We start from the raw sequence: 72,089 nt of genomic DNA, 5'->3' as shown, positions 1-72,089 counted from the left end.
CAGGAGTTGTAGAGTCCTCGTAGTCTGAAGCAGGGGATCAGCACTTAGGAAATAAGGACCGTAGAGATCCCCCACTGAACCAATAGTGACAGCTACCTCAACCGCCCTCAACTGTTTCAGAGCCACCTGTATCTTCGAGGGTCTTGCTGTCCATCGTTTCCGGGAATGTTGGCGCTTGGGGCACGAGGCACAGAAGGCTCTGGACAAACGGTACCCTTATCAATGAGTTCAATCCAATCCCACACCACAGATGGATCTGTTAAGAAGTGCACTTTATTCTCAGACTGGACCCACAGGCAAGCAGGGAAGAGTAAATAGTAGAAGAGCCCTAGTTACGCAATTTATTCTTCACTAAAGGAAGCCCTTCATGTTTGAACCTGAAACGTAAAGTCAGGATACAGAGGTACCTTAGAATTGTCCACCACAAATGAGCAGCGGGCGTGGGCCGGCTAAAGAAGATGATCCTTGTCTCTAAAGTAGAAGATGCAGGCTAACAGAGGGCATGGCAGGACACCAGTACCAGGTTCCTGAACTAGTACCCTGCGTGCATGGTGCAGGGCATTGAAGTTGGAGAGAACCTCCTGGAACCAGGACTGAAGAAAGGCCAACAGTGAGTCTCCCTCTGCGTGCATGAGCAGTCCCACAATGCGGCCAAAGGTATGCCTAGCCTGCCACATTCAAACAGGTGGCCAGGTGTTAAGTTTGTACCTCAAGGGTCTGAATGGAGTGATCCGCTGATTATATAAACAAGGAAAATCCAACTTTAGGAGGGGAAGAGGAAGAGTGATCAAAGGGATATTGAAACACTCAGTGTTTGATAAAATACCCCTCACACACCAAAAGGCCCCTTGGTGTCATGCTTCATCATTGGGGTCTTCGCACCCCTCTATCGGGATGCGGCGTGCTGCGACCTACGGATACGCGGGAGCACTTTCAAATTGGCTATGTGTGGTGTACAGTGTGTGGGGTATGTAATTAAAGTGAGTAGGGAACGTGGTGAAGGTTTAAAAAGTACCTGGCACTTGAGTGAAAAAAAGTTTTATTCCGAACTCTGGCTGGTACTGTTAAAAATGAGTGCAGGGCGAGATCAGGCTGTTATGTTAATGAACAGGATCTCTGGTGTGCTATGTTGTCTAAATGATCCTGTTCATTAACATAACAGCCTGATCTCGCCCTGCACTCATTTTTAACAGTACCAGCCAGAGTTCGGAATAAAACTTTTTTTCACTCAAGTGCCAGGTACTTTTTAAACCTTCACCACGTTCCCTACTCACTTTAATTACATACCCCACACACTGTACACCACACATAGCCAATTTGAAAGTGCTCCCGCGTATCCGTAGGTCGCAGCACACCGCATCCCGATAGAGGGGTGCGAAGACCCCAATGATGAAGCATGACACCAAGGGGCCTTTTGGTGTGTGAGGGGTATTTTATCAAACACTGAGTGTTTCAATATCCCTTTGATCACTCTTCCTCTTCCCCTCCTAAAGTTGGATTTTCCTTGTTTATATAAGTATCAGAGTGGAGCGCAAATCCGACGAATAGCTCTACCTCCCTTTTTTGGTTTAATCTGTGATCCGCTGATTGACTTGCTGGTGCGAGGGGCTGAACTGTGGTTTCTAGGGCAGTGACACTCTCTGAGAACCTCCAAGAATCCTTGTGTATAAGGCCCAGATAAAATGTGAAGCAATCAGTTTTGCCCTCCAAACTTTCCCCCAAAACATCAATAGCAGCCAGGATTTTGTCAAACCTATCCTCTAAGTATGAGGTGTCGCCACCCCCAGCGCTTTTCTTGATCCCATCAGGGAGGCTGCCAGAGCTGCACCATCTTAGGCACGCTGTGTATGTCCCATATTGACACCTGAAATGAGTGAAGGCCCCCAATTGACACATGATGTAGAAGTGCAGGACACATAACGAGGTGGGGGGGTCAAACAACTCTCAGGCCCCTCAAGTACATCAGGGAGAACAGGGAACCAGTTCAGCAGAAACATACACACTAGGGCCACGGGCAAATTAGGGGGCAGGCCTGATGAGATAAAGGAGGAGGCAGGCAGGAAAATGGTGAGGCATACCGGTCCATAGGGGCAAGGGATGGGGACCACTCAGCATTCGGGCCACTTGGCAAAACAAGCAGAATGGGGCCCCAGGCCTGTTGGAACTCACTGCTGCCATGCCCAGGGGCATCGCAGTGAACAGCCTCGAGAAACTGGGTGTGGCCACAAGTCCAGGCACTGGCTGCTGGAAGTTGCAAGATGGAGGCCACAGGGACTCCCAGGTTTGCTGACCGCCCCCCCACCGAAGTCCACCAACCAGGGAGGGCACACCCTGCCTGAAGGATACTACCAAAGGAAGTAGGGTAGGGGCCAGTTACAAAGTACAAGTACTCCAGGGCTCTATGAGCGATATCTCCAAAAACGTGTGGTCACTTGTAGCATGACAGTGCTCACAGGACTGGCTAATATTAATCATAAATACAGCTAAATGTCTTTCTAAAATAATGCTAATCAAAATTAAGGCCAGTGAAGTTGCACTCAATACCCAAATAAAGATCACCCTCTTCAATAAGAGACGTGATTAAATAAATAAGGAGTTTGGTGAACATAAGCACTTCCTCATGCAGATCAAGATCACCAAATTACAAAAAGACATGAAGAGATTCTCAGATGAAAATGTATGGCCCTATATCAAGGAGGATTACAAAAACCAAAATGACTCTGCTACTGTGGCCAGGGCAGTATGGCTCACAACCATTCCAAGGTTTGCCAAAATTCCAGAATATGCGATTCTACCAATAAAACAGCATTTTTCAGGGAGAGGTGGCAGGAGGGGAAGACGAGGGAGAGGTGGCAGAAGAAGTATCCAGTGGGACAACAGGGGCATAGAAGGAATGAAAACCAGGAACCGAACACGGGACCAACAGCCACGCCTGAGCCGCCTCTAGACATAGTAGTTAACTTCACCAAGTAAATCTTAACACCAACAGAATTGGCGAGCATCAAGGGCCTCAGCTTTGTCCGAACCACTACTATGGAGAAATTTAAGGCCCAATGTGAGCTGAATGAGTTCTTCAGAAAGATACGAGTAAAAACATATTTCTATGTAAAGCCCACCATGAAGACAGATAATGGATATAACAACATGAGAAAAAAAATCCAAATTCAATCCTCTGATGTCAACTATTCCCCGAGAGTAGTAATACATTTATTGTTTTTGATTAATTAAAACCATTACAAAAAATACACTCTGATAAAACATTTTTGGTTAATTAGTCTTTTCAATCAGTGTTCTTTTAAAAATCTTGTATATTAAAAAATACAGGAATGTTTAAAAAGGACAGAGTACCCAGTGTGTCTGTTTTTCTCTAAGCCTCTGGAGTTATGCACAGATTACAGTTCGGAAGGATTTAAGTTTTTTGTTGTTTATGTACTCACACAGGATACAACCAGGCCTTGTTTAGGTGCTGCTAATATCTAGAACTTGACTGGCTTCCCATTTAAATGCGGTCGCTTGGGTTAAAGCAGGCTAGTACTACTTGTCTCTGGGTACGTATGCCTCATTCGTTAAAGTAGCTTTTTAGGAGGTCTCCCCTTTCCTCTTTTCGCTTAATGCAGGAGCATATTAAATGTTCAATATCTTCATTACCGACTCTGCATAGCCTGGATAATTTCCTGCAATTCTCTCAGCCATGGTGGAAGATGAGATGTGGCTGGAAGGAATACTAACCCATATTTTAAAAAGGATTCTTTTGACTTCCTGGAATATCCCAGTTCGAAGTATGCCTGTGGCCCAAATAGTTTGTAGCTGATCAGAGTCATCCGTGCGTGACTCCTACCTGAAAAGGTGGAGATGTCTTCAGTGAGGGGTAGTTTCCTAATAACCTTATTTACAATATCCTTAAAGTGCAAGTGTGTTGTTGGAATTTCCCATAAGTCAGCTAATCCGGTAGTGGCCAGTGATTCCTCCAAGTAGGCTTTGGCGGGTGAGATGGATGTATTACATAGTTCCTGCCAGAGCTGGTGGTTCAGTGTATTCCTGGACGAATTCTTAATTTTAAGTCAGTACTTGTTGTGCGAGCCTCGCCTTGCAAGGAGTTGCTTTGTTAGTCCAAATTCCAGTTGGATCTGTGCTGGAGAGGTATATGACGGGAGGTTTAGCATAACTCTGTATGCCTGTGCCAGGGTGGAATCCAGCAGTATGGTGTCCCTGCCTCTCAGCACTTCGCTGCCATAGGTGATTGACTGTGGCCGTTTTGCTTGTGCAACACGAAGCAATGGTGAAAAAGTTGGTCCAGTCAGTTTTGTTGAGTTGCCTTAGAGTTGTCGCAATCATCATCCCTTTCCTCTTTATGGCCTCAAGTTGTTTCACAAATTGACCACCCTTATCAATTGTGACACCTCAGTATATGTACTTGGTGGAATTTACAATTTTAGTTTTTCACAGGGACTAAGAATGAGACCGTTTTTCCCATTGATTTTCAGGGTTTTAGTTTTGTTGATGTTAATTTCCAGGCAATTTGCAGCTGCGTATTCATGAGATGTGTTAAGTAGCCGTTGCAGACCTACTTGAATGTGGCTTCCTAAAACAACGTTGTCCAGTATATGACATGCTGGAAATGGCTTCTCTCACTAGTCGAGGGACATGCATGTTGGTGGCCCTTAGGACTAATGTCATATCTGCTGTGTGAAGGTCAAAAATAGTTGGTGCGGGCACACAACCCTGTTTAAGACCTTTGCTTGTTGGTATGCGCCTCGAGAGGCGGGAGCCATTGCCTAGATTAACCTGTATCCATGTGTTGGAGTGCAATTGTATCAGAAGATTCAAAAGAGATGGAGTAATCCCCCAGACAGACAATTTCCTCCACAGGTTATCTCGGTTGACGTTGTCGAATGCCACCTTAAAATCCACAAAGCAGAAATGTAGAGTTTGTTTGGTTAATCTTGCCTTGTCAATAAGTAATGATATTGCTAATAGGTTCCTTCTTCAGCCACCTCTCCCTCGCCTTCCCCTCCTGCCACCTCTCCCTGAAACATGCTGTTTTATTGGTAGAATGCCATATTCTGGAATTTTGGCAAACCTTAGAATGGTTGTAAGCCATACTGCCCTGGCCACAGAAGCAGAGTAATATTGTTTTTTGTAATCTGCCTTGATATAGAGCTATACATTTTCATCGGAGAATCTCTTCATGTCTTTTTGTTGTTGTACTGGTCTCTCTGAAAAACATTGTCTGACAAGGGGGAATTATGTTATGCTCTGATGCCCATTCATGCAGCTCTGCTAGTAGAATACCCGCAAAATATTTTGCCTCGACATCTAGCAGAGCAATCAAGCGGTAGTTTTTGGGTTGAGTTTTGTCTCCAGCTTTATAAATTGGTGAAATAATGGAGCCCTTCTATGATGCGGGCAGACACCCAAACTGTCTAACACGTTGAAGAGAGGACTGAGAGTTTCTGACCAGTATTCTGGATCCTGTTTAAAATTAGCTGGTGGAATCCCGTTTGGCCCGGGTGCTCCTTCTTTCCTCCCTTTAGAGATTTGTTCCCAAATCGTGGTGGCATCAAATTTGTTTGCCTCAACCACATCAGTCATCACAGTTTGGGTTGACAAGGCTGGCTGGTTGTTCTTGAGAGTAAGTAATCTGCATACCTGTTGGTTAAAATGAGATTCTAAAAAAAGTTGTCCTTGTGTTTTCTGTAATGTGCGATATTAGACCACCATGTGCTGGTTGTAAAATTTTGTTTATTGTTGACCAGAAACGGGCACTATTATTTTCTTTAGAATCATAATAGAGTTTGACGCATAATTCCTTTTCATTTTGTCTGTTCATTTCCCACTTAAGTTTCCTACATTTGGCCTTGCTATTGCGGAGCGGTTGGAGTAGGTCCTTATCCCCCGGGCGTAGCCTAAATAATCTCAGTAATTTGTACACAGATTTTTTTAGGCATTTCAAGACGGACCTCTGTGTACTTGTTGCCTTCCTTGCAGCCATAGGGTCGTTGAATGGGAAATATTGGACTATGGATGAGTGAGTGTTCGCAAACAAGGACGTGAATGTTTCTCATATACAGGTGGGATTTCCAGTTGGATAGTCAAGCTCATTTAGCTGTTGTTTTGCTGCCAAAAGGACCTCCCTAGAATTTGCTATGAATGACTTGATTCTTTTTTAATTTATTGTACGGCATGCATGCATACCGGCTGGGTTTGAAATTGATTTGTCTGGGAGTGCTTGGATTAGGACTTCCTGGGGCCTATAATCACTGTCCCCTTTATCTCCTAGGCAGTAGCCTATTATATGTGAAAAAAATGGAAGAGACACTAGGGTGTAGTCAATTGTAGAGGTCACGTGTCCCGTGTGAAATGAGACAGCCGGCGGTGAGTCATCGGCAAATCTTCTATTAAGCACCTTTAGGCCAATATGCTCGAGTTCTTCTAGCAGCTCTAAACCGCCCTTTGAGGTTTGTCTGTGATCGCTGTGAGTTTGAGTCACAATGTTCCAATGAAAAGACTGGACCTGAGTATCTTCATTTTGGGGGTTGCCTGGGAGGTGTTGGTTGAAGTCGTCGGACAAAATAAGGTTTAGTATGGTGTGTGAACTGATTTGTTGAAGCAGATGTTTGATTCGATTTTTTGATTCCTGTTTTTTCTGTTTCGGATTTAAATATATGTTGAACAGCAGCACCTCCTACTTTTTTCCTCTGAGGTTGAGTTGAGCCTTTGTAGAGTTTACAGCTGAGAGGAGAGAGGGCAGTTCCTGCGCACTTTGAATTTTTGTTATTTTATTGTATGTATCTAGGCCACCAGATAGACGGCCATATTTATATTTCCTTAGGGCGGGAGTGCGGAAGCAAATATATTCCTCTATTTGCAATTGCTCCTCTAGCCAAGTTTCCTGCAGGAAAAGCATGCCACAGGATTTTAAGTAAACAAAGAACTCGTTATCTGCAGCCTTGTTAATCAGCCAATTAATGTTCCATGAACATAGTGTAGTGGTGAGCCTCAGCAAGGCCTACCAGTGCTAGGGGTTCTCCCTTCTCTGCACAGAGTCCTCAGACCAATAGGAAGAAGTTGGCACAGAAACTGGAATAGAAAAGACAAAGTTTATTAAACCTCATGAGGTCGAACTACATTCACACAACACCCTTCGGTAGTGTATGAGGTAGCACACTGACTGGAAGGAGCTTAGTCCTTTTATACCCACACAGGGGCTCAAATGAAGGCGGTACAGGTACAGAATGCTGGTTTCAAATACATATAAGGTCAGAAAGTGTACAGGCAGCAAGTGGACGGGGCTAACAGGTAGCTATTTCTGGTGGACAAATCCTGACAGTTACAAGTTGAGGACAGCTGTGTGCTCAACTGAGCATGTGCACAGCTGAAGAGGCTAAATATATCTAGTCTCTAGGCAGATTTCAAGAGCAGTTGACAGAGAGGTAGGACAGAGCACATGGCGAGCACATGACAAACAAAATGGCTGCCAGAAATACAAAATGGATTCCACAAAATGGACAAGATAGTCTCTAAATACAGGATGTCTTCTGCTAATGCTTAACCTAATCGCTGCTAAATTACAACAGAAGACCCTTTCAGCATTAGCTGAAGACATCTGTTTATCTGGGGTAATCTAGATGTCCATCCTGAACATTGATGTTCATCATCACAGCTATTTCCTTTTCTAACATTTGTTGTGTTTTTATCTCTGCAATATTTCTTTTGGCAGGTGTACAAGCAGTGATGCACATGGAGCAAAGCATAGGACCATATTGTATACAAGTACAGCATGTCAATAGTATCACCACTAGTACACATAGAATAGTCAGTAGCTTCCAGCCCCAAGTTGCAAAGAGTATCCATATCCAGTTTGAAAATGTCCATGTACCAGTCATTGTGTGAATTTCTGCAGCAATCTTATGCAGTTTAGAGATTGCGTCATATACTGAAGGTGAGTGATCAGGTATAAAGAAACAGCAACTGCTACCAATGATGTGACATGCACCACCTCAATCAGCCAAAATCATGTCGAGCACCATCCTGTTTTGGAGTGCTACAATTCTGATTGGTGACAGCTTCTACAACACGAGTCAATCGTCTGATCTCTCTGCTATTTAATGCAGCACCTACAAAGAAGAACAAACCCAAATTGAAATCGACATATTGTTGCAAAGTGGTATCTGTCTGGTTGACCTCCTCTGTACTTATTGTTCATTTGTATCTATTCTTAGAAATATCATTGTACAACTTTAGGTCAAGATGATATGATGCAGGTGCTAAAAACACAGGGGGTAACAAAAATGATATGTAACATACCCCGGACCACCCAACAGGTAATTGATAGTATCCTTTATTACCACACACAAAGTAGGTGTTGTGTGACAATGAAAACTACTGTTATTAGCACCTTTAATGTTTAACGTAGTTATACATTCACTTCTTCCTACTGGAATCCTTCCAGCACTGCCAATACATAAATCTGCTTTAGCTCTTGTTACAGAAATCACAAAGGGTCCAATGTTCTTCATATTCCTCACATTTGTGAAGACATATGGTGTCGAAATATTGTCCAGTTGGTACTCTTCCCATTCCCATTTAGTCCCTTTAGCTTGAGGATAACCATCTTCATCTTGGTAGCATTCTTTATTCAACCGAAAAATAATTCCACCTCATGAGGGCTTTCCGAAAGCAAACAAAAGGGCATACCAAGCTTGACATGAGCCATTATGGGAAAACGGTAGAGGAATAAAAGGCGTTCCTCCTTTCTTTTGGTGTGCAGGTATCATCCCACACACCCAACAATTGGTAGTATTCGTAGCATTGTGCGTATTATGCAACATCTGGATGAATGTGTTATTCAGGTAGGATTGTCGATGTTTCTGCTCATGATAGGGAAGTGTATAGTAGTTGTGCTCCAGTGGAGCTGGAGTAGTGGCAACAAAAAGCTGTCGAGCAGGAGCTGCTTTCTCAACAAATCAAGTGGTTATTGCTAAAATCACCAGGGCAACAACAAACCCTACAGCACAAATGATTCTTTTGTTATTCATTTCAATGGCAGCAATGATCGATCTTTCTAAGAATCTGTTGAAAATAATCGTTGGAGCTCTTCTCCCTTGGTAGCAGTTGATTTCTTCACCACGGGCCAAGACGGGTGTCACTATACCAATGCAGGGTGGATCCACCCCCCTGCCACATTGACTCTCCGTTTCACAAACCCAGGGCGGTAGCTCAACCAGTCTCGTTCAACACTGCAGATTATTTCCTCGGTCTCAAGTGGTATCGCGATGCTCCAGGAATCGTGTGGTCCGGGAAGACTTCTGCAGATTCGTCAGGTGAGATAGCTTGACCTTTCTCCGTCTCCAGAATCTCTCGATGGTCGGTCAGCGCAGCAGGTTCCACCAAGGCAGGCGACACACGCTTGCAATGCGTACTGTGGACCCAGTTCTTTTTGTTCGTCACTCGAACTGCTGTCCTTGTCGCAAGGAGCACCTGCTCCGGACCTCGCCACCTAGGTTCCAAGCTGTTCGATCTGTCGAAGACCTTCACCATCACATAGTCGATGGGACGGAGCTCGTGGACCTCACCTGTAGATCTGTCAGGAAGACCATCTCGAACCTGTTGATGAATAGAAAGCCAAATTGTCGGTTAACTGTGACAAATAATCATTCAACAGAACACAAGGTACATCACGTATGGGGCGTGGCTTAGAAACTCCCCAAATATTCATCGGTCTCCCAAAGACCACTTCGTACGGGGGTGAGACCTGATCGTGAGTGTGGCACCGATCTTATGAATAACAATGCCAATGGTAGTGCATCTGGCCACTTCAGGGATGTGGAAGCCAGTATTTCTGCCAGCTTCAATTTTAAAGTAGCATTGTATCTTTCCACTAATCCTGCTGATTGCGGGTGAAAGACTGTGTGGAATTTCTGTTTGATCCCTAACCCTTTCAGGACATACTCAACAACTTGCCCAATAAAATGAGGTCTGTTGTCACTCCGCAAAAGCTTACAAACACCATACCTAGCAAAAAACTCCTTTAGAAGCACCTTTGCTGTGGTGAGAGCAGTGTTATCCTTTGTAGGGTATGCCTCTATCCATTTACTGAAGGCACTTACCACCACTAGGATGTATTTTAGATGATTGCAGCGTTCAAGTTAGATGTAATCCATCTGCAAGACTTCAAAAGGTGCGGTTGGTGTAGCAAACCCTTTAGTAGGAGTTCGTGTCCCTTTTCCAGGATTATACTGCAAACAGATCAAGCAGGACTGTACTATTCTTTTAGCTGTGCTGGCAATTTCAGGATGCTCCCAAACTTGCGTAAGCAATTTAGTCATTGCTAGAGCTCCAACATGTGCCAGCCCATGTGCCATTTGAACCATAGGTTGTAAATAGGCAGCAGGCAATTTCCATGTATTCATTTCTTTGTTACGCCTACAACCCTCATCGTCTAACATTCCTTCTTTAGACCATTTTTCAAGCTCTTCCATAGAGGCAGATCTCTGTATATCCAATACTTCCTCTCTAGCATCATGCCAATGCTCAGCTTGAGACTTCACAACGTACATGGAAGTAGTGTTTCGCTGCATCGCAGTTTCACGAGCTACGCAATCTGCAAAAGCTTTGCCTTGTCCTATTTTCTCAATGATTTTCTTGTGTGCGCTACACTTCATAATAGCAACTTTCTTCAGGTATATAAGTGCAGTCAAGAGGTTATGTACTAATTCTCCGTGCATTATCTGCATCCCGATGGGATATCAAAAACCTCTTCCCTTCCAGAGTAGGCCAAAAGCATGAACCACTCCAAAAGCATAGCGGCTATCCGTGTAAATGTTCACACACAAGGCAGTGTTAAGCTCACATGCTTGTGTCAAAGCTATTAGTTCAGCTGCTTGAGCCGACTTCTGTGGTATGCGAGCTGTTTCCACTACTGTCTCAAGTGTCGTGATTGCATATGCGGCTGAGGTCGTGCCATCTAGTAACTTCAAACAGGACCCATCAACCCGCAGTTCCCCATCTACATCTGGAAGGGGCGTATCTTGCAAATCGATGCAACCCTTTGTCTGTTCCTCAGTAAGGAATATACAATCGTGAGGTACCTTTGACTGGGACTAAGTCGCAGGATATGGCAACAAAGTGGCTGGGTTCAGTGCCGCGCACCTCTTCAAGGTAATATGGTGTGCTAACAGTGTCAATTCGTATCCTGTCAAGCGAGCACTAGTTAAGTGCTGTGTCTTAGTCTGATTCAAAAGGGCATCTACTGCATGGGGTACTAGCACAAACAGTTTGTGTGACAAAACTATCCCTTCGCTCTGACGTATGGACACTGCTGTCGCTGCAACTGAACGGAAACATCCAGGCAACACACGAGCAACATGATTGAGAACTGCAGAAAAATATGCAGAGCAAAGAGCTTGTCTTAACTGGCAAAAAGCCTTTTGACATTCATCTGTCCATGGAAGGGGGATCGGAGTGTTCTTAGTGGAAAGGGGATCGGAGTGTTCTTAGTCAAAAGTGCTAGCAGGGGTTTACCAATGTGTGAAAAACCCAATATCCATTGCATACAAAACGAAGTCAGTCAGTCAGTCAGTCAATCACTTTTATTCGATTCATAAAAAATCACAAAAAGACACAAAATACAGATCATCAAAAGGACAATAGAATGCAATGTTAAAATACATACTATTATAGTACAACAAGGAATGCGGATAAAAGTTTCATCTTTACAAAATGAAGTCAAACCAATGAATGCACAGACATCTTTCTGGGTGGAAGGTACTGGGGTGTCTAAAATTGCTTGAATGCGATCTGGTGTTAGTGCACGTCCCTCCTTAGACAGAAGATGACCTAAATATGTCACCTTCGGTCTACAATGTTGCAATTTCTTTCGTGACACTTTATGATGTGTGTAGCAAGAAAAGAAAGCAAAGACAAAGTACACTCTTCACATAGTTCAGGCGTATCAGCTGCCAACAAGATGACATCGACATATTGTATCAGAGCCACCCCTTCAGGCAAAGTAAAGGAATCAAGCTGTCTCTTCAATGCTTGACTGTAAATACTAGGACTCTCAGTATAGCCTTGAGGAACTCTACAAAATCTATATGATCGATTATTCAAAGTGAAACCGAACAAATATCGACTTTCAGGATGGATAGGGATCGAAAAGAAAGCTTTCTTCAAGTCTATAACAGAGAATGTAGTTGCTGTTGGAGGAACCAAAGTAAGTAGTGTCGTTATGTCAGAAACCACAGGGTAGTGCGGTACTACAATCTTGTTTACTTCTCTCAAGTCAATGATAAATCTATAGATCTTAGTGTCAGTATCTTTTTTCAAAATGGGAAGAATCGGACTATTGCAAACATTGTAAGAAATGTCTTCTAAGACCCCTACTTTGATCAAGTCATGTACAATGCGTGTGAGTGCTTCTTCCCCTTCTCAAGAAATCTTATATTGAGGCCGTCTTGGCAATGAAGCACCCTCCTTGACACTAATATGCACTTGCGGAATAACCATTTGCCCTACATCGGTGTCTGAAATAGCCCACAAAGTACTAGGGAGTGAAGCTAATGCAATGTCCTCTTTAACAATACAATATCTCTCAATCATGGGTGTTAGATCTGGGGGTCTCTAGTTGGCAGAGGTAAGTACCTTAGACCAAGTAGGGACCCTTGCTTTTAGTCAGGGTGAAGGAATACACACAGTAGTTAACCTCCGCTCTCCCTCTAGGTAGCTTGGCGCGAGCAGGCAGGCTTATCCCCAAGGCAATGTGTATAATGAATGCACTTAACACAACAGTAATCCCCAATCCACCACAAACTGAGACCACACCGGTAAGTATATTTTATAAAAATATATATCTTTATCTAGTTTCAGCAGGTAAATAAAGCAGTTGCACGATAATCACTTTTTCAATAATATGTTGCACTTAATCTTAATGGTGGTACTTGTAAATAGGAAGTTCTTCATCAAAAGCAGTCTCAAGTCTCTTGTGAATCAGCACTAAAAATGAGTAATACTGGCTTTCTTCTGAATGGGCTCTCAAAACGAGCAGTTGAAACAATGCCAAGGATTTGTTATTAGTTAAGATCAGCCAGCAAAGCAATGAGCCCCTAGCGCTGCAAGCGCGCCTCACCAGATCCACGGGGGACTCCTTTCTCTTGCGCGGCACTGCCTCACACTTCCGGTGGCCTCAGACTCTCTCAGCGCGCCCCACTGTGACTCTCGCGCCTTTGCGCCAACAAGGTAGGCTTTCCCTCGGTCCCGGCCGGTCCCGGCAGCCCTCCGCCCGCTCTCAGGTCTTCAGGGAGCGGCGGGGTGCTGACGCGGCGCTTCAGCGCGGGGACTCAGGCCAGGGACAGAGATCGCTCACCAGGAATCCCTCGGCGAGGTCGGGTCAGTCCTTCTTTAGCTTCGGCGGGGATCGCACGGCACCTCCAGAGGTCCCGAGGACGGGAACCAATCCCGTCGCTGCGTTCGGGGCGAGCCTCTCTCCACACCCGGGAGTCAGCCAATGGCAGTGCGGCACCCGGGACAGACCAGCGATGATGCTCCGTTCCTCAGCCAATCACGGCACGGCAATCCTGATGACGCTGCGGCGCACAGGCCTATCCCGTCGCGGCGTTAGTGAGGGGGCTCGGCTCCTTCAGCCAATGGGAGCGCGGCGGCTCCGATCTTCGCCGCTGCAGCTTCCGTTCACGAACGGCAACTTCTGGGGATATTCCTGGCCCCTGGCAGCGGCGGTGAACAGGCGGCAGATGGTTTTTGAGGGCGCAGGTCACGAATAGACCGCCCTCTCGGCCTCACAACCACTTTGGAGCAGATTTCACGAGGGGAGGCACCACAGACCTCCGACCCTCGATGGGAATGTTCCGATGAGCACACCGATCCCTTACTCACGCTCCACAGTCGAGTACCACGCGCTCCAGGCCACAATAGCACGATCTTGCAGCAATTCTTGGCAAAGCTTTAGGAACCTTTAACCCTGGGTTCCCAACAGGAGGCCAGCTCTTCTCAGGCCCTTGGAGATTCAGTGAAGACACAGCACACAGCAAAGTCTTGGTAGATCAAGCAGGTAGGGTCACAGCACACAGCAAAGTCCCTTTCTCCTCCTCAGCTTTCAGTTGAAATAGAAGAACAGGTCAGCCCTTAGAGCACACAGCAAGGCAATGTTCCTTCAATTCTCCAGCAGTCCTTCTTCCAGCAGAGGTTCCTCTTGATTGTAGAATCTGATTTTCTGTAGTCAGGGCACCTTCTCTTATACCCCAAAAAGTCTTTGAAGTCCTTTGAAGTCTTTGTGCAAGTGGGCCCTGAGCCCGGTCTAACCAGTTCTGGGTGTTGCTGAGGCACTGGGGGTTTCCTGGCTTCCTTCTTCCTCTCAGTATCAGGGACAGAGGTGACAGTCGCCCAGCAGGGGGGTGGAGCCAGCTTTGTGGTCAGGCAGGCACTGCCCTGTCGCTATCAGGTGTGATCTCCTCCCACTTCCCTGGCAGCAGATGCTGCCTTTCATCCACGGGCTGACTCAGACAATCCCCTGGGGGCTCTGCAGCCCCTGTCACACTCAGGCCAGACAGTCAATCCACAAACAGGCCCAGGCACACAGAAAGGTTAGACAAGAGAACAGCCACTTTCTAAAAGTACTATTCTCAAACACAGGATTTAAAAACAACCTTCACTAAAAGATGTGTTATTAAATTCTGAGTTCAGGGATATCATTCACTTATGTCCCATCTTGTTCCTATGGGAAGATAGGCTGCTATCCATTGGGACCAGCCTCCCCCATGTTACTCTATGGAGCAAGATAGCCTTACAGTAGTGAGCACACAAAATGGCTGCCGCTCACTACCAGAGCATGTGACCTGCACTAGTACATGCTCTACCTTATCCATACACTGCACCCTGCCCACGGGGGTACCTTGAGCCTTCCATAGGGGTGACTGATGTGCACAGACAGGGAAGGATTAGGCCCAGCCAGTGGGGACACTGGCCAGGCGGACATGGCAGTCACTGACTGCACACAGGCCCTGCGCTGGCAGGCCTGAGTCACCATTTTAGGGCTACTCATGTGGGTGGCGCAATCTGCGCTGCAGGCCCACTAGTAGCATCTGTCATCACCAGCCCTGGCACACACAGTGCACTTTACTAGGGACTTCATGGTGATACAAATATGCCAATCAGGTATATCCAATTAATATGACAATTTACAGAGGGAGCTCTTACACTCTGGCACTGATTAGCAGTGGCAGAGTGTCCAAAGCATCTAAACCAGCAAAAACGAAATCCAGCACAGCATCAAAAATACATGAGTCAGAGGCAAAAAGATGGGGGAAAAACCACGCCAAGGGTGTCAGGTCTAACACATGTCCCCTCCAGCTGAAAGTGGGGAGAACTACCCAACCTCTTGGGAGTCCTCATCACTAAGGCGGAAGAATCTGGACAGACCATCAGCATTGGCGTGTTCTGTACCAGGGCGGTGCTCCACCGTAAAGTCCATCCCCTGTAGGGAAATGGACCACCTCAACAGTTTTAGATTCTCACCCCTCATCTGCATTAACCATCTGAGGGGCCTGTGGTCGGTCTGAACACGGAAGTGAGTCCCAAACAGGTAGGGCCTCAGCTTCTTCAGAGCCCAGACCACAGCGAAAGCTTCTCTTTCAATGGCACTCCATTTCTGTTCCCTGGGGATTAGCCTCCTGCTAATGAAAGCCACTGGTTGGTCTCCGCCCTCATCGTTGATTTGTGAGAGTACTGCTCCCACGCCTTGCTCTGAAGCGTCAGTTTGCACAATGAACTCACTGGAAAAGTCAGGGGCCTTAAGCACCGGTGCTGTGCACATGGCAGCTTTGAGGGTGTCAAAAGCAGTTTGACAGGCCTCAGTCCAATTCACTTTCCCTGGCTGATTTCTATATGTCAGCTCTGTCAAAGGGGCCACAATGGTGCCATAACCTTTGACAGACTGTCTGTAATACCCGGTGAGACCTAAAAAGGCTCTCACCTCAGTCTGAGTCTTGGGGGGCTCCCAAGCCAGAATGGTATCAATCTTTGCCTGTAGGGGCGCCACCTGGCCGCTCTGTGGTAAATAAATAATTAATTACCGGTACTATTTTTCTATACATTAACTAAAACAGATAGCTCAATAAATAAGAGGCAGGATCCGTGATATCTGAGTCAGAAATGGCTTTAATCGGATGGCTCGAGCCTAAAGACCATGGTATGGCATGCAATGGAATGGAATGGCAGCTGCAGCAACGGGAACGGGACAGCTAGTATCTCATTAACATCATACAATATATATAGTAAAACAGTACAATTACATGGCATACAGTAGGCGTAACAAGTGACAAACGAAAGATAAGAACACATGGGCGTACAAAGAAGGCGTGCACAGGGCGTGCAGGAAGACATGTGATGTAGACGTCACAGAAGTGTCATAAATGGGTGGATACATGGAGGGGGCTACCTGGGCAGCTGGAACCTTTAACCTACTGGTGCGCGCAAACGGGCCATGACGTGTAACTAGGGAGAGCTGGGGGCTCTGACTTCTGCACTAGAAGAGGAGACTAAAGTCTAGGATGTCAGGACGACATGTACCTATAGCATATCTGGTATCTGGTGTTTGGAGAACATGTTGATAGAATCTAAAAGTCATCAGAGTAAAGGCTACTTGACACTAAGGCTGGTGCATGCATATATTCTTCATGTATTGCGTGTGCTATGAATCTTCTATGAATATTAATTCAGTAATTCTCTTGCATGGAGACAGGAAGACTAGACTATAGCTGAAGATGTTTATGCAGTTCGTTAGCTTAGGAATGTGAAGCCGGGGAGCTAAACTGATAACTAGAGGCATAACATATTCTTGGCAGACAGGCAGGCAGGCCAGGCCGGGCACCGCGCTGCTTGGCAGAAAAGTAAGTGAAGGGTCAGGGATGCGGGAGGGGCTGCATCGCTCCTCGGAGTGGTTTCAGGAGACTGGAGCTTGAATCTGGTGTCCGGGCCCTTATGAGGCCTAGAAAACGGGGACAACTCGATGAATTAACGTGCACAATGTAAAACGTTGGCAACATAGGCCTAGTACTCGTTGCTTTCACAAGGACTGGATAACGGGCATACTAACGTTGGACACAACTGTAATTGCGTCTTTATTCGATCAGGGGGGAACATATGCATATTAATCATGCACATATAACATATAATGGGGAACACGTAGGGACACATGACAAGGCAAAATATAATTTTCCTCATTCCCTCCTTGTGCCCTACGTTTCCTTCAGGAAACATCAATATTCATGATACCATCTATCTGTTCATAGAGCATCATTTGCTCGTCTCGAATCTTCTTGGAACGGGACTTAGGACTAGGAATACAAGAGGTAGCGCACAAGCCGCAAATCGCAGGGCCACATTGTAAACATAGGCAACAACTGAATATGATCATTACTACTACTCCTAGGAATGACAATACTTTCCATCCCCAGGCAGATATTATACTCCAGAGCCAGCTGGACCATGTCCAGGTGCCTGGATTCTGGTGTAACTGATGGGCAATTTTATGAAGTCTGGTTATAGCTGAATACACAGACGGTGCGTTATTAGGAATGAAAATGCAACAACTAGATCCGATGACTCTACAAGCTCCGCCCCTATCGGCCAGTATGACGTCAAGGACAAGGCGATTTTGAAGGACAACAAATCTCATAGCAGATTGTTCTTCAGTTAAGTTACCTAGAGCAGAAGTAGTCTCATTCACTACTGCTTCAAGGGTTCTGGTTAGCCTACGTATTAACTTACTATTCTGGATAGGTCCTATGAAGAAAAAGAAACCTTTATTGAAGTCTGTATACTGTTCTAAGGCAGTTTCAGTTTGATCGACAATTGGGGACTCGATCTCCCTTCTATGTCTGACATGTACTAGATGTGTATTTCTGTGATAATCGGATGGGGCCAGGAAAACTGGTGGCAGTAGGAAGGCAATATAACATGTTCCATCCCAATCTAGGGGCAGACGTAAATATGCGGTCTGACCACATACAAAATATGAATGACGTGAGGCTTTGAAAGTAGACTTCCCACTGTCACTATACTCGACCACAGTAGTACAATCACTGTGTCCTAGATGTACAGAACCATTCTTTCTGACACATAACTCGCCCTTCACTGGTAGAACTGTAATAGCAGGCAAGTCTGGAGTAGTCTCGGACTGAACATTCAAAACCATGAAATTCGAGGAATAATTACCTAAATCATATACTTCATTTTCTAGATCTAACCCTGTTCTATGGGAAAGACCTTCCTTGTCTGGGAAACATGTTCTGTTCAAAAGGGACTTATCGTCTGAGGATGATGTTATCGTAAACCATGCTCCACACGAACCATTGTGTGAAAACGGATAGGGAAAAAGTGGCAGAACTCCCTTCGGTGTCTGGAAAGGGGGGAGTCGACCACACACCCAACAATTAGTGGCATTGCTGGTCTGGTGTGAATAGTGTAGCATACGGATAAAAGTATTGTTGCGCATGGCAAGTCGATAGGATAACTCGTGAGGGGGTAGTTCACTAAATGTGTGCTCTACTGTATCATTAGAAGACAAATGTACATGTGAATCAATAGGAGGAAAATATACATGTAAAACATAACTTATGCATGTAACCGTAAGACTCAGAAATAACATAAACAATAAAGTGATTACGCATCGGCTGCGCAAATTTTTACAATAACGTATTTTCTTGGAGTTTCGACTAACTCTCTCACTATTGGGGTCTATCTCATACATGTCAGGAACCTGTCTAACCGCTTCACCCGAGAGGGACTTAAACAATTAAACTGTCTGACTTGCTAGACCGTAGTTTAAGTTTATACTCCTGCTGCGGAGTTTTCTCTAACAGGGGGAGTTTAGAGTCAGTATCTGGGCAGTCCTTGAAAAAAGTCTTTGGACGGAGTCCATGAAAACGTTTAACGTGACTGGAGTGGAGCCATCCTTTGCGGCCCTCCACTTTGACGGCGGTCCTTGTGGTCATCAGAACGAGCTTCGGCTCCTTCCAGCGGGGTTCCAGCGGGCTTGAACGATCAAAATTGCGAATCAAAACAAGATCCCCAGGAACGACCTCGTGCGGTTTCACCTGGGTGTTGTCTGGAAAGGCAGCCGCGACCTGTGAACGACAAGAAAGTAGTGCAGACATCAAGGAAGCTAGGTAATCTGTCAGCATATTACTGTCAACATCTGTAATTTTACGTGGCATTGGTGTACCCCACATGTTCGGGGGACGACCGAAAACAACCTCGAAAGGTGACAGACCTGAACGGGAGTGAGCAACCATTCTCATGTAAAAAAGGGCGACTGGCAGAGCTACCATCCAATCTACGCCTTTTTCGGCACAAACCTTGGCAATACGGATTTTCAGAGTTTGATTATGTCTCTCGACGAGGCCAGCTGCCTCGGGGTGTCGTACGCAATGGAACTTCCACTGGTACCCTAACAGAAGAGATACTTGTTTCATGAGTTCAGATGAGAATGGCTGGCCGTTGTCTGAATACACTACCCTAGGTAAACCATAGCGAGGAAAATACTCACGAACCAACTGCCTGGCAGTGGTCGCGGCAGTGTAATCTGGGACTGGATATGCTTCCGTCCATCTGGACAAAGCGCATACAACTACGAGGACATACTTGAAACCTCGGCATCGATCCATCTGAATATAATCCATCTGGAGGACTTCAAAAGGGTGGTCAGGAGGATGGAATCCACCTTGTTCCACCGGAATACCTTTTCCTGGATTGAACTGACAACATATCATGCAGGTACGCACTTTCTGTTTGGCTGCTGTTCGTAAATGCTTGTTAAACTAAATATTCTGGATGCTGTCTAACATAGCTTTCTCTCCTAAATTTGCTGGACTATGTGCTGTATTAATAATGACTTGAACCATAGAGTCGGGGAGAAACCATGTGGCTTTTCCCTTCGTCAACCATCCCTGATCTGTCTGGACCCCTCCTTGTTCAGACCATTTCTTGATTTCATCTGGGGTAGCATGTGTCTGTATGTCTAGTACATCTCGTGTGGGGTCCTTAACTGTCATACAAGTAGTCTGATCTGGGATATCTGTCTTTGTCGTGTTAACTGGAATGTCTGGAGTCTGAGCTGTAAGTTTGGCTGTTCGATCTGCTAGATCGTATCCTTGGGAAATGGTGTCAGTGGCTTTCGTATGTGCTTTGCACTTCATAATGGCAATGGCTTTCGGCAAATGTATTGCTTCTAACAGAGCTTGAATGAGGGGGCCATGCTGAATCTTGGCTCCATGAGAGGTCATAAAACCTCTTTCTTGCCAGAGTACTCCGAAGTCGTGAACGACTCCGAATGCATAACGTGAATCTGTGTATATGTTTACTTTCAGGTTCTTGGCTTGTATGCAGGCTTGGGTCAGAGCGATGAGCTCTGCTGCTTGAGCAGACAAGGTGTCAATACGATGTGTTTCTATAACTTCAGTTTCAGTAGTCACTGCATACGCGGCTACTAGTTCTCCTGTACTTGTTCTCATACATGAACCATCCACATAAAGTGTCAGGTCGGGATCAGGTAATGCAATGTCTGTCAAGTCTTGTCTTGGCTTTGTCATGGTGTTGATAACTTCCACACAATCATGTGTGGTAGGATTTGGAACAGTCGAGGGTAACAGTGTAGCAGGATTTAAAACGTTGCAGCGTCTGATTTCTATGTGTGGCTGAAACAGTGTCAGTTCATATCCTGTTAATCGTGCAATTGTCAGGTGCTGAGTCTGTGTTCGGTTTAAAAGAACTTTCACGGAGTGTGGAACTTGTACTGTCAGGGAGTGTCCTAACACTATGGAATCACTTTGTCTGATAGCTAGAGCTGTGGCTGCAACTGACTTGAGGCACGCAGGCAGAGCCTGGGCTACTGGATCTAATGTGCTAGAAAAATAAGCACAAGGCTTGTGTTGTCCTGCTTGATCTTGCGTGAGAACAGATAATGCTGTACCATCACGTTCAGTAACAAAGAGTGTAAAAGGCTTACTGTAGTTCGGTGTCGCTAACACAGGTGCATTACATAATGCTTTCTTTAATTCATTAAAAACAAGTGTATGTTCCTGGGTCCAAGGGAGGACAGTCGATGTCGCTGCCTCCTGTGTCGTTAACTGTATCAGTGGTTTGGCTAGATATGCATACTGAGGAATCCATTGTCTGCAGTAAGAAGTGAGGCCGATAAAAGCTCGTACCTCCTTCTGTGTCTTGGGCTGTGGAAGATGTGCTATTAACTGGATACGGTCAGGTGTCAACTGTCTACCCCTCTTGGACAGTAAGTGTCCAAGGTATACCACTTGCTGGACACAAAATTGCAGTTTCGAAGGGGACACCTTGTGTCCCATTTCGGCCAGAAAATACAGGACTGTAAGTGACGCACGTTCGCAGTCACGTTCTGTACGGGCTGTGATCAATAGATCATCGACGTACTGGAGCAGGGCAGTGTCAGTTGGCATGTGAATACTGTCTAGTTGTCTCTTAAGTGCTTGACTGTAAATACTAGGACTTTCTGTGAAACCTTGAGGAGCTCGTGTAAATTTATAGCTTCTTCCATTTAAACAGAATCCGAAAAGAAACTGGCTGTCTGGATGAATAGTAACACTAAAGAATGCGTTCTTGAGATCAATAACAGTAAAGAACTCTGCTTCAGAATCAATGGCAGTCAATAGGGAAGAGATATCTGGGACCACTGGGTACTGGGGAATGATACATTTATTAAGTTCTCGAAGGTCAATCACTAATCGATAAACTGGAGGTGCATTTGGATCAGTACGTTTAAGAATCGGAATGATAGGAGAATTACATACATTGGAGTCAGTTTCTACAACCACTCCTTGAGCAATGAGCTCGTCAATAATTTTGGATAAGGCTACTACAGCCTCGGGTGGCAATTTGTACTGTCTGATTCGTGGTAATACAACACCTTGTTTCAGAGTGACACGATAGGGTGTAATCTGCATACAACCTACATCAGTTGGACCTTGCGCCCATAAATGCTGTGGTACATTCAGTAATCTTGGATCAAAATCTCGTAACACATAATGACCTTTAAAATCACGTAAAAACAATCTCACTCCTTCCGGAGAACAGCATATTACCGCTCCTAATTCTTTCAATGTTTTAATACCAAGTAAATTTTCAGGACATGATTTCGTAAGTAACAAGTCTGTCGTTCGGGATAATGGACCAACTTCTAGGGAAACTGGTTTCGATATTTCATTAACAATAGGCTTTCCTGAAAATCCCAGGGAAACGTTTCTTGTGCCTGAGAGTGGAGCCCCTGGAACCTCGTCATGACTGATGGTAGTCCTACTTGCCCCTGTATCGATCAGAAACTTTCTGTCTTTCCCTAATACTTGACTGTGTACATAGGGACCCTCTTGATCTACAGGAATCTCGATGAGAGGCAAGCCAACCTCCCTCTCTAGGCTGTTTCATGAATACTGCTGATATTCTGGATAATCTGACTGTGCGTACTGGTACATCTGTTGTGTAACGTGTTGTGTGGCAGCTATAGGCTGCGGTACTGTAACTGTCTGTTGTGCGTTCTGCGGTACATGTTCTTGTCCAGGAGGACGTGGCCTCTCTTTCGTCTTACCTGTAGCTATGTTGTGTTTCAGAACTGCACATTCGTTTATATAATGACCTGGCTGTTTACAGTAATTGCATGTCCCTTTAACGGGAGCTGCAGTGTGACTAGTTTGATTCGTACCCCTCTTCTGACTGTCTTGTGGAACAGACTGTGCAACTAGTACTTTCATTTTCGTGTCTTTCATACGTCTCCTTTCGTGTTCCTGCTCTTCCCTGATTCTGTTCTGGTGATACTGTAACATCTGGAGCATCTGTGACGGGGTATTAGCTTGCCAAGTACTTTCGACTTTCAATACTCGATTTTTAACTTGTGGTAAAGAATTCTCAACTAGTTTGGTAACAAAAAGATGTGGATACGACTCACTACTTGTTTTCAGACCACTATTAATAATAAAACATTTCTCAAATCTGGAATAAAAATCACTAGTGTCTTCGTCTTGTTTCTGTTTACAGGCTGAGATAGCATCCCAATCTTCCTTTTTCGTGGCTAGTAATCTTGGCAAGACTTGTATTAACAGTTCGGGCAACTCTTTAGCTTTATCCCCAAGACCAGTACCTAGGACTCGTATATTATCTTCGGTCTCTAACGCGGTCCAATCAATCTTTTTCTCTCCCACCTCCCATTCTTTCTCTTTGAGTTTTTCATATATGCCCGCCGGCAACAGGACCTTTAACATTTTGATGATATCAGGATACGTGTATTCTCCCATACGGAGCATGTCTTTTAATTCTCGGTGGAACCCTGCTGGATCTTTATTGTGACATGGTATTAACTTTTTCCTTTCTAGTAGTTCTATTTTCGTGATAGGGGTGTAAACAAATACTCGTTCGAGATTACCCCCCGCTCCCTTAACTGGATGCACTTCTCGTAACGGATTCTGTCTGTCTATGTAGAACGGAGGTGAAACAGGAACAAAATGCGGAGTCAGGAACGTTCTGTATTTGTGGCGTTGTTCTAATATGACATTAATTAAATCGGTACCTAGACCTTTCCATCTGTTTAGGAGTAACTCGTTTAATACATTATATAAAGGACCTGGATCAGAATGCTGACTCTCATACAGAGTAATGAGGTGCTGGATCATGTATATACCCACCAGTCGCTGCTCGGCTGGGGGCAGTTTCAGAAACATTTGGGCCACTATTTCGTCTGAAAACGTGATAGAATCACTAGTCCATCGGACTGCTGATCGGGCTAGTTCTTGTTCATGCATGGTACTAAGCTCACTATAACCTATTCGTAGTTTCAGAACTTTATCTGTAGCCTGGAATAATTGTTCAAGAGAACACTGTTCTGGTACAGGAGGAGGAAAAGCTTTCTTGTAGTCTGGACGTGGGTGTCTATCTGACGGTCTCGCTCTACCTACATACGCTATTCTGCTGGGATTCTCGGTGTCTACATCTTCGTCCGAGGAATCATTCTCTTTGTCTGCTACTATTCTTGCTTTCTCTTTCTCGTGTATACTTATAATTTCTTTCCGGATCTTTCTGTACATGGTTTCTATACTATTTTGTGTCTTGTGTTTTCCGTCTGCTATATTGTCACTCCATTTCGTCAGGACTTTCATCTCTTCTGGACTTTTATCAGGACGATCCTGTTCTCTTATTAAACAATTTATTAGAAATTGCAAAATCATGCCTTGAGTCTCGACTTTCCTGTGTGCCATAGCTTCGTGAATACTTTCTGGATTCTCCCCTGTTCGGATAAAATGATATATTCTGTCTAAATGTTCTTTCATATCTGATATGGTGATCAAGAAGTTTGCAACTCGTCGTAAACGTACGGAGTATATTATCATGTGATCTTCGCCTGGCACTGGGTCATATCTACAATCAGTAAGGAAATTCTTGAGGGCTTCATACGTAGCCACTTTTGGCGTACGCTGTAATGCTGCATCTCTCAGAGTCAGGCGCTTTGTTTGAGGCGGGGTGGTAGGAGCACCTCCCCCTGCTCCTCCTGAACTGGAATCGTCAATTAATACTGGGTGTGTGGGTGCTGGTAACGTGACTGGCACAGTAGGAGTACGTAATGTGGGTTGATCCTGGGGAACTGGCGCATGGACAGGACCAACGACTGGAGGCACAGTAATTACGTTAACAGGGTGCTGGACTTGAACTTGGACTGGCGGTGTAGGATCTGTATTAGCATATTCGGGAACAGTGTCGTCTAAATAGGAAGAAAGAAAAATCTCGGCTGCAGTCGGTTTATGACGCAGCTTAGTCGGGACCAATGGTGGGGGTAAATTACAGAGTGGTTCCGGGGTCGCTTCAGGCAAACCCTCGGCGAGAAGGGGATACATACCTTTAATAAGAGCATTTCTCTGTCTGTCTGACTGTTCTGCTCTAACTCCTTTACCTTCTTCTAGTAATTCCCTTTCTTGGGCTTTTTCTGAGGATTCTCTACTTAATTCTGCTTTTCTGAATTCTTTCTCGGTTCTTTTATGAGATTCTTTACGCCATAATTCTATGGCATCTTTCTGGGATTGTCTGGCTTTCTTTTTCCATAATGCTTCTTCTACTTTCATGATGCACTCGGCATCCCATGTTCCTGATACAGGCCATCTATATTTCTCTTCGAGATGTTTCGTGTAATCAACCCATAAATCTAGATACAGTATGGCATCTAAGCCATGCTTATGATACATGAAATGTCCAGGACTGTCCCTAGGGGGGACAGGAACTGATTCTTCGAGTAACCCTTTTCTGGTTTTTATCTGACGTAATTTCGAAAACAGCGGCATATTTAAACCGTACTTAAACTTGAACACAATACACAATAAACACAGTAATGAAATAGCAAAACAATCATTCATACCACGACATCAAGAACACATTAATAACAGTTCGAACAGATATACTACCTGAAACATTGAAAAATATAATACTTGAACTTCTCGAGAACAGACTTACTAGAATTACTGGATGCACTGCTAAAACAGTACAGAACATACCGGTCTCCTAAAGAGACACGTCATACCGTATCCACCTAGGTGAACACGTCGGACCGGATCTGTGTACCCAAACCCGTCGGACCGGGCACAAATTAATGAACCCGTCTAGATACCCCCAGCAACGGTACTCACCGGGAAGCAAACTGAAGGCCTCGGACTGGACTGGACTGCTACGACGTCTGGTAACTACGCACTACGCATGCTCTTCGGGCTTCGGGCTTCGGTTACGGGTGGGCCTCCGGATACCTCGGACCTTGCTCTCTCGGCTTGGGCTCTGGTCGGAACGACCCGCCTTCCTCACCGCCTCGTCTGGATGCCGGACCGCAGTCTCCGTCTCCTCCGTGGGCCTGAGGGAGACTTGAGCAGAAATATCTGCAGGTGCGCAGTAGAGGTCCGTCACGGCTGTAGAAGGGTCAGGGGGCCTGCGTTACATCGCCGGCGCGTGGGGAAGGGGCTCGTCCCTATTCGGGCGCCATTTATGTGGTAAATAAATAATTAATTACCGGTACTATTTTTGTATACATTAACTAAAACAGATAGCTCAATAAATAAGAGGCAGGATCCGTGATATCTGAGTCAGAAATGGCTTTAATCGGATGGCTCGAGCCTAAAGACCATGGTATGGCATGCAATGGAATGGAATGGCAGCTGCAGCAACGGGAACGGGACAGCTAGTATCTCATTAACATCGTACAATATATGTAGTAAAACATTACAATTACATGGCATACAGTAGGCGTAACAAGTGACAAACGAAAGATAAGAACACATGGGCGTACAAAGAAGGCGTGCACAGGGCGTGCACGAAGACATGTGATGTAGACGTCACAGAAGTGTCATAAATGGGTGGATACATGGAGGGGGCTACCTGGGCAGCTGGAACCTTTAACCTACTGGTGCGCGCAAACGGGCCATGACGTGTAACTAGGGAGAGCTGGGGGCTCTGACTTCTGCACTAGAAGAGGAGACTAAAGTCTAGGATGTCAGGACGACATGTACCTATAGCATATCTGGTATCTGGTGTTTGGAGAACATGTTGATAGAATCTAAAAGTCATCAGGGTAAAGGCTACTTGACACTAAGGCTGGTGCATGCATATATTCTTCATGTATTGCGTGTGCTATGAATCTTCTATGAATATTAATTCAGTAATTCTCTTGCATGGAGACAGGAAGACTAGACTATAGCTGAAGATGTTTATGCGGTTCGTTAGCTTAGGAATGTGAAGCCGGGGAGCTAAACTGATAACTAGAGGCATAACATATTCTTGGCAGACAGGCAGGCAGGCCAGGCCGGGCACCGTGCTGCTTGGCAGAAAAGTAAGTGAAGGGTCAGGGATGCGGGAGGGGCTGCATCGCTCCTCGGAGTGGTTTCAGGAGACTGGAGCTTGAATCTGGTGTCCGGGCCCTTATGAGGCCTAGAAAACGGGGACAACTCGATGAATTAACGTGCACAATGTAAAACGTTGGCAACATAGGCCTAGTACTCGTTGCTTTCACAAGGACTGGATAACGGGCATACTAACGTTGGACACAACTGTAATTGCGTCTTTATTCGATCAGGGGGGAACATATGCATATTAATCATGCACATATAACATATAATGGGGAACACGTAGGGACACATGACAAGGCAAAATATAATTTTCCTCAGCTCCCCACCTGGTGTCCCAAGTACACCACTGATCCCTGCCCTATCTGGCATTTACTGGCCTTAGACCACTGGGCTAGCCCAGGGGCTGCTAGAGGGCTCAATAACCCCTAGTGCCAACATCTTGGAAACTTCTTCCTTGATGCTAGCTCTGACCTTGTCAGCCACCCTGTAAAACTTCTGTTTCACAGGCAGACTATCTCCAGTGTCCACATCGTGGACGCACCACTTGGTGACACCTGGCATCATGGAGAACAGGGGGGCGAACTGACCCAAGACTTGGCGACAATCCTTTTGCTGCTCTGGGGTCAAGGTGGGCGAGAGGACCACACCATCCACTGACCCATCTTGCTCCTTGACTGCCAGGAGGTCAGGGAGAGGATCACTATCCTCCTCCCCTCCAGCATCTGTAGCCATGAGCATAGTCACTTCTGACCTCTCAAAGTGGGGTTTGAGGTGGTTCACATGTAGCACTCTCAGGGGCTGCCTGGGAGTCTTCAGGTTAACCAAGTAGGTAACCTCGCTCTTGCGCTCCACCACCTCATATGGCCCAGACCACTTGTCACGGAGCGCACAAGGCTCCACTGGCGCCATCACCCACACTTTCTGACCAGGGTGGAACTTAGCCAGAGAAGTGTTCTGGTCATACCATCTCTTCATTTCCTCCTGGCTAGCCTCCAGGTTCTCTTGAGCGAGCTTCCTGAAGCGCTTTGTCTGGTTGCGAATGGCCAGCACATAGCTGAACACATCCTGAGGGGTTTTTCCACGGGATTTCTCCTACCCCTCCTTCACCAGAGTGAGAAGCCCTCTGACAGGGTGGCCATACAGCAACTCAAAGGGGCTGAACCCTAAGGATTTCTGAGGCACCTCCATGTAGGCAAACAACAGGCATGGTGACAAGACGTCCCATTTCCGCCTCATGGGCTCTTCCAGGCCCATAATCATGCAATGTGCGGTTGAATCTTTCAACCAACCAATTTCCTTGAGGGTGGTAAGGAGTGGTGAATTTGTATGTCACCCCACACTCCTCCCACAGGGACTTCATGTACCTAGAAATTAAGTTTGTCCCCCTGTCAGAGACCACCTCTCTGGGGAACCCCACACGGGAAAAGATTCCCATCAAGGCACGGCCCACCACTGGGGCTGTGACTGTCCTGAGCGGGATGGCTTCCGGGTACCGAGTGGCATGGTCCACCAAGACCAGGATAAACCTGTTGCCTAAGGCTGTCTTGGGGTCCAGGGGCCCCACGATGTCGATGCCCACCCACTCAAAAGGGGTGCTCACCACAGGAAAGGGTTGGAGGGGTGCCACGCACTTCCCTCCGCTCTTGCCACTTGCCTGATAAGTTTGGCAAGATTTACAAAAGGCAGAGACGTGCTTCTTCATCTGGGGCCAGTAGAAATGGGTGACAAGCCTGTGATAGGTCTTGTCTTGCCCCAGATGTCCTGCGAGAGGCACATCATGAGCCAGACCCAGTAGGAAGTTCCTGAAGCACTTGGGTACTACCAGCACATGGGCTGCCCCGGGCTCAGCGAACTTAGGCTCACTATAAAGTAAGTCATCCTCCCAGTAAATCAAATGCTCCTTGGACCCCAGGCCTGCTGCGTGGTCTGCAGCCTGCTGCCGCACACCAATGAGAGAAGGGCACTCCTTCTGAGCCTGGCAGAATTCCTCCCTGGAGGGACCACCCTCTTGCTGCCACTGGGACAGCTCAGGCAATTCCCCCAGTTCGGCCACCTGCTCCCCTGTAGGTTCCAGGGCATCCCCCTCAGGGTCTGCTTCCTCCTGGACCGTGGGAACGGTGGGGGCTGGTTTCCCGTGCCCTCTACCCTTCCTCTCTTGGCAGGTCCCTGGGCCATTGTTCCAGGCTCCAGTTCTGCTAATCCGCCCTCTCTGGCTGCCATTGCACGGGTGGCCACACAGATCCACGCAGGCAAACCCACCATTTCCAAGTGAGTCCTGTGCTCCACCTCTTTCCATGGAGAGCTCTCCAGGTCATTACCTAATAGACAATCTACAGGCAAGGCATCACTTACAACAACCTCCAAAATACCGGAGACTCCTCCACATTCAAATGAAACATTTGCCAACTTGCAGAGGCACACTGGACTGTCAGATGCCACCACAGGTCGGAGTACCTTGGGAATGATTTGCTCTTCAGACACCCACTGACACCTGACAGATGTCACGCTGGCCCCTGTGTCTCTCAGAGCCTCTATCTCTCTTCCATTGATGGTCACCTTCTGCCCGTATTTCTTAGTGTTTTGGGGCAGCAAGGTTTCCTGGGCCATCTCTTGGTCTCCTAAAGAGACAAGGGTCATCACTGCTAACCCCTCCCCCTCACTGGAAATCAAATCCCCTCCCAAAGCTACACTGGCTAACCCCGGGGTTGGAGCACCAGTGGGTGCTGGAGGTTTCTTTGGACATTTGGGGGCAATGTGCCCCACCTCCCCACATGAAAAGCAAGTAGGCGGGGGCCTGTTGTCCTGTTTGCCCTTATGGGGCCGGGACTTTTTAGACTTGGGGGGTTGAGACGCTTTCTCCTGGGAACTATTTTGGGGCCCTTTAGAAGACTCCTTTTGATTACCCGTGTCCCCCCCCACTCTTCTGCTGGGGACCCTGTCCACCTTTGGCTGGGGTACTTACCCCCCCCCTTGTGGACCCTGGTGCTAGTCCAGCGGTCCGCCTCTTTAGCAAGCTCACTGGGATCAGTTAACTTGCTATCTAAAAGATGCTGGCGCAGCTCTGGAACACATAAACTACTTAAGTGCTCCCAACTAATCAAGTGACACAACCCCACATAATCAGTAACTTTGCTGCCCTTCATCCAACCTTTCAGTGCACGCGTGTACATACTCACACACTCCACCCAAGTACTTGAATCAAGCTTCTTGAAGTTCCTAAACTTCTGGCGGTACTGTTCTGAAGTGAGCCCATACCTGAGGCACAAAGCCTCCTTCATAGCGGGGTAGGATAAAGTACCTGCTGCTTCTAAGGGTACCAAGACATCCCTCCCAGAGGCCTCAAAATGCTTCCACAATCCTGCCCCCCAATTCTTCTCAGGCACTTTATTCATCTTCAGGGCAATTTCATACGATCTAAACCACGCATAAATATCCTCACCCCTCTGATAATTCTGTACCAGATCCTTTGGTATGTATACCTTACACGCCTGTACTGGTTGTGCGCTGCCACCATTAGAACTGGACTCCACCTGTTTGGATTTAATGTCCAGCTCCCTCATGCTAACCTCATGAGCCAATTGGAGTTTCTTCTCCTCCAAAGCGAGAGCATTTCTTCTCTCCTCCGCCTCGTTCTCAGTTTCAAGGCGCAGTATCCTCTCATCTACTTGGGCTTTGAGTTTAAAAAGCTCAATCTCATGGACCCTAGCTCTCTGATTATCCTCCAGCTCCTCTGGAGAAATGATCCTACTGGAGTGGTTGCTGCCAGCCCTAGATGCTGGCCTCCTCACTGGCAAATCACTGGATACAAAAGCATTCTCCTGTGTGCCTCCCTCTCCAATAACAACTTCTGGATCACCATGTTTGGCCTCCCACCAGGCACTCAGGGCTTTCCGTAGCTCTTCCTTGTTTGCGCTGCCCTTCGCTGGGCATGCAAGCTGTTTGCAGAATTGCTTCAGTTGCTCCTTATTGTAGTTGAACAACTCCTGAACTTCAAATTCAAGTTCCAATTCTACTCTCACGCTTGCTGCTTTCTGAGACATGATGCTTCCTAACCTTTTCAACTAAAAGGTTTCACCAAAAAGAAAAAATCTTGCGCAACCTGTGCTGCTAAACTAGACTAGTGATGTACAAGAAATCACTGTAGGTCAAGTGCAATCATTAGTTCAAAATCTGCACCGCTGTCCAACAATGCTAGATCTGGGGGTCTCTAGTTGGCAGAGGTAAGTACCTTAGACCAAGTAGGGACCCTTGCTTCTAGTCAGGGTGAAGGAATACACACAGTAGATAACCTCCGCTCTCCCTCTAGGTAGCTTGGCGCGAGCAGGCAGGCTTATCCCCAAGGCAATGTGTATAATGAATGCACTTAACACAACAGTAATCCCCAATCCACCACAAACTGAGACCACACCGGTAAGTATATTTTATAAAAATATATATCTTTATCAAGTTTCAGCAGGTAAATAAAGCAGTTGCACGATAATCACTTTTTCAATAATATGTTGCACTTAATCTTAATGGTGGTACTTGTAAATAGGAAGTTCTTCATCAAAAGCAGTCTCAAGTCTCTTGTGAATCAGCACTAAAAACGAGTAATACTGACTTTCTTCTGAATGGGCTCTCAAAACGAGCAGTTGAAACAATGCCAAGGATTTGTTATTAGTTAGGATCAGCCCGCAAAGCAATGAGCCTCTAGCTCTGCAAGCGCGCCTCAAAAGATCCACGGGGGACTCCTTTTTCTTGCGCGGCACTGCCTCACACTTCCGGTGGCCTCAGGCGCTCTCAGCGCGCCCCACCATGACTCACGTGCCTTTGCACCAACAAGGTAGGCTTTCCCTCGGTCCCGGCCGGTCCCTGCAGCCCTCCGCCCGCTCTCAGGTCTTCAGGGAGCGGCGGGGTGCTGACGCCGCGCTTCAGCGCGGGGACTCAGGCCAGGGACAGAGATCGCTCACCAGGAATCCCTCGGCGAGGTCGGGTCAGTCCTTCTCCGGCTTCGGCGGGGATAGCACGGCACCTCCAGAGGTCCCGAGGACGGGAACCAATCCCGTCGCGGCGTTCGGGGCGAGCCTCTCTCCACACCCGGGAGTCAGCCAATGGCAGTGCGGCTCCCGGAACAGACCAGCGATGATGCTCCGCTCCTCAGCCAATCACGGCACGGCAATCCTGATGACGCTGCGGCGCACGGGCCTATCCCGTCGCGGCGTTAGTGAGGGGGCTCGGCTCCTTCAGCCAATGGGAGCGCGGCGGCTCCGATCTTCGCCGCTGCAGCTCCCGTTCACGAACGGCAACTTCTGGGGATATTCCTGGCCCCTGGCAGCGGCGGTGAACAGGCGGCAGATGGTTTTTGAGGGCGCAGGTCACGAATAGACCGCCCTCTCGGCCTCACAACCACTTTGGAGCAGATTTCACGAGGGGAGGCACCACAGACCTCCGACCCTCGCTGGGAATGTGCCGATGAGCACACTGATCCCTTACTCACGCTCCACAGTCGAGTACCACGCGCTCCAGGCCACAATAGCACGATCTTGCAGCAATTCTTGGCAAAGCTTTAGGAACCTTTAACCCTGGGTTCCCAACAGGAGGCCAGCTCTTCTTAGGCCCTTGGAGATTCAGTGAAGACACAGCACACAGCAAAGTCTTGGTAGATCAAGCAGGTAGGGTCACAGCACACAGCAAAGTCCCTTTCTCCTCCTCAGCTTTCAGTTGAAACAGCAGAACAGGTCAGCCCTTAGAGCACACAGCAAGGCAATCTTCCTTCAGTTCTCCAGCAGTCCTTCTTCCAGCAGAGGTTCCTCTTGATTGTAGAATCTGATTTTCTGTAGTCAGGGGTCCTTCTCTTATACCCCAAAAAGTCTTTGAAGTCCTTTGAAGTCCTTTGAAGTCTTTGTGCAAGTGGGCCCTGAGCCCGGTCTAACCAGTTCTGAGTGTTGCTGAGGCACTGGGGGTTTCCTGGCTTCCTTCTTCCTCTCAGTATCAGGGACAGAGGTGACAGTCACCCAGCAGGGGGGTGGAGCCAGCTTTGTGGTCAGGCAGGCACAGCCCTGTCACTATCAGGTGTGATCTCCTCCCACTTCTCTGGCAGCAGATGCTGCCTTTCATCCACAGGCTGACTCAGACAATCCCCTGGGGGCTCTGCAGCCCCTGTCACACTCAGGCCAGACAGTCAATCCACAAACAGGCCCAGGCACACAGAAAGGTTAGACAAGAGAACAGCTACTTTCTAAAAGTACTATTCTCAAACACAGGATTTAAAAACAACCTTCACTAAAAGATGTGTTATTAAATTCTGAGTTCAGGGATATCATTCACTTATGTCCCATCTTGTTCCTATGGGAAGATAGGCTGGTATCCATTGGGACCAGCCTCCCCCATGTTACTCTATGGAGCAAGATAGCCTTACAGTAGTGAGCACACAAAATGGCTACCGCTCACTACCAGAGCATGTGACCTGCACTAGTACATGCTCTACCTTATCCATACACTGCACCCTGCCCAGGGGGGTACCTTAAGCCTTCCATAGGGGTGACTGATGTGCACAGACAGGGAAGGGTTAGGTCCAGCCAGTGGGGACACTGGCCAGGCGGACATGGCAGTCACTGACTGCACACAGGCCCTGCGCTGGCAGGCCTGAGTCACCATTTTAGGGCTACTCATGTGGGTGGCGCAATCTGCGCTGCAGGCCCACTAGTAGCATCTCTCATCACCAGCCCTGGCACACACAGTGCACTTTACTAGGGACTTCATGGTGATACAAATATGCCAATCAGGTATATCCAATCAATATGACAATTTACAGAGGGAGCACTTACACTCTGGCACTGATCAGCAGTTAAGTAAAAAAGTTTTTTTCCGTTGGGAATACAGGTAAATTAAAAATTCTGGTATACTCCCGTGCACTCAACTATTTTATACACTCAACACACTTATATCCAAGGTATTGAGTTTTTTGGCAGACACTTAACAAGGAAAAAACCACATGGTATAAAATGATGTACATTTATTTATAGTTAAATTTAAAAACATGTTTACACATACATGAGAATCAATAAAAACACAAAAAGACACTTGATTTAAAAAATGGAGAAAGAAAAATGAGACAGTACACTTTGTCTTATGGTATGGTCAATTCAAATAATGCATTGGCAACAATGGGGAGGCTTTCCCTTCCTATACCCAATACTTTGTTGGCAACTCAGAATTTTAACCACTCTGCAATGCGTCGACGCGTTTCGGAAGCTTTAGATGATTATGGCTTCCTTCTTCAGTACAATAACAATATATCTCCACAGCCAAGTATTCACCTAGTATATAAATAAAACATTCTTTACTACTTGCGTTTTTGATCCTGTATACAAATGCATTACACATTTTCTACCATAAAAGTCAAATTCAAATACATCAAGGCCTATTCGTTGAGGGACATAATGTACCACATACTTTATAGTGATCTACATTTTCACTTTTTTCAATAGGAATTCATCAACACTCCTACTTGTGTTAACACTGTTTTTTCAAAACATGGTAAGTGTTCTGCCAACACACTTCTAATCTTCACAACCATTCATCTTGCATTCATACATCTGCGTCACTCACCGGTGCGATAGCATCTTGGTGAATGGGTTTCAGAGTAAACCTGTTGACCTTAAGGTGAGACGATCTCCCCCACAACTGTAACGCATAAGTAGATACAGTTCTTTAACCCGTCATAATTTTAATTAAATATAGCTAGATTATTTATACTAGCGGGTTTTCAATTACCTGCACAATTATGAACTTCCGCTATATCGTTCTACCGGAAACGTTCATCAGTACCTGGTGATTCATGGAGACATTTTATTAATTCTCTCCGCATTTGTTCAGAACAAAGTTTGGATTTCAATTGTAAATAGGGGATTACCTTCAGGGCTATTATCTATATTTCGCTCCCGATTGGTTATGTAGACTAAACAGATATGATGTCTGCAAGACATAAATATAATACGGTTGATGGGTATTATTAACATTCTTAAACCTATTTGAATTGGTCAAAGCTTCTTCTCACTCTTATGTTATTAAGTGCCGCTCACCTCTTTAAAGTTTCGCTTATCTTTATCTTCTCACAGTCTGATGGTTTTATATGTTTTTCACTTCTCGTTTCTGAAAGGCATAATTTGGCTACTAAATATTTTTTCCTTTTCAAACGACTATTATATATTTTTATCATTGCTGTATTTTATGGCTGCTCACCTCATTAAAAATCAGCTTTTCAGTCCGATATCTATCTTCATCAACCAGGGTACTTCACATTTGTGGCTGCATTTTAAGATACAGAAAAAGTATGTAAGCAGTGGCAGAGTGTCCAAAGCATCTAAACCAGCAAAAACGAAATCCAGCACAGCATCAAAAATACATGAGTCAGAGGCAAAAAGATGGGGGAAAAACCACGCCAAGGGTGTCAGGTCTAACAATGGGGTAGTTGTCATTCAAAATAACATGTACTCCTTCTGGAGAACATTGTATTTTAGCCCTAAAATATTTAAGCATATCAAGACCCACAATATTGTCTGGTGTGTTTGGAGAAAGCAAAAACGGAGATGGAGCAGTAAACTTATCAACATGTTGTGCAAGTGGCTGTGACAATGGGCTAAGGGAAGGTGTTCCATCAAAACCTATCAATGTAATGGTTAAGCCAGACAGGGGAGCCCTTGGAAAAAATTGTTTAGACAAGGCGCTACGAGTAGATCCTGTATCAACCAAAAACTGATCAGTAGAACCCAAAACATGTGCTGTAGCATAGGGACCCCTCTGATATACTGGAACTTCAACTGATTCCTTTCCCCATCCTAGGCAATCCTATGCATAAGCAGAATCTTGCAAATCAGACGGCACATAGTCGGACATTTGATATTGGTTCCGTCTATCAAAAGTGTTAGACCCATCTTGTCCACGTGTATTAGCATCAAACCTAGCATGATCATTTGTGCTTCCTCTAGGCCCTGAATATCCTGAACGATTTCTCATTTGTCCCCGACCACGTGAACCCTGCTAAGCACGCAGGACTGGACAGTAAGCATGAGCGTAAAATCCGTTACACTCGCGGATTTTGCGAATTTTCGGTAAATTCGCGATCCGCGAACTCCCGCGAATTTACCGTGAATTCTCAAATCCGCGAGCGGCGGATTCCGGGGGCAAAAGTTCAAGCCTTGCTGGCCTGTTGTAACTATTTTACGATGGCACCGGCAAGCTGCCAGCGCCATCCTAAAATAGTTACTAAGTTAGCTTCAACAGGAAGCTCTAATAGATAAAATAAAGCAGGGGCTCGAGCACCTGCTTTATTTTATCTATTAGAGCTTCCTGTTGAAGCTAATTTAGTAACTATTTTAGGATGGCGCTGGCAGCTTGCCGGCGCCATCGTAAAATAGTTACAACAGGCCAGGCAGGTGTGCCTTCTTCCCAAATATACCATCGAAAATCAGCTGTGATGCTGGACAGAGGCCTTTGCATCCTTGACTTTCACGAGCGCAATCCTCGTGCTGTTCCTGTGGCCAGGAGCTTCTGTATCTTCATCTGCTGCTCTGATCGGTCTCTGACCTTTTATACACACAAGAGGCATGTGCACTCACATGGATGCACCGTCCGTTTGGCCCCGCCCACACACTCGCGGTGTGCACCGTCTTCCCGCCATTTACCGACTATGATAGCTCACTCAAGGGACCCCTGCGCCCTTTGGCGCGATTGCATAGTACCACACACCTGGTCGCTGTAGACAACTCTCTGGCACTTTAGGCAGCTGTAGTGTAGTAAAAGCACTATACATTTACCCAACGAGGTAGCACTTACTGATTATCCAGTATAAAGTACTCCAGTTGAGTAGAGGTATGGCACAAAACGGTGGCGTCTTCTTGAATAAATATGAAGGGCAGGGTTCATTCTGGCACGATGGTCCTGGCACAAAAATTAAACCTCAACCGGAAGCACTTACAGATATCAATTAAGCATGTGCCCTAGTTGAAGCTTAAATTCAGTGACTCATTCATCGGCCCAAAAAACAATCGTGAGCGTTGTCAAGGCTGGGCAGATGTGCCTTCTTCCCAAATATACCATCAAAAATCAGCTGTGATGCTGGACAGAGGCCTTTGCATCCTTGACTTTCGCGAGCGCAATCCTGGTGCTGTTCCTGTGGCCAGGAGCTTCTGTATCTTCATCTGCTGCTCTGATCGGTCTCTGACCTTTTATACACACAAGAGGCATGTGCACTCGCATGGAAGCCCCGCCCCAAATCCGCAGATCCGCAAATCCGCAAAATCCGTGGATTTTGCGGATCCACGATCCGTGAATACGCAAATCCGCGAATCGTGGATCCGCAAAATCCGCCCATGTTTACTGGACAGTCAGAAAGCCAATGTATAAATTTCTTGCAGTACGCACACTGATCAACAGACGGATTCAAACGAGTATAGGGAGGAAAAGACGAAACATAAGATCCACCTCCACCCCGCCATTACCTCTAGAAGGCGTGCCATAATCTTGAGCTAACATAACCTTTGTTTTCAACTCTTTACACTTTTTATCCTCATTATTTTTAGCTTCTAATTCTTGTCGCTCATAATACTGAGCCATAGTTAGAAGAGAAACTGGAGAATAGGTAGTCCATGAACTCTCACTGGCCTTTAGGTGATTAGCTATTCCTGGCAAAAGGTTTGCGACATATTTATCGACAAACAGATGCCTACCCGTGTCATCTGTCAATGACTGGCCACTAAAATCGTGGAATGCCTCCTCAAAGCATGTAAAGAAATCTGAAACCGATTCATCTGCCTTTTGCTTACACGACGCTAATACAGTCCAATCTATCTTTTTAGGGGGGATAATCGTCTTTAACTTAACCAACGTAGGTGCAGGGAGATCTAATATCAATTTACACGGTTTCTGTGCAGGCACCCGCTCTACATCCATTTGTTCTAACTCTTTCCATAATGCTCCAAATGCCGCTTGATCATCAGCTTTACGCACAGTTCTCCACATATCAGGCGGTAATATCAATCCAAAAACAAATCAATATCAGGCAAATTCATAGTACAAGAGCTAATAGCACTCTCAACTTCCTCATAAAAAGCTGCTGGATTTTTTGCGTGGATCTGGCAATGCATTTTTAAGGGCCATAACATCTGCTCTATTCCAAGGAGTGTAAACCCAATTATACATAAAATAACCTTTTGCGTCAGTAGAAGTCTTATCATCATCTGTACCCGTTCCTTTAGGAGGAACATATAAAGGCGCGGCTTCCCGCATGGATTTCACATTAATTACAACTTTCTTATCTGTTTCAAGAGTAGAAGTTCGAGCCATGCTGATCTGGGATGTTTGTGCAGCTGCGTCTGCTGCCTTTTTCTCCTCTCGCAAACGGGCTCCTTCAACACGCACTTTAACCAAGCGCCTGATTGTATCAGCCACCTGAGAAAAGACAAAAAGACCATCACGCATTTGTTTACAATCCTGTGCTACATCATCGGGCTCCAATTCATCAGAATATTTCCAACGATCTCTGCGGCAAATACCTCAGTAAAATATACCTGCTCCCTTTCCTGCCAACCTTTTATACTATCTAAAAGTTCAGAAGCAGTGGCAGTACTACGAACGGCTTTACGAGCAGCAGATCTAATCTGAGACGCACGTTCAGCAGATAACATTGAGCGAGTTTCTCTAGCTTTGTCCTGGTCTGTAGAAGAGTCCTCATCTGACTCATAAGGAGCAGAAGGAAGAGTATACGGAGGTGGACAACGATCTAATAATAGAGAGTCATCTTGGGGTTTATTAAAAATAGGATAAAGAGGTCTACGAACAGCGTATTGGCCATTTACCTGTAACTGACGCTCCCTATCTTCCCTTTCTTTAATTTCTTTAATTTCCCTATTTTACATTTCCAATGCTTTCTCATGGATACTCTTTCGCTGTTCTTTTTCAATCAAGGCTTGCTCACGCTTCATTCGTTCACGCACTTCTTTCTCCCACATTTGTACACAGTCAAACATATCTTGCCTAGCCTTTCCCTTAAACATCCATTGTTCCACATACTGAATCTTTCGCAAATCAAATGACCCATGCATAGGCCAACGCAACTCAGGATCCTTATGGGTGTATTTGTTCCATAACGTGCTGTACATTATGGATGAAATACCATACTTAATATACATGTCCCTATTAGGCATCCCCTCTGGGGGGGGGTCAGTTGTGCTTCGTAGAGTTTCAAACTGGTACCACTACAAAAGCAACACATCCTACAAAGTGTGCTGGAAACAGGCATGCCAAAAATAGTGCAAAATATTCAGTATTATAATCAAAAGTAGCGCTTAAGGTACTCTTTGTACGTTGCGCCGTTCAAAAAAATTGTAAGTAGAGAAAAATCTCCTCATTACCTGCCTGTTTTGGACCATGCGCGAAAATTGGCTTCCTTTCCTCAGTTGATTGTGGTGGTCGGCTGGTTGTGCTATCATCCTTTTTCTGTCCGACTTTAATTTTCCTATTGCCTTGAATGTCCGTTTGGCTGCTGGGCCGTGACAAGGGTACCCCAGGGGATAATAATCATGCTTGTGCCGCATCCTTATTTTCCTTATTTTCTTTAAAGTAAGTCTCCTTTAGCTGGTTCGGTTTTCTGTCAGTTACGGGGGCGTGTGCTGAAGTAACATTCGCTAGCTCAAAGTGCTGTGGTGTTTATGTTGCAAAGAGAGGTTAAACGTTTGTAAGGCTTGAGGAAGATGTTTTATTATGACCTTTTCTCCTAAATTGACACAGTTGCTTTGCATTCTGGGTTAGGGTTTGCTCCTTGGATGATGAAATGATCCGAGGGGCCAAGCTGCCCTTTTGGCGGCTTGTAGAATTTGTGCCATTGAATCTGTTTGATGACTCATTGAGCCTTACTTTATGTGGGTTTACCTTTAATATCTCTTAGTTTGGGCCCTTTGGCAGGCCCTCTATAAAACTGGATACAATTGAAGGAAGTTATGATAGTTTGTCCATGATAGGACCACAACTACAGTTCAGTTTTGCTTGGTGCAGGGCTCTGCCAACGAGAAGGTTTAGTTTACCCAGTTTTCCGTGTATCCACCCCCCACAAAAAGAGCCAGAGTGTTTAGGAGAGTCAACTACAGGTCCATTTTGTCTGACTGATAGTGTAACACTCAACAGTTTGTTGCATTGTTTTTAGTAAGATTTTTGTCTTTCCGCAGATCCCTTAAAACTTGGCTTTTTGCCCAATAGTTCCATCCTCCCTCTGTTGTTCTCTGTCGGCGCCGGGAAACCCCTTGGGGTAGCTGCACACTGTTATATACATTTAAATTAATCAATAAATAAATAAATAAGATGTCCTATGTGTTCAGTGCCGGCTTCCCGGTTTGACTTGGTGAGCCTAAAGTAGAAGTGGGGATGGGAGGGCTCCTTCCAGATCACTGCCTCGTTTGCCTCCTTGAATGGTGCCAGTCCTCAAGTAAGAGGAGGCTGTTTTTCTGGGGAATCCAGGGCATAGGAGGCAACTAGATCCGCCCACTCCTGTGATACCAGGTAGGAGAGGGCGTGGGAGGCAATTAGATCCTGCCCACCTCCACTGGAGTCCAGTGAGATTTCAACGGTTTCAACAGAATCTTTGGGGGTTACAGCACTCCCCCTTATTTCCACTTCTGGACACAAATGTGCAGTTGCAGGCGCGATGGCCTCGGACTGTATTGACAAGTTGTAATTACATTTTTGAAAGTCTTTTTGAGGCTGGATCTTATACTGGTGTATGGGAGAGTGAATCAAGTTAAATCTGCTTCACTCAGTGTGCCCTGAATTTATGCCCTTATCATCATTTGTCATTGTCGCTTGCGAACATTGTACTTTGATTTGCTTTGTCAGTCAAAAAATACTTTATTCGGTTCATTTTCAAAAACCACAAAAGTATACAAAAAACATGCAAAGAGGTCCAAAATAAGAAAATAAATAAAAATACAAGTACATTGTGTCCACTTTGGAAAAAGGTTAAAAACAGCAATCCATAGTTAAAAAAGAGGGATAAAGACATTATGCACTTATGTTTAAAAGTAATGAAATATATTGTAATTCATCTAAGTCCAATTAATCTTTTTACTAAGTCTCATTGCTATGGTTAAAAATTTGGCAACATTGCAGATTTCCCAAATATTTGATAATTGAAGGTACAATAAAGCAGGCTTCACTTGACTAAAACCTTTCCCCTTTAATAAGGATATGATAAACTTTTTCCTTATGTGAGTGAAGTAACCACAGATAAACAGAAAATGAACAGTATCTATAAGGGAACAACCATCGCATTTGCACAGATCCAAATCAAGGGATTTAGTCCAACAGGGGCGACCAGAAATCAAAAGGTGGATTTTGTTTAACCGAAACTTAGTTAAAAGATATCTATGGTTTGAGATGTTGACAACCTTTAGATACAGTTCCAGTTCACGCCCAGAGGATACAATTAATTGGTGCATTCTCACAGTAGGCTTTACCAATTCCAGGCCCTCTCTGTCCAACCCTCTAATTAACATAAAGGTGTTTTTCACCCAGTTTAGGTCGCCCTTGACCAAGTGAGATGGTTTTTTAAACAGTTCTGGCCATCCCAGCCATATGGATAGTTGTTGGACATATTTCAACCACGGGATATGTTCCCAATGATCAAGTGCGAGGCAATCATTTAAAACTTCGTGGTTCACCTTCAGTTCCGGGTTCAGCCAAACTGAGATCCACTTCAGTAGAGGGGCCAAAGCAATTCGATCCTCCAAGTAATCAATGCCACATTCCTGATGTACAATAAAACCGGCCGTAGATCTTGGTAAAGAAAGAATTGTTTTAAGAAAATTATCCTCCGCTACCTGAAGCATCTTAACAGGTCTGAAGCCCCACAAGTCTGCACCATACATAGCAATAGCAATGCATTTTGCAGTATAAACCTTCAATACCGCCTCCAAGGGTTTCACCCCCAATTTGCGGGAAAAACCCAGAACTGCCGTGATAGAACAAGCAAAGGCATTCTTTTTCTCCGACAGTTGGGGGTGCCAGGTTGAACAGTCATCAAAAACAACCCCCAAATAGGGAAATCTCGACACTCTTGTCAATTTATGCCCGTTGCAATGAAACGCCTTAACATTTTTCTGGGCCATACCTTTCTGCCCCACAACCATTACATGGGATTTACCATAATTGACACTTAGATTAAGAGATGACATAGAAATATAAAACGAATTTAGTAGGCACTGGAGACCCACTGCAGTACGAGCTAAAAGGGCGGCATCATCCGCATATAATAATGCCGGTAATAAAAACTTCCCCCCCCTAGGTATATCTTTACATGATTGTTCTAGAACTGTTCCTAGTTCATTAATGTATAGTGTAAAAAGCAACGGAGCTAAAATGCATCCTTGCCTTACACCATTGGAGATACTAATCTTCCCCGTACTGTTACCTTTTCGATCATACCTCACAGAGGTTGTAAGGTCCCTATGGAGGTCTGCCAGGAAATATACAATATCGGGGTCAATACCAATCCTTAAGAGCAAACCCCATAGCTTGGACCTATTTACTCGATCAAACGCCGAGGATAGGTCCATAAATGCAATGTATAGTTTTCCTTGCTTCGCTATTGTGTACTTCCCTATGATCAGTTGCAGGCTGAGGCTTTGGTATATTGTGCTTCGCCCTTTTCTAAAGCCATACTGTAGGGCGGAGGGAGTATCAGTTTCTTCAAGCCAATCATTTAGTTTACATAAAACCACTCTCCCTAGGACCTTTACCGCCGAATCAATAAGAGAAATTGGGCGGTAATTACCCCGGTCACCTCTATCACCTTTTTTGTAGATAGGGACAATCACCGACTGGGACCATGTCTCCGGAATGCCTACACTGGAAATTCTGTTAAAACATTCGTTAAGATTTTGGACCAAAATGTTATGTTAGCTTTAAAAAGGTCGGAGGGAACACCATCCGGCCCTGGAGCCTTATTACTAGTCATTTTGCCAATTGCATTGGCCACCTCCCCTTCATTTACTGCTAAGATGTAGGGGAGCCTGGTGAAGGTGGTCGACGCCTCAGCCCCAGAGTTCTCATCCTCATAAACTGACCTAAAGTGCAGCAGCCATTTGTCTTCCTGTATTCCACAGTCCAATTCGTTGTTACAAGAGTCAGCAAAATAAGATTGGTTTACCACTGCCCAGAACTTGGCGCTGTTTTTCAACACGTCAATTGACGTTAAATCTGCCCAGGCGTCCTCTCTAATCTCACGTCTCCTCCTTTCAACGGCTACCATATAATCTTTCCTGAGGGTGGCTACAAGCAGTCTGTCCACTGGTTTACTTTTAAGGGCAGATTTTAATTTTTTATTTGCCATTGAACAATTTTCATCAAACCAACCTGCCCTCCCATTGCTTTTACCTTTGCCGTGTCGTGTCAAGTTGGAGGCAATTTCGTGACAGACTTTTTGATACGCCTCCACTACTTCTTTATCCCCAGCATCTACATTCATGCAGAGGTCCAGTTCCTCCCGGCTACCATTGCAGAGATTTGAGAAAAACTCCTTTGGGATTATCTTTTACCACTTAATTCTGCGGGCTTAGTCAGTTGACTTAATGTCACATTTGTTCACCATATTCGGCCTACTCTTAGTTATTATAATAACATCTCTTATCCTTAACAGGACTGGATTATGGTCACTGAAATGAGACCTCACTACGGAATAGCTCATGATATGACTGCCACAGATACTGCTCAAAAAGATAAAATCTATTGTTGACCACCTACCTTGTCCTTTAAATGTGGGAATATCTTCACCTCCCCTGCTTGGTAACATCAGCCCATATTCGGCCAACATGGTTTCCAGTAAAACACCCTGGTCTGTATGCTCAAAGTGAATGTCCACTTGATCAGGGGGACCCAAAAAAGTGTTTGGAGGGCATTTGTCTGGGCACTCATGGATATTAAAGTCCCCCAACAATAAGATAGTGTATTCAACCTCGAGTGACTCTTTAAATCTCAGGACATAAGAGTTTAACATCATTAAGTTACTCGTGGATTGAGCCCTGTTAAAAGAATTATAAAAGTTTACCACAAGAACATTGTGGTAACCCTTACGTATTATTTGTACTGCCAGACAGTAGGGACAGCCAGTAGCTAATTCTTTGTACATACCAGGGATTTTGGCAGAGATCAGTGTCACCAAACCACCCCGCGCCCGTCCCCGAATAGAGGGGACAGCAGGGAGATAGAAAGTGGTGAAACCATCTACAGTCAACACGTTTTTTGTGTCCCAGGTTTCCTGCATGCCAATAATGTCCATAGAGCTCAGGAAATCCCTCCAAATGGGATCATCTACTTTATTCCCTAGACCGGCAATATTCCACGTGGCCACAATTAACTCCCCTTTTCCTCTTACTTTTTTATTGTCAGTTACGGGTTCTTGTTTACCACCGCCATTACATGGGTCGGTAACTGAGGCTGGTAGGCCCATGTCTATATTCGACTCCTGAAAAGTCTCGCTAATTTTTACCTGCTGTGGTGGGGATTGGGAGATGTTTTCCAACTCATTTACCAAAATGCCCTGTGTTTGTCAATCTACCCAGCCTAAATTAGACAAGCATTCATAACGGTTAGCCATAGAAATATTAAAGTATGGTTCTTGGCAGTTGACAGACTGGGGGTAACTGTTTAAATGGCCATTAAAATACCCTGCCCCGAATCCCCCATGTGTGGAACTACCACCTCTTCCATGAACCATGTTCCAGCCTTCGTCACCTCCACCACCCCAACTATGGGCATTTGCATTCCATGGGGGTTAGGCCTCCTCCTTCCCTTTTGGTCATTTGGAGCTCTCAACCAACTCCATCTTTTGTCCGTCTGGGGTACACCAGGGCAATGTTGGGGACTGGACCTAGCTGGCGTGGTGATGCATACTGAGGTGTCAGGTGTTCGTGTCTGGGCAATGTGGCCTAATGAAGATCTTTTGGACAATGCCAAGTCTTGTGACACCCTTCTGCCCATTAAGACTATCCCCTCATCAATTAGTGAGTTTGTACGAACTATAAAATCATCAAGGGTGCCAGTCAGCTTTTTAACCCCTGCAGTCATGCTTCTGGTTTCCCGGCACTCCATATCAGCTCCAAATAATACTTAAACAACAGTATTATCAAATCCCACCAACAAAAACAAATACTAAGCCAATATACACACTCCCTATATGTCTAAGTGGGAAGTAGTTTGAATTATAGCGTCCGTGCTTACAGTTCAGATGTCCGTGTGTGGGTGAGTTGATACAATTGATGCAGGGTGAGTGGCCCAGGCCAGGCTCCTCAGGCCTCTGAGGGCCACAGAGGGCCCGCCCTTTGCCCGGGCTTAGCCCGGCGCTCCCGCGCGCTCTCGCACAGCGAGTGACTGGCTCAGTTATATTAGAGTTCAAAGGTGATCAGGCGACCAGGGGGGCGGGGCTAACAGGGGGCGCGACCCAGCTGGAAGAGGTCAGGGAGGGACTCCTGGGAGAGCGAGTCCCTGCAGCGCTGCACACCTGTGATGTCACGAAGCCTCTCCGCCCCAGCACACTCCTTGACATGGGGTAGGTTCTCCCGGCGGCATCTCAACCCGCGCAGCGGCACCCGCAAAGCGGGTGCGGCCAGTCGTGACAGCGGGACTCGGGACTCGAGTGGATGTCAGGCAAGGTCTCACGTTGGTCTCCTTGAGTGATTAGCAAAGCTTATTGTGGTCAGTTGATGCAGTTGTTGTGGTTTTGGTGGTACAGATGATAGTGCAAGTGGGAGAAGATTGGCTGGTGGAATACTCCTCTACTCTCAAAGCGGCTTCCCAGCTTCTGGTTCAGTGGAACTGCTTTTTTTATGTTCCGAAATTTTGTCTGGTATATAAATGGAGACCTCAGGATGGACTTCTGGAGTTTCCTCTGTGGATTGTAATGTGACTCATGTAGTGGATAGTTGTTGAGGGAGTAGAGGAACATGAAGGCCCTGAATTGTGCCACTGGAGGAGAATATAGACAATGCAGGGTCCTTTAAAAATTGAAACATAGAGGAAATGTTTGGTGGATAGAGGTTTGGTGGGTGACCTCATGATCGCTGTGGAGCTATGCCAAAGGGGGCCTCTTTTTCCTTGGAGGGCGAGACCAGATTTGTGGTACTTGGTGTTGTCTCCTTGTTTGTGTGGATTTACGCACAGGGACCACAGGCTGGCCTCTTTTCCTACCGGAATTCATGATAGAGAATGCACCAAGACTTCCGGTGCTCCTCTGCTTTCTCCTCTACATTTGTGCACCTCGCGTTGTATTTGTGTTGCGTTGTATTTTGCGAGGACTTCCTGACTGGTACTTTAATTGCCTGGTTTTCACAGAGCATGCAGGCTTGCAGGACAGTGGGCAAAGGACAGGGAGCGATGGTCAGAGGGCTTCGCTCTCACACACTCCGTACTCCAACCCCACCTTAGCCGTGCCAGTTATGGCGGTCTTCTATCTTCTAGTCGCTTACTCGCTGACTTGCTGAAATGCTGGCTCCAAACCAGCTCCAAACCAGTAACGCGTGCTCGTCAGCGCTGGGGGGGACTTGTTCTTTCATCAGTGACATACAGGTATCCACTGGTATACAGGTGTCCTTCAGGTATCCTTCAGGTCAAATTGATCAGGTTTGATCAGGTTTGTGCTCTGCCTCTGCTCTGTCTGAGCTGTACTGGCCCCTGTGCAAGCTCCAATGAGGAACATGATATGCAGGAGGGGGGCTTCCCACGGGAGACTTGTTCTCAGGAGCGAGGGGATGGTGCCTCTGCTCTGCTCGAAGTGAGGGGCGGGAGCAGGAGAGCGGCTCTAATCACAGGCTTGGCTCGATGTGAAGACGCAAGAAAGGGAAGGTGAACGTGAAAGAGACGGGGGAGCAGGGAGCGGGAGCAGGAGAGTGAGCAACCACACCGACCCGGTTCGACTAGGCTCAAACGCAGCTCAACTCCAGCTCCTCCAGTGACCGGCTCCAACTGCAACTTCACACCATCTCCCTTCACTCCGGCTACGCTGAGACTACAGACCGTGGGCAAACTCCTCCTCCTCCCCCTCCTCCTCCTCACAGGTGAGCGTGATGGCAACAGCTCACTCTCGTAGAAGGAAAGCAAGAGTGACACGTCTCTCCAGAAGCTTTATAAAAGAAGGAGAAGAAGCTAATGCAAGGAAGAAAACCTTCCACAACTTGAGCAAAGAAGAGCAAGATACACTAAAAACCTTTAGCAAGAGAACAAACATGGTCATACAATTGTTAGATAAGGGCGGAACCATGATCATCCTGTCCGAATAATTTACAGAGAAGCATGTTTGGCACTTCTGTCAGATGCAAGACATTGCAGACCGCTACAAATAAATCCCACCACACAACTTCAACATATCATAAAGACTCTGGTAGATGAGGAACCTGAAAAGACTCGATTTCCATAAAAGAGCATTCGTTTTGATCACTCCGGAACACAACTCCTCAGTTATACACAATATTAAAAATACACAAGGAAGGCATCCCTCTCCAGCAAGACCTATTGTGTCAGTGATTCTTGAACCACTTTCACAGCATGTGGACTGGTTCCTCCGCCTTTTTGTCACTAACATCAGATCATACATTAAAGATATGAAACATCTGCAAAATCTCCTGAACTAAGTTAAATATGACTCTTTCAAAGAAACCATGATCTGACTGAATGTAGAGGCTCTAACACCATCATATCTCAGGAGGAAAACCTACAAGTAATCACCAATGATGGAGCATGGTTTTTGTGAAATAAAACCTGCTCAACTTGAACCCTTAGTAACATTTATTAACAGTGCGCAGTGCAAACTAATGTGGAAAAGAGCCTAACAAGAGGGAAAATGCTGCTGCACAAGTGTGTGCTCAAGCACTTGAATAGGCTGCAAATGCTTTTGACCAATGAAAGTAAAAGGACTAATGCTGCTTTTATGCACTTTATTAACATATGCTAGGAAAATAATGTTTTTTTGGGTTGTGCATTGATAGATGCAGCACAGGGTGGGTGCGTAATGGAAAGCATTAAAAGTGATTAATAATGCCTGTGTTTGCTTTCCATAGAAGCATGGTTTTCTATTCAGCAGGAAACTTTTGGGTTAATGGAAAAAAAGAAATAAATATGAAAAATAATTCTGAACGAGAAGGGGAAGGTGGAAGACAAGTGTCCTTCACAATTCCTTTGTGCCTGCCAAGAGTTTGCATGAAGAAACAATTATTCTTAGAGTGGAGGAACATTTCCTCTGAAAGTGCCACAAGCGGACAAATGTGACACAGAATTTGCTACATGACCGGGATGGGCGAAGTGAATACTATGACAGTGGCTTGGATTTGTATTTCTTGGACTAGGAGTAGATACATTGAATAAATAAACAATAACATGACATGGACATGACAAGAGTGTTGTGACAATATACCTTTTCCTTAACCAATCATGTGCAGATAAATCTTCTGTTCTGGCACAAATGTGGGTTGGACATCTGGGTTTTAGGTTATAAATGATGATCCTGCTGGGAGGGGTTTAGGTTAGTCAGTGGTTGCTTTCTTACCTGTGGGAGGAGAGGCCTCATTGTTGCCTCCTATTTTTGACCTGGCTGTTCCTGTTTTCTGATTCCTGATTTAGTCTTTGCCTCTTCAACTCTTCTTGAGGGGCCCTACTGCTCTCATGGCAAGAGAGTAGTTTTCCTTTCCAATTGGGTTAGTATAGACAGAAATTCAGAATTTGCATAATCATTTGCAAATGTATTTGTCTCTGAACCTTTTGTCTCTTTGCCTTTCCACTCCTTTATGCACTATCAATGAGATATGAGTTTGTCATTATCTTTGCTGATATTGCTACCTTATGGTCTATGATTCGTACTGTATGTTTGTATTGATGAAAGTTTTTTTCACATTATTTAGATAAAACATTATAAATATATAAATGAGTCTGTCTTTATTAGAGGCGTTTATTCTAGTTTTATGAGTTTGTTAGAACCAATAATTTGTTTGCCAAACCCTGTCAACTACATAAAGATTGCATCACCATAATTGGTACACTAGAAATGAAGATACAAATTGGACTTTAGTAAGTTTGGTATTTGTTTAGTAATTCACTAACCCAGCATGAAGGGACTTGCTGGGTAATGAAATTGGGCATTGTCTATCCAAACGTATTAGTCCCAGATCACTAGATCAGTTTTGGCAGCATCCTGATGGTGTATATTGATAATTTTGGCAAATTAATGGTTGAATTATTGATTTTGGTAACTAACATGGAGATTAGCATCTTTGTTTAATGTAGTTTGCAAATACGGGTGCGGGGTTGCTTAAAATCCCAGGATGATGTTATTTTAGCCTCAGGGGCAGAGGAAGAGTGTCAAAAAGTATCACACTGGAGAAGTACTGTTGTTTTAATATCAAACAGTGAACAGTTGTTGATATTATTCTAAGGGACCTATTCAAACGAAAAGTGAGTAAGCTGCATTTAATAGTGGAAGTCCTCATCTGAAACTTTAGAAAGTACACTTTAAGGAGTGCCAAGACCTCATTTCACTTGTTTGAGAAGGTGAGTGATGCTGGTCGTTATTTTATTAGATGAAAAAGGATTTCTTTGAGTGGATGGACTATCTCTTTATTTAGTGGAACAGACGAAGTAGCAACATTTTGTGTAGTTTCTAATAAGATTTCATTTAGAAAGACTTTGTAGTACATTACCATATTATTTTCTAAAGAGAGGGTCAGTTGTAGGAGTTATACTGACGTCACAAAAAGCTGCGCTGGCATTAGTCAGATAATAAGCGTGTATTGTGCTGTAATTTGGTTGGTTGGTGTGAGTCGCGCTGGTATTGGACGAGTGTGAGTGAATAGAGGGAGCAGAATTACAGAAGGATTTCCTTGATTTCTAAGATATTTAGCGAAAAGAGAGAGTTAAAAATGAAGTTGATTTAAGTTGATACAAGATTTCTTTAAAAAAAAACATGCCAATATTTACTAGAGAGGGACCTCCTTCAAGATCGTCTGCTTCTTTTATGATGTTATAGCATGGATAACATTCATGTACATTGTTAGAGAACTGGGTGAGTTATACGGAGGATGATGGAGTTTTAGCTTTCCCAGAGCATGGTACTTTTAATGTAAGAATTTTGAAGAATTTGAGGAAGAAAATAAATTTTTTAAAACCGAATCATAGACCCATGCAATACGAGGTGCTTGAAGAATGGGAACATGAGGCGTGCAAAAGGGAGAGAGAAGGGAATAGGATGAAAACCAGGAATACAATGAGATGGTATTCAGAGACTAAGTGGGATGCTCAGATGAAAAGGTGGAGGAGAGAGGTATTCACAAATGGATTATATCCAGTAATGGTTGTTAAGAATCAGGATGTTAGAAAGTGCAAAGAGAAAAAGATCAATGTAGAGACTTCAGAACTATATATGGATCCAAATGAAATTGATGATGACTTATTAGATTAAATGTTATTGAAGAGACCTCCAACATGTCAGGAGAGTCCGGATGGGACTTCTCCATGTACACCATTAATTGAAATAGAAGTTCTATAGCTTACACAGGTATCACAAGCTTCACAAGTTCCATTAGCTTTACAGTCCTTATCAGCTACTCGAGTTTTACAGGAGAGAGAGATCAAGATGTTAAATAGCACGAGGGAAGAATGGTCTCCAAAAATTAATCAGATGAGTTTAAATGCAAACCATTGTCAGTATCGGTGACGATTGGTCCTATAGTTCCATTGTATAGGGAGGGTCAAAATATTTCAAGAGTGCATGCATTGACAGTTCCAATGAATGGTTTTAGGAGTGTTAGTGGACCAGGATCAAATGAGATGGGTACTTCATTGATTAACATTCCAGTGAATGGAAATGTGACTGTAATGCCAAAAAGGAGTGTACAGATAGATCCTAGAACATTAATGCTGAATATGAGAGAAACAACTTCAGTATCAGGGGGTTTAGTGGGACATTCGCCAGAGGAGTTTGATGATTGGATAAGAGGAATGGCACCTAGGAAGTCCAAACCGAGTATAGATATAGGTAAGCTACAAGTAGATCTGGAGGAAATGGTTATTGGTACAATAAGTACAGAGAGATTGAGTAAATATCAGATGATGAGTTGTTATTCTTGTTTAAAAATATTACATTGAAAGCAAAAAATGTGCATGAGAAGTTGGCAGAAGCTGCACAGGAATATAGGGTGGATATTGAAAAATCAAAAGCTTTACAAAAGACATCTAGGTTGGATTTTAGTGATAAGGACTTGGAGAGTTTGAATGCATCTCGTAAACAATTGCAAATAAAGGAGTTGATTAATACTCTGAAAAGGTAGGGTCAATTGGAACGATGGAAAGGTATATAGTTGAAAAAGACAAGAAGAAACGCTTACAAGTAAAGGTGCTTCTCCTTTGCTAACGTTAAGTGAGACAGAACCTGCTGAGATTATATATTCAATGAGAGACGTACAAGGTGGTGGATATGTTCACATTCCTTGGTTAAGACAGGACATATTGTCTTTTACGAATGGATTTCCCAGGTTGAGAGAAAAACCTGTTGTGTGGTACAAATAGGTAAAGAGATTTGTAAAGGTCTCAAAGGTCTTGTTAAAAGATTTGGATGGTCTATTTGATATTGTAGTTTCGGCTGATTTATGGACTGAGTGTAAGATTGCAGTCAATTGGCTGGAGGGTGAATATCGTAGAGGTGTTAAAACTGGAGCGCCTTCAGAAGAGGAGATGAAGAAATATAATCAAGTGATTACTTATCTGAAGAGTAACATTTCCCCAAAGGAAACAGATTGGGTTAAACTTGACAGGATGACCCAGGATTCAAAAGAATCAGTGCATGCTTACTACAAGAGACTTTTACAGGTGTTCAAACGGTATAGTGGTTTTGAAAGCATAACTGACAAAGATATGGTAAATTTTGTGTATAAGTTTGTGTTTGGATTGAAACCTGAGATTACTAATATAATTTAGCAGCATTTTATTTGTTGGTAAAACAAGACAGTGGATGAAATTCTGAGGTACACAAAGTATTGCAGTGATGATATTGAATCTAGGCATAAGAAATTGAAAGAGAAAATGATGTGGACACAGGTGAAAGCGGCACAGCAGAAAAATGGGAATTTGTTGATTTTTCTCAAACAGGTTTCCAAATGAAAGGTCTAATCTGAATTTTCAAAATGATCAGGTACCTGGTATGAATGTTGTACTGAATGGTGGTGTTCAAGTGCAATTACCGGGAAAGGGTAGAGGTAAAAACAGTAAGAAAGAGATGAAAAAGAAATCTCCTCATCATGCGTGCAGAAGGTTAGGACATTGGAAGAACAAATGTAAGTTATTGTTAGAGAATAATGGAATGATTCAAAATTTTAATCCACAGATGAGGAATGAGATGGTTGTAAATCAACAACAGCTGCAACAGGTAGTTACACCGCAGGGACAGCAGGTACAACAGGTACAAGTGCCTTAAGCGCCTATGACAAATAATGTGACTGCTCAGGTACAGAGTGTCAGAACTGGTAAAATGCTATTGGGTTCCTCAGGAGAAGTACCCTCAAAAAGCCCACCTTCCAGCAGCCTTGACTCAAACTTAACTGCACTGAATATCAACGTGGCTAGATGGGGGAAGGGAATTAGGGAGGGTAATGCGGGAAGGGAGATCTGGAACAAGATTTTGTCTTTGATTAGCTTTCCTTTTGTGCTTAGTAAACACTTGGACTATATTTACCATGGGTTAAACAATGACAACATACCTGTAAAAGAAAAGCAGATTATGCATAGAACAGTGGTTGTGTTCATCTTCTCAGGCTTCACTGGCAATTTCTGTTCCTATAGTTCTCAAGGATACATTGTTATGGCTAAATACCCATGTTTCAAAACAAAGCACACATTCATATAAAGAGCCACTTGGCTTTAGACACAATGTTTCCGTAATGATGTGCTGCTTTAACCACCGTAAAATATCACAGTGGTACTTCCAACAACCTTTTTGCAATATACAACACATTACGTATGCTAATGAGGCTGATTAATGTTCAAATGCCCAAGGGAGCGCTTCACCGCTATATATCAGAGTGCAAAGATGCAAATGTTCAAAGAGTGCTTCAGCACAATGTGACACAATGCTAAAGTCATCAGGTATGCAAATCACCCAAGAGCTCTTCAGTGAGATGTGCCTAAAATGCCAAAATCAACAAACATGTAAAAGACCAAAGAGCGCTTCAGCGCAATGTGCAACAGTAACAAAATCACCAAATAAGTAAATGACCAAAGAGCACTTCAGCGTGATGTACAAAGTACCAAAATCACCAAACACGTAAACAACCAAAGAGCGCTTCAGTGCAATGTACAACAGTGCCAAAATCACCAAACATGTAAATGACCAAAGAGCGCTTCAGCACGATGTACAGAGTCAAAATAGCTAAACATGTAAATGACCAAAGAGCGCTTCAGCACGATGTACAAAGTGCCAAAATTACCAAGCATGTAAATGCTCAAAGAGCGCTTCAGCGCGATATCCAACTTTCTTTCAAATGCAAAATAAAAACAGCAAATAACAAAAACAGCACATAGTTCCTTTCACAATGCTGTTGGTTAAGAAAGGAACAATCCTACCTGATTCTATCTGAGAGAGGATCTACAACCAGGGAAAAGAAAACAGAAGTCTCCTTACTGCAACCGAAATCTTCCTTCAGCAATCGGAGAACGGGAACAGCTCCTGCTCAAGCTCAGGGTTCTCAATAACCAGCAATGAGAACAGGGTGTGGTCCCTATTTAAAGGGCTCAGGAAGAACCTTCCAGATTCCAGCTCACAGGTAAACTGCTGTAGCTGAGAAGGGACAATAGGCCTTGATAACATCATAGTCTGCAATAAGCATCGGCACAGACAAATGGCAAAGTCATAACAAGCATTGGTAAGAAGAATAGAAAACAGTAAACAGGTGCCAGACAATGTGCACCAGGAAACTGATGTAGCAGAATCATGACACAGAGATACAGTGTGGATGCTGGATTTCACGCAGGTGAACAAGTTGGTAAGAATCAAAATGTGCAGATCTGTTTCGCAATATTGGTTGCAGTGTTCTGAGAGTGACTCAGATTAATCTCAATGGCAGTGCCTGAGGTTGGAGGAAAAGTGCGTACTTGGCGCATCTCTAGAGGTAGATCAATCAGGTCCTTTTGTAGATAGGAAAGTGGAAGATAATGATATTACATTGCTTGTGGACACAGGAGCTACCCGTTCTACTGCAAGAGCAGCAGAAATTCTAAACCTACCCCTCTTGAGAGAAACTAGCCAAGTTGAAGGAGTCTCAAATAAGCATATTAAGACTCCGGTGACTAAACCAATGGAGGTTCATATTGGAAAGTTTAGAGATTTGCATCGGTTTATGGTGTACGATACACGTCCGGTGAACGTTTTAGGTAGGGACCTACTGTGTAAAAAGAATTGCACCATCTATTTTTCTCCAGATGGCATTGCTTTTCAAACGTCAGATGAGGATGTTGCTTTCAAAGTGATGTTTGCAAAACAAGGGACAAAAGTGAATGATTTATGTCCTTTTTTACAGTAAAGGAATTGCCTGTTGATTTGAGAGATATTGTGACGATTGATGTAAGAGATTTTATGGGAAAAGACATCGGACTAATGAAGGAAATTGATCAAATTCAAATTTTGGTCAAACAAGGTGCATATTTACCAAAAACACCACAATATAAAATGAGTCAGGAGACCATTGCAGTTGTTACTCCTGTAATTGAGCAAATGATTGAACAGAGTATTCTGAGAGAGATATTATGGAGTCCTTAAAATTCACCTAATATGGGAATTACGAAACCAGGTGGCAAGTATAGAATTGTGCAAGATTTTAGAAAAATCAGAAAACTTGTAGTACCTGGTTGTCCGACAGTGCCAAACCCAGCAGTAATTCTTTACCAAATTCCCTATGATGCAGAATGATTCACAGTGATTGATTTGTGCAAAGCATTTTTCTCTATACCCTTGCATCAGGATAGCCAATATCTTTTTGCTTTCCATTCGGAGACTGTGTTTTGGCATGGTGCCGAGTTTATCAAGGGTACACAGAGAGACCTTCGATTTTCAATCAGATTCTCAAAAAGTGCCTAGAGTCATTAGTTATGCCAGAAGACACAGTATTGGTGCAATACATCAATGACCTATTAGTGGCATCAAAGATATGAGAGGCATGTGTGACAGATACAATTGCTCTACTGAACCATTTGGCAGTAGGTGGGCATAAAGTGTCACCAGCGAAATTACAGTTTTGCCAGAAAGAAGTTCAATATTTGGGACATAAAATTGAAAAAGGGGTTAGGAAAGTATCACAAGATTGAATTGCTGTGTCTTGCAAATAGGTCCTCCCAGAACACAGAAATAACTTTGAATGTTGCTGGGCATGGTTGGATACTGCAGACAGTGGATCCGTTGTTTTTCACTGATAGCCAAGCCATTACAGAGAATGACTCACAAATATGTAGTCGATCCAATCGAATTGGATGAAGAAAGCATGAAGGCTTTTTTTGAGTTGCGAGAGATTCTTTGTCGAGCACCTGCATTGGGAATGCCAGATAACTGAAAAGATTTTTCATTATTCTATTGTGAGAAAGATTAATGTGCACTTTCAGTTTTGACACAGACACATGAAATTACGAGTCGTCGAGTGGCATAATTCTCTGGTACCTTGGACTCAGTGGCTGCAGCCTTGCAAGGTTGTTTGAAAGCAGTGGCTGCGACATGTGTGAGCCTGGAGCAGAGTGAAGCAATTGTAATGGGACATCCATTTAGAGTGTATGTGCCACATTCTATTGAGATTTTGCTGACAAGAACGAGAACTCAGCATATGACAAGTAGTCGTTTGACAGGTATGAAAGAGGGATCTTGGTGCTGAAAATGTGACGTTATTGCTGAGTTCAAGTTGCGAAGAAGTCAAAGATAAAGCAGATCATGATTGGATGTGACAGAATTGTGTACAAAGTCAAGGCCTGACATAAAAGATATACCATTGTCAGAATCAGATTGCTTGATGTTTGTAGATGGTACCTTGCGAACGTCATATGCAGTATGTACAGTGGCCGTGGTTCTTGAAGCATCTTGTCTAAGAGGGATAAATTCACCACAAATTTCTGAATTGGTCGCTTTGACCATGGCTTGCATAATTAGCAAATATTTGAGAGTAACTATATTTATGGTCAAAATGGTATTGGGGTGGTGAAAGATTTTGGTCAATTGTGGATGCAACATGGATTTCTGACTTCCTTAGGATCCCCGATCAGAAATAGCAAAGATGTAAAAGATTTGCTGAATACATTACAATTGCCCAAAGAGAATGCAATGGTCAAATGTCCGGCACATAAATCAGGAAATGTTTACGTGACCAGTGGGAACAGATATGCAGACCAAGTGGCTTGTTTCGGTGCACACAATTTACTTTCAATTAATAAAGGAACAGAAAAAAAGAATACAAATTGTCACTTGATGTTTTCTTCTGTTCAAACATAGGAGGAAGTTAGGCAGTTGCACGAAGAAGCCAGTGAAGAACAAAATCCGATTTGGATTAAATCATGATGAAGTATGGGTGTATGTGAATGATAGGCCAGTAATGCCAGACTGTTTACTTTCTCGAATGGCAAGGATGTACTATGGAGTAACACATGTGGGAAGAGATGCTATAATTAGACTCTTCAAACAGGTTTGGCATAATCCTAAATTCAGGGTTATTGCAGAGAGTCTTTGCCAGAGATGTGTAGTGTCCCAACAGCAAAATCCAGATAGAAAGACTGGTGTTAGTTGGGGTGATTGGAAAAGCAGCAGAACAATTTACCCAGCTACAAGCTGAGTTCATTGAGTTCCCTCCTTGTAATGGATTGAAGTAAACAAGTGGAAGCATATCCAACAAGAAGAAATAAAAGTTTAACAGTTGCTAAATTGCTTTTGAGAGAGATAATTCCTAGTTTCGGATTTCCAGTCTCTTTAGAAACTGATAGGGGTACACATTTTTTTGTTTTTGTTTAAACAAATTTATTAAGGAAAAGAAAAAAAAACATAAGGCAATGAAAAACAACTAGTTGGGTCTACAGTATACTTTTACACACTGCAATGCAAATGGCTCCGAGAAGTCCAATACACTCCCTTCCGGTTAATCATAGCAAGAATGTACAGTACATCTGCCATGTGTCCATTACATAGATGATCAAATGTGCAAACCTGATACGCATGCCATTTGGCACTTAGTAATCGAACAATCACCTTATTCAGTCCCGGGTGTGGGCACATGATCGAGATCAGGGAGATACAGTAATGCTTTTCATTCACGCTGTAATACAAGTGTAGGAGATAAACAGATATTGCCTCTATATCTATTCCACTTCCCCTATTTGTGGTTGCATTTCCTAGGGCACCCCCAATGCTTGAAAACGTTTTCTCTGTTTGTGTTAAATCCGTGGCATCCCATACATTTAGGAGACACAACTGGGGGAGGCATCAGAGTCTTGACACCCATTCTCTCCATCTGCTCTGTAACCCTGTTCCAGTAGAGTCTTCTACCCAATTTAGCCAAAAACATTGCATCTAAATATACACGGTGAAGGATCTTCAGTTGGACCAGGCGCAACCTCATGGGGATAGCCACTTCTCGAGGAGAAGCCAAAGCATCATGTCAATCCTCCTCGTCTAATTCCCCCAGGTCTGCCTCCCAGTGTTGCCTCAGGTGCAGCATGGGTCTGGGCGATTATTTAACAGCTTTTTATATGTGATGGATTTGGCTTTTTTAGGCATAGGGTCTAGTATTTACCTGTCCTCCAGCGGAGAGGATTCAGGCAGAGAGACATACTTGGGTAAGGCAGCTGTGACTGCGTGGCTAACCTGTAAATACCTGAATATCTCAGTTTGCGCTAATTGATATTTGGTCTGTAGGTCTGCAAAAGTGGTCAGTTTTCCCTTCACCCACATGTCCCCCACTGTTGAGATGCCTATCAATCAATCAATCAAAGCCATTTATAGAGCGCACTACTCACCAGTAGGGTCTCAAGGCGCTAGGGGGGGGGGTGCCGTTACTGCTCGAACAGCCAGGTCTTGAGCTTCTTCCTGAAGGAGAGGTGGTCTTGGGTCAGGCGCAGGTCGGTCGGTCGGGAGTTCCAGGTCTTGGCGGCCAGGTAGGAGAAGGACCTTCCTCCTGTTGTCGCTCTTCGGATGCGGGGGGCGGCGGCGAGGGCGTGGCTGGTTGATCGGAGGTGGCGCTTGGGAGCGTAGAAGTTGATTCGGTTGTTGAGGTAGCTCGGGCCTTGATCGTGTAGGGCTTTGTGTGCATGGGTGAGGAGACGGAAGGTGATTCTTTTGTTGACGGGGAGCCAGTGCAGGTCTCTCAGGTGTCCGGAGATGTGGCTGTTTCGTGGGATGTCGAGGATGAGTCTGGCTGAGGCGTTCTGGATCCGCTGGAGTCTCTTCTGGAGCTTGGCGGTGGTTCCGGCGTAGAGGGCGTTGCCGTAGTCCAGTCGGCTGGTGATGAGGGCCTGGGTGACAGTCTTCCTGGTCTCGGTGGGGATCCACCAGAAGATCTTCCGTAGCATGCGCAGGATGTTGAAGCATGACAAGGAGACGGCGTTGACTTGTCTGGTCATGGAGAGGGAGGAGTCCAGGATGAAGCCCAGGTTGCGTGCGTGGTCCGTTGGTTTGGGTGTGGTGCCCAGGGCGGGGGGCCACCAGGAGTCGTCCCAGGCGGAGGGCGAGGAGCCCAGGATGAGGACCTCCGTCTTGTCTGAGTTCAGTTTCAGGCGGCTGGTCGTCATCCACTCGGCTACATCTTTCATCCCTTCGTGCAGGTTGGCTCTGGCGGCGGCGGGGTCGTTGGTCAGGGAGAGGATCAGCTGGGTGTCGTCGGCGTAGGAGATTATGTTGAGGTTGTGTTGGCGTGCGATGGCCGCGAGGGGGCTCATGTAGACGTTGAAGAGGGTGGGACTCAGCGAGGATCCTTGAGGGACGCCGCAGATAACTTCGGTGGCCTCTGACTTGTACGGTGGTAGGCGGACTCTCTGTGTTCTTCCGTCGAGGAAGGAGGTGATCCATTCCAGTGCCTTCTCCTGGATTCCGACGTTGCCGAGGCGCTGCACTAGGGTGCGGTGGCAGACAGTGTCGAATGCCGCGGAGAGGTCCAGGAGGATGAGGGCCGCTGTTTCTCCGTTGTCCATCAGGGCTCGGATGTCATCGGTGGCAGCGATGAGGGCGGTCTCGGTGCTGTGGTTGGCTCGGAAGCCAGACTGTGAGGGGTCGAGGGATCCATTCGTCTCGAGGAAGGCGGCCAGCTGTTTGTTGACGGTCTTTTCGATGACTTTGGCTGGGAACGGGAGGAGCGAGATGGGACGGTAATTCTTGAGTTCGGTGGGGTCCGCTGTAGGTTTCTTGAGTAGAGCGCTGAGTTCGGCGTGCTTCCAGCTCTCAGGGAAGGTGGCGGTGTCGAAGGAGGTGTTGATAATGTCCCGCAGGTGGGGTGCGATGACAGCGTCGGCCTTGTTGAAGACGTGGTGAGGGCAGGGGTCGGTCGGAGATCCGGAGTGGACGGAGTTCATCGTGCGGACGGTGTCTTCGGTGCTGATCGGAGTCCAGGCGCGGAGGGTGGTGGTGGGTGGCGTTGCTGCGGTCGTGGCGTGCGTCGGTTGGATGCTGAAGCTGTTGTGTATGTCCGCGATCTTGTTGTGGAAGTAGGAGGCGAGGGAGTTGCAGAGGTCTTGCGATGGGGTGATGTCGTTGTTTCTGGCGTTGGGGTTGGAGAGCTCTTTCACGATGTTGAAGAGTTCCTTGCAGTTGTGTGCGTTGTTGTCCAGCCGGTCCTTGTATGCATTTTTCTTGGTGGCGCGGATCAGTTGGTGGTGTTTCCGGGTGGCGAGCTTGAGGGTGGTCATGTTGTCCATTGTTGGTTCCCTTCTCCATACTTTCTCGAGGGCTCGGCAGTTCTTCTTGGAGCTCTTGAGTTCGTCGGTGAACCATGGGGCTTTTCTGCTGCCGGGTCTGCTGGGCGGGGTCCTCAGAGGGGCGAGTTCATCCGCGCAGTTGCTGATCCACTTCGTGAGGTTGTCGGCGGCCTGGCTGGGGTTCGCTGAGCCGGCAGGAGGGTGCTGGCTCAGGGAAGCGGTGAGCTGGTCGGCTGTGATCTTGTTCCAGCTTCTTCGTGCAACCTGTTGCTGGTGGTGGTGGATCGTCGTTCTTTTGAAGGTGAAGTGGACACAGCTGTGGTCCGTCCAGTGGAGTCCTGTGGCGTGGCTGAAGGCGATGTCTTTGCTGGATGTGAAGACGGCGTCGAGTGTGTGTCCGGCGAGGTGGTTGGGGGTGGACACCAGCTGCTTGAGTCCGAGGTTGGCGAGGTTGGCGAGCAGGGTGATGGTGTTTCGGTCGCTGTTGTTCTCCAGGTGGAAGTTGAGGTCCCCCAGGAGGATGTAGTCGGCGGAGGGGAGGGCATGCGGGCTGATGAAGTCGGCGATGTCCTCGCTGAATTGTGTGCGTGGTCCCGGGGGTCGGTAGATCAGGGTGCCTCTGAGGGTGGTCTTCGGGTCGGTGTGGATCTGGAAGTGCAGGTGTTCGGCGGTGGTTAGGGTGTCGTCGGTGTTGGTCGTGATGCGGATGGTGTCCCTGTGGATGATGGCGATGCCTCCTCCCATCTGGTTGGCGGTGCGGTCCCTCCGGGTGATCTTGTAGCCCTCTGGGATGGCGATGGCGATGTCGGCGCTGAGGAGGCGTTCATCCAGGTCTCCGTGAGGAAGGCGATGTCAGGGGCTGTGGTGTCGAGGAGGTTCCAGAGTTCGATGGCGTGTCTGTGGACGGAGCGGGTGTTGAGCAGGATGCACTTGAGGTGGTTGCTGCTGGTGTTCGGCTTGGCGAGTGCTGGTGCAGGGTAAGTCCGGATGCAGGTGAACTTGCAGGCGTGGCAGCTGAAGGGTCCGTGGGTGTGCTTCGGGGTGGCTCGGTGACATCCCGGGATGCCGCCGGTGTTGAGTGCGATGAGTTCGGCGGCGTTGTAGGTCAGTCGGGTCGTCTTCTGTCGGTGGGGGCCAGGGGTCCTGGCCCTGGGCACGGTCCGGTCGCGGACGGGCGCAGACGGGCTTACCTTTGGCGCGCCTTCGGCGCACAATCGGCGCGCCCGCTGCGCGTGACCGCTGCGCGTTCGCACGGTCGCCATATATGGCCAAGTGCGAGGGGGGGCGGAGCAGCTGGGAGGCGGGAGCGGGGAGGGTACAGAAGGAAAAAGGGGCGGGGTTAGCGGTGGTGGCGGGAAGCGGGGAGGGAAAAGACGATGGGCAACTACAAGGCAGGGAACAGAAAGCAAATGTACAATACTATAAAAACAATTACAACAATAAAACAAAACAGGGGCACAGGGCAAGAAGCGGCGCCCAGAAGCCTGCAGGACAGGCGAGCACGGACCACGCTGCTCGCAGGCAGGGGGCGTGGTCCGCGGCGGCAGCCGGGCAGCGAGGCAGTCAGGCGGGGAGACACACGCAGCAGCTGGTGGCCGTGCGGCGCGGGGGTGTCCTAGACTAGGTCACACTCACCTGCGTCGCACGGTCGCCATATATGGCCAAGTGCGAGGGGGGGCGGAGCAGCTGGGAGGCGGGAGCGGGGAGGGTACAGAAGGAAAAAGGGGCGGGGTTAGCGGTGGTGGCAGGAAGCGGGGAGGGAAAAGACGATGGGCAACTACAAGGCAGGAAACAGAAAGCAAATGTACAATACTATAAAAACAATTACAACAATAAAACAAAACAGGGGCACAGGGCAAGAAGCGGCGCCCAGAAGCCTGCAGGACAGGCGAGCACGGACCACGCTGCTCGCAGCCTACCATGCCCCACCTGTCAAACCGAGGGCATTTGCTAAGCTGACCCAGTATGTCTGTTCCAAGAGCGGTGTGGCTTTTGTATGCTTATTATGCCAGCCACATTTCCTCTTTACTCCATGCCAGATCTCCATTGTGCGAGCGATGGGTCTCGTAAGGGTAAGCTTACGAGGGTTTGTGTAAAGTGCCCTTTTGTATCCTCCCATTTCTAAAGCCAATGGTCTGTATGAGAATTGGGGTCGTCATATTCCCCATGTACCCATCTATTGATGGCAACCAACTGGGACACTTGATAATAAAGCTGCATGCCGGGTAGTGCAATACCCCATCATACCATTCCATAGTCAATTTTCTCATGGCCATGCATGGGGCCCAACCATCCCACAGCAGCCCCTGCACCACGCTGTCGATACTGGCAAAGTAAGTGTCAGGAATCGCATTGGGTGAGTCCTGCAATGCAAAGAGGAAACGCAACAGCGCCAACATTTTGAACAGTGCCGCCTGTCCCAGGAGGGTAAGGGGGAGGGATCGCCAATGCTTTGCGTCGGATCGAAGTCGAGTCAGGGGTACTAACTAGTTTGATTCATAAAATAAGGTCAGATTTGGTGTAATATGTATACCGAAGTACTTGAAGTTATGTGATGCTACTGGTATATCATAGCCCTTGGGGTTGTATGGCATTGCACCCCACAATACATAGAGTTGGGACTTGGTCCAATTAATTGCGTAGTCCGAGTGGGTGCCAAAATTATGAAATATATGGAAGACCCTGCGGGGGGACCGCAAGGGCGAAGCCAAATATAAGAGAATGTCATTCGCATATAATTAAATACAGTCTTCGTGATCCTCTGTCCATCTCAGCCCTCTGATCTCAGGGTCTCTCCTGACCCAAACAGCTAGTGGCTCTAGCACCAGGACAAAGAGCAGGGGTGACAGAGGACACACCTGTCTGGTGCCCCTCTGCAATGGGAATTGCCTAGAGACGTGGTTATTAACTGTCACATGATCGGTAAGTTTGGGATAGAGCAGTTGAGAATAGAGCAGTTGGATCCAGTTGGATCCACTTTATAAAGTTAGATACAAATCCCATCCTTGTCAGTACTGCAAAAAGAAAGTCCCACTCGATGGTATCGAACACCATAGATGCGTTCAATGACAGCAGAGCCTCATCCCCCCTGATCGCGTCATGCCTGCCTAGGACCCCGTGCATTTACCTTAAATTCAAGGCTGTGTTCCGCCCTGATATAAACCTGGATTGATCCGGGTGTACTAGCTCGGTAATGTAGGGATAAAGCCTGTTGGCCAATAGTTTCGCTAAGATTTTAACCTCAAACTTGAGGCGTGATATGGGACAATAGGCTCCACAATCCTCTGATGGTTTGCCCGGTTTGTGAATGACCACAATGGAGGCCGTCCTAAAGTCAGCTGCTAGGACCCCGACGTCAAAGGTTTCGGCATACATTTGCAATAAGTGGGGAGAAAGTTTGGAAGCCATTGGCTTAAAGAGTTCTATTGGGAGCCCATTGGGTCCCATGGCTATACCGGAATGCACATCCTGAAATACTTTCTGGATTTCGGCCTCTGTAATGTCACTCTCCAGGGAGTCTCTGTCTTGTGTAGTCAGACAGACTACTTTAATACTCGACAGGAGGTCCACCGCCATGGGGGACTGGGATGTCTCAGAGGATGTATATACCAATGAGAAGTGAAGAACGTTTCGGCAATTTGCTGGGGATCAGTGATCATGTCTCCATCGGTCCCACGTATTGAGGGAACCCACCTAAATAACTGTTCTTTTTTTCTTATTTCTCCAACCAGACCAGAAGTTTATCCATCTGTTCACCATGCTCATACATCCTATTGTGAGTGGTGTCATAAGTCGCTTTGGCCACTTCCATCAAAAGTTGGTGATAGTCGAGGCGCACCATCGCTAACGAGTGTTGCACAACAGGATCAGGGGTACAAGCCAGGGCTTTTTCCTTGGTCAGGATTTCCTCCTCAAGTTCTGTTATGCACTTAGTAAGTTCCCTTTTATGGCATACCATCAGCGCCAGGGCTCTGCCTTTCATAACAGCACCGAAGGCCCCCATAACATACGGGCTGAGGTGACCGACCCCACATTATCCTTACAATAGTAGTCAACTTCTGTGAGCAGTGTTTCCCTGATGTGTGGTACCTTAAGTGCCCATGGATTTATAGTGAGGGTAGTGCGACCCTTGGGTAGACCGAGTGGGTGCGTCGTGAGGATGGGGGAATGGTCAGAGACTCCACTCGCAAGGAATCTAGAGTCAGTGAAAACATGTATATCCTGGGCGTGTGTGAACACGTGATGAATGCCCGATTGACCATTGTGAGCCCCAGAGTGAAATGTAAATTGTGCTGTGGTAGAGTTAAGCCATCTCCAGATATCTACTATGCCCACAGCGGCCAGGAACTTAGTCAATTGAGACCCTCCAGGTGGGTCCCTGCGAGGTGAGAGGCAATTCTTGGAGCCGTCTACAGTCAGATTTAAGTACTCCCCAGCACCAATAGCCCTAATGTCAAATCAAGCAGGAGCGCTCCAAGATCTCGCAGTGTGGGACGCTGCAGCCCAGGGGGGACATATACAGATATCACTTTGAGAGTCTGCCCTTCCCAGGTGCCAGAGTGCCACATATCTGCCATGTTCATCAGACCAAGTCCTATCTATCATAAATGGACAACCCCTACTCAGGAGCACACCGGCCCCACGTGAACTCAAAGTAAAACGAGTGAGCATCCAAACGATATCCCCATCTATTCCATGCACCACACGAGTTGCCAACCAAATGCGTCTCTTGGAGGAGGACAATATCTGGTGCCAGGTGCTTCAGGTACCGGAGAACTATGCCCAGCTTAATTTTGTCTCTCAGGCCATTAACATTCCATGTGAGGAATTTGAAAGCTAGGTGAGGTCCCATGTGTGTATAGGTAGGTGAGGAATGTTGAGACAGGAGACAAGGGCATGCTTATGTCTGGACCACGGGGGTAGGGGATGCATGCGGGCATGCAGTGCGTCAGGAAATCAGACCGTGTGGTCATAGAATCTATCAATGGACCCATGGACTCCTCCAGAATTACTCCTTGCGCTTCCCATGGTGGTGCAATGAAACCCCGAGTGTGGATTAACCATTTCACAGAGGAGGTGAAGTGCTGCACAGTACAACTTGACCCAGAAATGAAACAGACAATAAACATTACCATTGCATCAATACAAAAAATAAAAGAATGTGAACAAATCCCCCTTCCCCCCAACACCCAACCCCCACCCTACCACCCTGTATAACAGGTTCAAAACCACCTGTCACCCCCAACTTGCAGAGTGCCTGTTGCCCACCCTCAACAGTATCGAGAATGTAATCCAACCCCACTCCCTAAGGCATCATTTCATGAAGACATTAGGGTCCCCAGGATTCAACCCCATATTTTACAAGTCAGACTTGTTAAGCAATATTCAGCAATAGTCAGAAGAGTGCAGTGCTGTGGCTACGGGAGACCAATAACATAGAACCGGACTTATATGAGCTCTAGCACGCTAGAGGACGTGTAAGAGGCAGTGAATAGTAAAACAACATACATTTATCAAATTTGCACTCAAGAAGTAATTTAAACCAAAGGGCAGACTCTCACACTTGCCAACCACCGACTCTAACCAGTCGGACTTTGCGTCTTGAGCCACCAACTGGTGGGGACCCATGCTGCTGGTGTTTTCTACCAGCCTTACTATTATCTCCCTAATGTTTATGGGGACGTTTACCAACAGTCCGCCAGCCTTCAAGTCAGTCCCATGCATCCTCAGATCTAGTGAAGAACTGTAATTTCCCTTCTGAGTCAACCCGTAGCTTAGCAGGGAACAACATGATGTATTTGATTTCTTGGTCCCTCATCACACGCTTCATGTCCAGGAAGCTGCAAAGCTGTTTCTGAACTCGCAGGGTGAAGTCTGGGAAGAAGGTGACCTTGCTGTTGTCTATAGCTAGTGGTTGGGCCGCCCTCATGATCTGGAGTATGGCATCCCTATCATGAAAGTTAAACACTCTAGCCAGGAGAGTCCCGGGAGGCGCACCAGGTTTGGACCTACCCCCGGGGACTCAGTGCGTTTGTTCAATGGAAAAACATTTGGAGAGACCCCTTGGCTGGAGTTTTTGGAGTATCAATTCCTCGACAAACAGGTCAGCCACCTGTCCCTCGGCCCGTTCCGGCACCCCCAAGATATGTACATTGTTACGCCTTATGCAGCCTTTGTAGTCATCAAGTTGAAGGGCCATTGCCTCCTGCATAGTTTGAAGGTCAGCCACCTGTCGTTTGAGCAGGTCCGTATCATTTGACAGTTCTTTGGCAGTGATTTCGACGGCACCGATGCAGTCAGACATTCTCCTCATGTCTGCTCTAATGAAGGAGACATCCGTGGCGACTGTATCAATGTGCTCTTCCAGTGAGGTACGCACCGTCGTTATGGCGGTTAGGATGTTCTGCAACGTGGGGTCTGGTGGATCCCCACTTGATTTGGGGTTAGCCTGTGCCTCATCCTGGCCCTTCTGCCAAGCGTATTTGTGCAATTTTCTTTCCATCGAACTTCGGCCGCTACGGCCACTCGTTCTCAAGTTGCCGGTGGGTGCAATATAGCAGAGAAGGGGCTGAGCCGTGCCAGCTACTCACCGCTGCCTGCCGTAAGTGTGAGCCCACACGGGCCAGTCGGTTTCTGCCGGCAGGGCCCAGGCCATAAAATAGCACTGTCACAAAGGAGTCCCACACTGGTTGAAGAGAGGGGGGAGGAAAAAACTCCCAGGAACCAGGAGGGGTCGATAGCAGTTGGCCAGCGTGCAGCACAGCGGAGAACCTTGGCTGCGAAACACCAGATAACCCTGGTTGAGGTGTGACCTGGACTCCAACTCCCCCCTTTGCTGAGAGATTATAGTGCCACTATGCTCTTGGCAGGTGGAAAGGTGATCGGAATCGTTTGGGCAGAGCCGCCACTCTCGCTGCCTGGAATGTTGAACCAGCAGGGCTCCCCAGACTGTCCTCCCACGTTGGGCCATCTAGTGAGCGCAGGCGCAGGGCCACGGTACGCTCTTGCAGCGGGTCCCTCAGGTGCTCCAGCTGTCCACAATTGGCCTCACAGCCCACACCCTAGGCCCAGTTCACTGCTGTGATGCATTACTTTGTACGCTGCGGCTCCACTGGGTGCTTCGCTACCACGGTGCACTGTGCCACGTTATCGAGGCCCAGGGCAGGGAACGGGTTGGGTGCGATGCGCTAATGCAGGGTTAATATTCCTCCCATGGCCCCCGGGAACACTCAGGGTGAGACGCTGCATGGAATGTCTGTAGAGCCGGCTCTGATCAGCCTGCCACCTACAAAGATGAGACGTCCTGGCTGCCGACGTCCCGCGGGGCACTCTAGCACTCTGGGCACCCAGAAAGACAGTTTGCTTGTTGCAGAGCCAGTTGGAGGAGTGGCGCACTCACCGCCGATAGAGCCCATGCTGAAATCGCCGCTCGGCCTCCTCAGTCCAGGCAACCCACATACCATGCTGCGACCGCAGTGCAGATTAGCATGCACGGCAGAGGAGCAACGGGGCATGCCCAGATCCACCGGAGCCGCTGTCCCGCTCAGACTGACTTTCACTCCTACGGATACCTCGGATCGAGGTGATCCTCTGCATGGCTAATGGGTATGATATCAGGGCCAGGTGGGCACAGCCACATACGATTTTGGCCGGGGCAAGATGCTTCAATACGGATAGATCAGGAGTGGCGTAACGGAGCTAAGCTACCGTGCGGCCATTTCCCTCGGCAGTTAGCCAGGCCCCCCGAGGTACACATTTTTATAATTAAATAATTTGGATGATTTGTGCAGCACTGCAAATTGAGCAAATGCTGCATTATGCCTATCGATCAGAAGCCTCAGGTGTGGTAGAGCAAATTAACAGCACTATCAAATCCAGACTGTCAAAAGTGTGTGCATTCACAGCACTGAAATGGCAAGATGCTTTACCCTAGGTATTGATGAGTCTGAGAAGAATTCCGGATAAAAAGACTGGATTATCCCATCATGAAGATATAATGGGAAGAGCAATGAGACAACCGATTGTACCCGCAAATCAATTGATGAATGTAACTGATGAAGTAGTGCTTGATTATTGCAAAGGATTGGCTGATGTGGTGCATTCTGTGTCTCATCAGGTTGGAGAAATTACAACCACAACACAGAAAGAGCAAGCACATGATGTAAGTCCAGAAGAGTAGATCGTGGTGAAGAAGCATGTGAGAAAGTATTGTCAAAAAATCTCCATAATGGGTAATACTTGTGCCAAAGAAAGGAGTGAAGTGTGGTGGCTTGCCGAATTGGATACACGCATGTCATGCAAGAAGAGTCCCACTTGAAAGACAAAAAGAAGTAGAGCAGCAACTGGTGGGGAGGAGAGAAGAGCCAGAAACTGTAAAAAGTGAAACCATAGAGTCTGAAGCTACAGATTCTGAAAATGTTGAACACGAGGCTGAACAGAGAAAAAGTCGAATAAAGTGAGAATCAGCTACTGGGTCTCGTAAGACTGCTGTTGAAAGTGACAGTGTAGAAGTGTTGAATGAAAATCAAGAGCAGGTCCAAGAAAGAAAAGTAACAAATAAAAGAAAGAACATACTCGACACTGAACCAGAAGAAATGGTGCAAATTAAGAAAGCAAGAAAAGGTGATGTGTGGCCAAAATGAGTGAAAAGACAGAAAAACACTCTGAAAAAGTAAACACCAGACACAATAATTGAAGTATCAAGCCAAACAGAGCAAAGTGAGTGAGAAGAAGAATCAGTTTGGAAAACGATGAGAGAAAGAGTTCTGAACAAGAAATACACAGCTCCAGAATGGACATATGTGGTATTGGAAGAAATTGAGCACACAGATCAGAGCAAAGAAAATGCTGGTACAAAGCAGAGTGAAGCAATCGATTTTGAACCATCTTAAATAAATTGTGTAAATTAAACTGCAGAAATTTGATTCATTTGGAAGAGTGCAGAGAACTGAAGAAGAAGAAGAAATTGAAGTAAAGGCAGTGAAGATATAAAAAAAGAAAAAGAGGGGTTGAAGAAAGAAGGCTTGAAGTGTTTCCATACACTACTTGGATAATTGTTTTTTTGAAATTGATACAATTCTTTTTCTAGAGATGGCAGATACAGCAGTGACAGGATATCAAAATCATGTTTTTAAATGTAGATGTATTAATGCTTGTTTATGTAGTATTTTATCACTAATGTTCGTGTGGTTATTGTGACTGTCATAATGGTAACTAATTACAAAAATAATACTAATAGTGTGATGAGTGAGAAGGTAAATTCTAAAAGTCTTAAAGAAGTCTCACATACTAACATAGAGACGATGGAAGGTGAAAGCATTTACCATCAAGATAAATCAATTAATTGCTTTTTGTTAAATGTCTTTACTAAGTTGTACAAATACGTGGACACAATGGATGTGAGAGATTGCTATGTATACATGCAGTTACCATTGTCTGTCTCAGAGGGGGTGACTTACCATCACCTACCTTTAATATATGGAGTATCTTGTAGTGTTTTAACTAGTCTATTTTATGAGAAGGGTAGCCTACAGTATTATTATTCTAACATGGATTTCGTGTTTTCATAAATTCCTATTAGAAATAACATGAATAGAGTAAGTAGTGCTAAAAAAGCAGAATATTTGGGAGAATTTCTTCATACGACAAAGACAATAGATACATGTTAAAATGAAGGATGAGATGTAGACCAGTCTTATAGATATAGGTTATGGATTTAATCATCAGGTTACTTCTTCACTTACAGGTTACCGGAAGATGGTAAGATCCATGTTATGCCCCACCAGGAGCAGTCTCCTTGCTGCTAAACCCATCCACTCCAACTGATTCTTCCGCAAGCACAAACACTATGAATATTTCAATGACCTCAACATTGGCTGAGCAGCAAGTCAGAGATGAACAATAGATAGGATGCATTAACCAACAAGTAGATTATAACACATCTCTTCCCTTATAAAAACTATAGAAAACAAATGTATTGCATGTCCAATAAATTCATCAGAAATTACATGCCAATCCAATCTAGGAAAAATGGGAAAGACACAAGTAAAAATGTTCCCTTCTTTAAAACAGTGGGTGCTCACCCACGTTAAATTACACTCCATACACAACTCAGCACAGGGAATATCTCACCCCACAAACAGCGAGTACCACACCACCTCACTTCCACAGGGTACCCACATTGCCTCAGACCAAGGCAAAACTAGACACAGGGTACATTCACAATCCCAAAACAGTGGGTAATATATAACTCAACCCACCTCACTTCACACAAATAAGGTATCTATCATCCCGACAAAATCATAGGGTATCATCACAACCCCCAAACAGTGGAAAACTAAGATCCTATTGCCTCACACACAAGGCATAACACTAACAGCAGGACCAGGGACACCAAACCCTCTACTGCACTTACACAACTCATGGCAGGACCGGGGACTCTAAACCCTCTACTGCACTTACACAACTCATAGCAGGACCAAGGACTCCAAACTCTCTACTGCACCTCAACATTGGCTGAGCAGCAAGTCAGAGATGAACAATAGGGAGGATGAATTAACCAACAAGTAGATTATAACACATCTCTTCCCTAATAATAACTATAGAAAACAAATGTATTGCATGTCCAATAAATTCATCAGAAATTACATGCCAATCCAATCTAGGAAAAATAGGAAAGACACAAGTAAAAATGTTCCCTTCTTTAAAACAGTGGGTGCTCACACACGTTAAATCACACTCCATACACAACTCAGCACAGGGAATATCTCACCCCACAAACAGCGAGTACCACGCCACCTCACATCCACAGGGTACCCACATTGCCTCAGACCAAGGCAAAACTAGACACAGGGTATATTCACAATGCCAAAACAGTGGGTAATATATAACTCAACCCACCTCACTTCACACAAATAGGGTATCTATCATCCCAACAAAATCATAGGGTATCATCACAAACCCCAAACAGTGGAAAACTAACATCCTATCGCCTCACACACAAGGCATAACACTAACAGCAGGACCAGGGACACCAAACCCTCTACTGCACTTACACAACTCATGGCAGGACCGGGGACTCTAAACCCTCTACTGCACTTACACAACTCATAGCAGGACCAAGGACTCCAAACTCTCTACTGCACTTACACAACTCATGGCAGGACCAGGGACTTCTAACCCTCTACTGCACTTAAATAACTCATGGCAGGACAGGTCTAAACTCAACCGATACCAAAACAGGGTGTATTTAAACCCATCACAATCACAGGGTATCTTTAAACCCACACATTCCCACTAACACAGGGAAACTGAGGAAAATGTTGCATACAGTGCACAGCCATAAACACCTCACACAAGGCAAACAACTACACACAGGGTATCTCTCACCCCTTCACAGTGGGTACCACAAAACCCACCGGGCATAAAGAACAGCACACTTAGAAAGAACATGGCAAACATTGTAGCAAATTGAACATGGCATACATCGAATATTAATAGGCAATAAGTGCATGAACTATCAATCAATCAATCAATCAATCAGGTCATTTATATAGCGCACTACTCACCCGTAGGGTCTCAAGGCGCTGGTGTGGGGGGGGGAGTGCCGTTACTGCTCGAACAGCCAGGTCTTGAGCTTCTTCCTGAAGGAGAGGTGGTCTTGGGTCAGGCGCAGGTCGGTTGGGAGTGAGTTCCAGGTCTTGGCGGCCAGGTAGGAGAAGGACCTTCCTCCTGTTGTCGCTCTTCGGATGCGGGGGACGGCGGCGAGGGCGTGGCTGGTTGATCTGAGGAGGCGCTTGGGGGTGTAGAAGTTGATCCGGTTGTTGAGGTAGCTCGGGCCTTGGTTGTGTAGGGCTTTGTGTGCGTGGGTGAGGAGACGGAAGGTGATTCTCTTGTTGACCGGGAGCCAATGTAGATCTCTCAGGTGTCCGGAGATGTGGCTGCGTCGGGGGATGTCGAGGATGAGTCTGGCCGAGGCGTTCTGGATCCGCTGGAGTCTCTTCTGGAGCTTGGCGGTGGTTCCGGCGTAGAGGGCGTTGCCGTAGTCCAGTCGGCTGGTGACGAGGGCCTGGGTGACCGTCTTCCTTGTCTCGGTGGGGATCCACCGGAAGATCTTGCGTAGCATGCGCAGGATGTTGAAGCAAGACGAGGAGACGGCGTTTACTTGTCTGGTCATGGAGAGGGAGGAGTCCAGGATGAAGCCCAGGTTGCGTGCGTGGTCCGTCGGTTTGGGTGCGGTGCCCAGGGCAGGGGGCCACC

Source organism: Lissotriton helveticus, chromosome 3_1, assembly GCF_964261635.1.
Source record: "Lissotriton helveticus chromosome 3_1, aLisHel1.1, whole genome shotgun sequence".
NCBI lineage: Eukaryota > Metazoa > Chordata > Amphibia > Caudata > Salamandridae > Lissotriton > Lissotriton helveticus.
The sequence above is the reverse complement of the archived record's forward strand: the minus strand, read 5'-3'. Positions refer to the sequence as shown.